Genomic DNA, 71772 nt, shown 5'->3' with positions numbered 1-71772 from the left:
CAGCTGCTTAATGAAATAGGGCAGTTGTAGCTGAGTCTGCAGACTCTGCTCTTTCGATTTTGGACAATCCCTGTCACTGAAATATGTAAACCAAGACCCATCCTGATGGGCATGTGCATTTGTGGGTAACTCTTTATCTCACTGGTCTTTGAAGTACCATTTCATAAATCTTTCTTCTTCCCATCTCTCCCTGCTCTTTCCTGGGTTCTGCTTTGTATCCTCTCCCTCATCTATCAAATGAAGCCATACCAGTTTTCTTATAGTCTACCCTTTCCCTCTCTAGTTCATGCTACCTCAATTCTTTACCTTTTTTCTTTTCTTCCCTGAACACTGCAGGATCAATGATGTGAGTTCAAAGTGTCAATAGTTCAACTGCACTGGTCAGTATCACAAAAAACATTCTTGGATATAAACTATACAGCCATTGGCGGGGTTAAGGAAATCATCCTGTGAGTGGGTAAACTGAGGTATAGAGATCTTTTTCAAGATCACAAATAACTCAAAGGCAAAAGAAGCCATTAAAAAAAATGTCACAGTAAGTTTAACTTTTTCCTATAATTAGCCTCCAGTTGAACTTTCATTTAAAAATTATCTTCTTTGTGGCAACATGATGTTCATGATGTGCAAAGGATAAGGGAAACAATCAACATGGTCTTTTGAAAACTGTTCGACAAAAAAGCAGTGTTGCACTTTGGATGGCCATGATGATCTGTTTGGATATTCCTCTTTTTGGTTTTATCTTTATTGCATTGTATAATTTCATCAGTCTTTGAAACCAGATACTCGAGTCAGTGTCTCCACAGCTTGTTGGTCAGGCTTCTGTGATGGGTGCTACTTTCTTGTGTCTGGGATGGAATTGCATCTGGAGGTACAGTAAAACACAGGTAGGGTGTTTCCCCAAATTTGTAAGCACTTTGTTGCTCCAGGCACACTCATGCTTATTTTTTCCTTTTTTTTCTATAAGCCCTGGGATTTGGGTTTGTGGAAACACTTCTCTGTGGCATCAAATATGAGGGTAATGACAACCCAGTTGAACAGTTTCAAAGTTTTCACCTCAGCCATAAGATCCCATTTTCCTCTTAGTCTTTGCCTTGTAATATGTGTCAGGATTAGGAAGAGGGATAGAAATGGTGGGAGAAGAGGAACAGGAGGAAGATGGAAGTGACAGAAGTGGTGGGAGAAACGTGTGAAGCTTCTGGTCCACTTCTTTCATATTGTGCCCAAAGAGGCCATCATTCTGCAGAGCTGGACACTGCTTTGGTGTGACATTTGTATCCATAGCCATACTGATCTTGAAATATCCAGATGTCTCCATATTTTGTGTGTTTATCTCACAAAAAACAAAATAATGGTGTTGGAAAACACTTGTTTTAGCACATGCTAGAGAATAACAGTTGTTTTCCTTAACTTTAATTGCAGACAGAGCTCTTTGCAATGTGCATGTGTTCAGGTCTGTTGCTGGGTTTAACCTCATCAGAAGTAGCAGGATGTTGGGATCCACACTGATTCCTAATTTGACTGTCAGCCACTGATTTTTGGGGGAAGCTTTTTGCCAACTATGTCATAGAGAGAAATCTGCTCTGACTTGATAAAAAATTAGCCTGAACAGCAGCAAGTGTAAATGATGAGAAGCAGAGCCGGCTTGTCTCCAGCCTGCCTTCCTGTTTTCCTCGTTAATACTGATTTTGGGGTAATGTCTGATTCCAAAGGAACTTGCAGACATCACAGTAGTGAACAAGTCCAACAAGGCCAGGTTTTAGTCTAGTCCTCTGTATAGGGAAGGACAGATTTGTCCTTTCAAATCCTGAGGTAAGTGCAGAATGAGGCTATGACTCGGCCTGTCTGTTCCTAATGATCTCCTGTAAAGAAAACAGATGTTGAATACAGATTTTCTTGGAAGCATAATATAGCAGTAATTTAACAGGGTGGAATTCAGTTATATTATGCTGACCTTTAGCAGTGCTCTCATAATTTCTTGTGACTTTCTGGTTAAAAACTTGCTTGGAAAAAAAACTCAAACACTTTCATCTAATTTTGAACTGAATACCTTTAAATGAATGCAAAAATAAAGTTTTCTGGGGTTTTTCCTTTTTAGGTTTGTTTTTTTTAAGCAGCTACAAGAAAATCAAAAACAAATATTCACTAGGATAATTAAAGCCAGTATTTATATAGGTAAGGGCAGAAGTCCTACAAAAATACGTATTTGGAAGCAAAATTGGAGAGGAAAAAATATATGTTGCAGGATATAAAGTGAAATGGCTACCTCAGCTTGGAAAGGTCTGGGAGGATGGTGGCTGACTCCTGACCTAGTTTAACATTGTCTTGTCTTGGAGCCCAGTCCTGCCCCGTGGTCCTTCACCTGATATGAAAGTTGGTGCCTTGTTTGATATTTGACTTTTCAGATGTAACACTTAGGGTCATCTTCCTCTGTTACAGGCTTCTGAAATGTGAGTTTGAAGCTGTACAGACCAAAGCTGGTTTCCAGCAAGCAGTGGAGGGTGGCTTTTTTCTGTGACTTTGGATGTTACTGAGGTGCTGCCTGAACTCAACCTGTTGCACTTGAGGCAGGGATTGAATCAAGTGGTGACCAGCATGTGGGGGCAACTGGGCATAACTAGGATTTATTCTCTTACAGAATTTGCCTGTAAACATTTAAACTATTTTTTCATTTCCAGTACAGTTAAATACTTAATATAGGGCAAATACTTTGAAATGTTTTTCATGTGGATCACAATCACTGTGAAACATTTTAATCACCTGGGATTTTACACTGAATCAGTGCTGGGCAAAGCTGTGTCCTGGCTGCCCTGATTTGGATTTTAAATTCCATTGGGAGGTTTAATTAATGTTCTAAGTAGGGAGGTGAGTGTTGAAAATTTACTTCTAAACCCTTCTCTCTTTAAAGTCAATGGAAAACCTTTGTTTAATTTCAGTGGGTAAGATGCACCATGCTGTTTTTTTAAACCACATGCTTTCACTGAGCACTTGGCCCCTATGACAGCTGAGCTCTCTTATTACCAGGGGCACAACTTGTGCTCCTGTGAATGGGCATGGCTAGTTAAAAACTCAGCAGTGCCAGCTGAGGATAGGGTAAGTGCAGTAATACATTATTTTGTAAATTGTTTTGTGATGGGGCTATAAAAGCTGTGCCATTGTTCAAGCCTGGGTCAGTTTACCACAGAAGTACCCTGAGGTGACAGGAGGCTGAAAAAGGTGATTTTTAACTTCCTGTGTTTTCAGCAGTGACTTCCAATCCTGACTTACAAATCACAGAAGAAAACAATCTGAGGAATGTACTCAATAGCTACTGAGCAAAACCCCGTTCCTTTCAATGAAAGTAACCAAGTAACACTGAAACCCACAGTTTTACCCTTCAGTGGCAGTGCAGGTGGATGGGAACACTTGCCTGAATAGGTGTTCTCCTCTCCTGGTAACCCCCCCATCAGCACAAAGTCTTCAGCAGTACTGTAAGAACATAAGCATCCATTCCACTTAAAAGGGGAGGTAATCTTTTTTCCTCAAGTTCGAATTGTGTTGAAGTGCTAACTACTGTTTTGCATTCATTTTGTGTTGCTACTGAGATTCTTTGGCATGTAGGAGTAATAACTAATGTGGTGCAGAATGCTGAGTTAGCCAAGAGCTGCTTGCATGCACTGTTTCTGGGAGAGAAGCCCAAAATAGCAGGGCCTTTGTGGTTTAAATAAATAAAAAACAACACCCCCAAAAACCTAACAACTTGAAGTCATGATAAAATCCTCTTACTTTTGAGAGACCCTACCAAATACAGTGGTACTCTACCTCTCTGCACCCAGCAGGTTAAGGGATGTGTTTACTTCTTGGCACTTTTGTCCAGTTCTTGTCCCACAGACTCTGGAAAAACTGGAGAGGGTCCATTGGAGGGCCACCAAGTTGGTCAGAGGTAGAAAGACTTGATGTATGAAGAAAAGTTGAGGGAAATGGTTTTTTACAGCTTGGAGAAAAAGTGGGTTAGGGAGATCTAAGAGATCTGATCAGAGCTTCCCAGCACTTCAATGGTAGTCACAGAGAGGACAGGAGACACCCTCTTCATGGATGTCATTTGTGTTCAGAGAGGACAAGAGGCAATGGGCACAAGTTGCTTCATAGGAAATTCTGTCTGGATATCAGAAGAATATTCTTTGCCATAGAAAGGGCCAGATTTTGGAAGAGGTTGCTCAGAATTGATGGACTCTCCCAAGGGAAATCCTCTAGCCTTAACTTCACAGGGCCCTGGATAACCCTAATTGAAGGCCCTGTTTCCCATCCTCCTTCACAAGCCTCTGTAAGTCATAGTATTCCTGAAATAAATTTCAGAGAGATTTTGTACAGCACAGTTGGAATTCTGTCACTGGAAAAGTGCTGAGGTCACACTGAAAATGCTGCAGTTTGGATCAATGAACACTTCTAGTGCACGACTGACACTAGTGTCTCCCAGATCATAAACAAAAAAAAAAACCCCTCAAAACTTCTTCAGTTCAATTAAAATGGCTTTCTGGGTTCCAGTCATTATTCATCAGCTCATGCTACACAGGAGATGAAGATTTTCCATAGGATAAGCAGCACCTGTTCTCCAAAAAGAGTTCACTGTGTGCTGTGTACATCCCTGCTTGCTTTTCTTTTGAACTGTAGGTGTTGAAGTTGTTCATCTTCACGTTTTTGAAACAGAAGCCAAAGGTACCAAAGCCTATTCCAGTCCTAGGCATACACTGCAAGATGAATAAAATGCTTCTCTCTTGTGATCTCTAATCGAGATCCAAATTGTGATAGGACAAGGGGTAATGGTTTTGAACTGAAAGAAAGTAGATTTAAACTAGATATAAGGAAGAAAATTTTACAGTGAGGGTGGTGAAACACTGGCACGAGTTGCCCAGAAAGGTGGAAGATGTCTCATCCCTGGAAACATACAAGGTCAGGCTGGATGGGGCTCTGAGCAACCTGGTCTAGTTGCAGATGTCTCTGCTCATTGCAGGAGGGTTGGACTAGATAGTCTTTAAAGGCCCCTTCCAACCCAACCTATTCTATGATCCTAGGGAACACTGGGGGGGGGTGCCTGTTCTGGAGAATGGCATGTAATAACATGGGAGTTTATATAAGATCTTCTAAGTACTTAATTTTTTTATCTTAAGATGTATAAAAAAATAGAACTTATGAAAAGCAAACACTTCAGTAGCTGAAGTTAGATTGACATGCTGCTGGAAATACTTAGCAGGAGTGGGAATGCTGCACAATTTTGTGGGGGCAACTTTGTGTGGACTTTGCCATGTGCATGTGAGCTTGAAAACTGTGGAAAAAATATCATATGTAAACAAGTGGGATTTCTGGTACCATAATTTGGAGCTGAATGTGGTTCACTGAAAATATTTATCCCAAAGAAAGTAGGAACATGTTAGGCTGATGTGAGAAATTTGAGGTTTAAAGTAGCAGCATGCAAGATACACCAAGTAAATTTGCTGAAGTTGGAGACTTACAAATGGCCATACATACTATACCCACAGCTATCCTTTTACAGAGCTACTGCTTTTTTGGTCACAGTCTGAGCTTAGCAAGGTTTTCACTGCTCAGGAAGATCTTGTTTCATAGAGAAATTAATTAGAATTTTATGTTGTAAATCAGGTCCTGGACTGAGTTGTTCCTATTAGACTACCTGTGAAACTGTTCTTTAAGCTGCAATATTAGGCAGAGGAATCTAAATAAAATGGGGTAAACTTGTTTAATTGTCTTTGCATATTCCCTTTCGCATTCGAGTCCCTTTGAATTATGTGCACTGCATATGTGTTGACTACACCCAAGATCTGTTCTGGAGTAAATTAACCAGATCTCTGTGTGGGCAGGGAGCAGGTTTTTCTGCTCAGCTTCCAAGTGGGGACAGCAGGATAATGTACATCAGAAACCAGGACCCACATGAAATGCAGCTGTGAGCCAGTGTGCATAAGTTATTTCATGGATAATGGGGGGCCATCTAGCACAAAGAGCGAAGCCCGTGCAAAATTACACACACACACACACCCATCTGGGGTGTCCATGTGCAAATGCGTTAGTTGGTGCACAGTGGTTCCAGAATGCACTGAAAATTCAAATTCCCTTTCCCAGCCCAGTGACTGCAAGTGTGAGCTCTTCACTGCATCTGTAGCACGGGCACCACAGCGGCTGGGAGGTTGTCTTAATCAGTGGCTACATTATTACCTTAAATAAACTTAACTGGAAACTCCAGTGTCACAAAAACAAAGTTCTCCATCTGGATCTCTCCCACTAATGTCCTTTGCAGCTGTGTGTAAACTGTGAATCACAAAGGAGGAAAACTATGGAGGTAAGCAGAGAGAGTGAGCTCTCTTCCAAAGAGAGCTGCCTGTCAGTGGTATGGTACTGAATCCTGTACCTTGTGCTGGCCACAGCTCTCTGCTGCAGCTGGTCCTCCACCACTGTGAGCAAGGAGAGTGTTGTCATTGAGTGAAGCAAAGGTCTGAAAATACCATCAAACATGTGGTATCTATTTCAAAGGTGGCAGTGCTTTCAAGAATGATGCCAGAGCCATAGGCAGAGCCTGAACTGCATTTGTTTTCACTTTTGTCTAAAGTTGAGGGAATGCCTGAAGAATATTACAGACTTTTGATTTATGTAAATCAAAACTGTATAAGGGGTTGAAGAGATGAATAATTGGGCTTTCAAACTGAAATATTTGAGAAGTAAATAATATTTTCACTGGAAGGCCTAGGAGGTCCCCACTTGAAAACTCCCTACCCTTTGCCATGTGCCTTAAACCTAGGATAGCAGTACCATATCAAAAGGATTACAAGGAAGCCAAGTAATACTGATCAGAATGACTGTCAGCAGTCTCATCATGCTAGTGGCCTGTCTTCAAGTTTCTGCATTGTAGAGAGGGATTGTAAGGACAGCTATTAAGCAACTTTGTGAATGCTTGTAGATACCCGCTCCCAACCTCAGGCACAGCACAGAAAACACGATTTTCAGCAGTCATGAACTGAGTGAAGGATGGAGGTATTTGTGAAAGAGGATGAGGAAAATGTTAAGTAAGTTGGAGATGAATCTAGAAAGTAAAAGGTGTGATAGAAGAGACATCCTGGAGAAGTATGGGTAATGGATAGCTTAGTTTGCTGCAGAAAATGAAACTTCTACATGATGGAATTTTTCAAGCTGAAGACACACTACAGTAAAAAAAGCTGGAGGTGATGACAGCCTTTATCCTTATACTTAATGTGTAGTGCTGAAGGGCTAGAGATTGCTAAACCTTCAAAGTAGTTTTAAAGTATAGTCAATAAGATATAATTTGGATGTGAAAGCTCAGAAGTACATTCAAAAGAAGAGATTCGTGTTGTATACCTAGCAGAGAGACTGCTTCTGCAATTTGCTGCTAAAGCAAAGGATAGTGTCAAACCTTTCTTACTGAGGATTTTTCAGACCTTGAACTGATATCCAGACTTCTATGGTGTATCAAAACAAGGGAAAGACTAGTTTGGTCAGAAGGAGGAAGGTCTGAATAAAGTAACTGAAAGACCAGCACAGAATTTCCAGTAGATTGTGTGAAAAGATGGGAATAAGGAAATAGGTCTTTGGAGGAATGAGTATAGGAATGATGAGCACCCTCAGTATGTGGAAATAAAGTTTTAGTGAGAGAAATAACAGGGAAGAAATGGAGAGCAAGGGAAAAGATTTCTGGCCATATCAGAGCTGGCAGAGATAATGGTTGGTGGACAAAAAGGGTGGAATCTGAATTTCACTGCTTTCTCTAAGACCAATAGAAACTTTGTTTAAAAAAAATTAAAAATTGCGGAGGATGTAAGATGGAAGCTGGAATGAAAAAAGTTTCAGAGTATAGACTGACAAGAGAAGCTTCCTTCAGGAGTGGGTAGATATTGGAACTAGTCTGTCCAATTAGTTTAATAATAAAGGAAGATTATAATATCTGGCCAAAACAGGAGGCAACAAGCATTTAAAGGGCAAGTGCTGGGGAAGTGACTGACTTGCCCAGCTTCTGTATGAGCCCTACAGGTTTGACTTTAAAACCTACACCACCTGACACAGAAAAGCTTCGGTACTTTTGTTTTCCCCTGGACAGTGAAGACTTGCAAGAGATTGAGCCAGCTTTAACCCAGCAGTGATCATGCTGTTCTTCCAGCTAGGCCAGTTTAGATCCATGTCCTGTTGCACAGAGGAAGGAAAATATTTTAACTAATGAAAATTAATGGATGGGACTTGGAAAAGGTTATAATTAGAAGATTGCTTAATTGTACCCAACAAATAGGTACAATGCCAAAAGACACTTGGCTTCCCATGAAATGCATCAAAACTCCTTCACTTTTTGCAATAAATCAGGTCCTATACTTTCGGACTTCTGATAAATAGAAATCCCTCCAGACAACCCTACTGGTACTATGAGAAGAACAGCCTTTGAATGGGGAATGTGGCAGAAGCTTAGAAAAAAGGGTGCAGCACAGTTAAGCATTGACTGGCCAAATTCCATTACTGAGACAGTAAGTGAAAGGATAGAAATATCTAATAGGACAGAGGAAGAGAATGTATTAATAAAACCACTTTTATTAACGTAAAAGGGATGCCTTTAGTTAGCCCATTTGCCTCTCTTTAGTGTCTGCTCATGTTTGTACTTGCTGCTTTGGTGTTTAGAGCATCAGGATTATTGCCATATTCTAGAAGCTTGAGAGTAAATGGGAAATTAGGAGTCCAGCCCTAATCTTATTTCCTGTTCTACTATGCAGAGAAAACCCGAGGGACCTTTGTGGTCAGTAAGAAAGACATTCCCTATCCTTCTATTTAGAACGTTTTTTTACTTTCCTTAGTTGCTCAGCTTCAATGATCAGTGTTGGGAACTAGCACTGTATTTATTTTATGATATTTATTTCTGGTCTTTTCTCTGTGAATGGTCAGCTCCATATCTCCTGTCCTCATCCTGTGCACTGAGGTCTGTAGTTAAAGTGCTCAGGTATAACAGGAGAAACTGCTGAACGGACACCTTTCTCCCCCCCATCCCATCTCAGTCTCCCAAGCCTGGCTCAGGAACTTGAATTTCTCTAGCCCCATCTCTGGCTACCACAGCATGTGTCTGTGCATGTGGAAGATGTGACATAGGTGATATAGCTTCTGTCCTGATCAAAAATATCCACTGGGAAGAGCACAATGGGGAGAAATTGTCTTTTATGCTATAGCAAAAAAGGTTCAAGGAGCCAGAGTGAGACAAATATTGAGAGTCATGGAGTTTTTAAACAAACGTATCTCCTTAGCTATGTTTTTGTTGGAATGAAAAATGCAGCAGGAAGAGGTCTTTCTGTACAACAGCCACTCTAGACCAGCATATAACTAATGTGTTTAATCCTAGTAAAATCAGTTGATGGATGAGGTAAGATGATGTTGCTATAAGCAGTAACTCCTCCAAAGCTGATCAAAAAGTGGTTTAATTGAATATGCTCTTTGTTTTTGTCAGTGGTACTGTTTTGTGCTCTAAGCAGAAGAGGATGAGATCTTCAGCACATGTTGTCCTCATGGATCATACATTTATGATCAGGTTTCTTGATTTCAAGTTTCCAGTTTATTGTAAAACTAGGTGAGGGAGCTACCCTTCACTTCCCTATAGGAATGTTGAACCGTTGTATTTCTTAATATGCTCTTATTCAGAAAATTCTATACCTCTACCAAGTGCACTGCTAGCTAATCGATTTCCTACAAGACTTTCTCTTCAATTCTTCTGAAGCCACTTGTAAACTTAATAATCAGTTGTTGAATGTTGCACTGACTTCATTGAATTATTTATAGTTTGGATGATTATCTGAAATGTCATCTATCTGGAATGAATAAATAGCATTAGTAATTTGATAAAGGTTGTATGGCCTCTTTTGAAATGGTAATTCTTTACTGTTATTTTTAAAGTATCTCTGGGAACAGTCAAATGAACGCACAACATGAGGCCACTTCTTGAAGCTATGTTAATCTACTGGCCAGCTTCAGATTTTAGTTATAAATATCTGTTAACACTGGAAACACATATCTATGCAGCAAGCTGTCAAGTTTCTTCTGGGTTAATGCTTGTAAAAATGTTTCTTATTTATTAAGGTTAAACAATAACAGGTTTTTTTTCCATTCAGTATCATAAAACAATCATGACATGAGATCTGGTACATTCTGCTGAAAAATATAGGCCCAGTTAGTTCATTATTTTTTTGTCAACTCTTTCTTCAGACAGTTCCAGGTTTATTTTTATGAATTAAATTTTAACTCTGAAGGCTGGAACAACCTAGTGTATAATCTATCATTCCAGTAGGTTTTTTTTCAAAGCTGAAGTAAGACCAAGTAATCTGTTGTATCATTTATTTGTTTCCTTTTAAAAAAATGACAATTATATATTTGTCTGAATTTGAGGTCTTGAACATTTCTAGGTTGTAACATTTCTAGACTGGACAGAGTTCTGCACTGTGGATCCTCAGCTGAACATTGTTTTCTTATAACAACTGATGTTTTAAGCAAGTAGAGCCCTAACGTGATGTTAACCAGAACATTATCTGTTTGGGTTACAGGATTATCTTACATAATACTCTTTGCTGTTACTTCCAGAATTCGGCAGCTGTTAAACAAATATTGTCCCAGAGTGTCCGCAGATCTCAGTGTTTAATTTCCTCTGGGCTATTGTTTGTCATTTAACAAAATATTAAGTATTTAATGTTAATCAATAGGAAAAGAAAGTCGCTTCATTAAATCATGTCCTGGAGAAGCCACGTATTTGTAATCAGTGTTTTCTCTAGCTTTCACTCCAAAAGAGGCTATGTAGGAAGCAATAGTTATTTTTAAAGTATAAATTACTTTTTTACTTCATGGCATACTAAAAATATCAGGAGGTTCGTGGATAGCCCAGCTTGGTAATAGTGCCTGTGCTGCTCTCTGAGGAGCTCAGAACAGACTTTTGGTAGCGGCTGTTTTTCCTAGTGGAAATTCTGAGTTCCTATGCCTAAAGTATGATTCTTTTTCTTAATACTGTTTACTTAATGTGTTTTCTAGGTAAGTAATAACCTCTGTGTGAATCATTATCTACTTTGTCTCAAACTAATAGTGACCACTTCATGCAGTAACTTAAAAATGGGATTAGCATTAGAAATTGTAGCAGGCAAAGAATCTTCAGAGTACAGATGAGCCACTAAGTAGACCAAGAGCTAGAAATTTTTGACAATTCCTTTTAGTTGGAGAGATGTGTTTATGAGATTATTAAGGATGTTTGCCAACTTCTGGACTTCACCTAAAAGGCAAAATTCCCACTGCATTTGGGATTTAAACCTTAAACATGCAAAAGGAGTGAGCAGCCTGTGACAGTGCGTGTAAACATTTCACATGTGTAAGGGGAGAAAAAAAGCACAAGGAACAAACAGTAATACTGCCTATCTGTTTTTAAGAAAAAAAAAATCCATTGAGGATGAAACTTAATGCTCTGTCCAGAATGAGCTTTGAACACAAGGCTGTCAAGCAGTGTTCCTAACCCTGCTCCCACACGTGACTCTTATTGAACACATAAGCAATAGGTATATTTTATAGCAGTTGTATTATGAACTTTGCATTTAATTAAATGAAGAAATTTTCCAAGTATTTCTTTAATTTTCTTTTTCATAACTGCACAGCAAGAGATGCTATGGAAGCAGAGGAAACAAAACTATTGAATCAAGGACTTTAGGATATAAACAAAATGTGCACACTATTAATTCAACTGGTTTCCAAATGAACAATCTAATCTCTTGTCTGCGTAATTTCATTATCGCAATTTGAAAGGACTCAAATGCTTTTCCTCTACGGTTTTAACAGCAGATGTGGACCAGACTAAGTGTGCTAATTGAGAGAGATTGTTTTTCCAGTTGCCAAGGAACAGGCAGTTTTCTTAGAGAATGCAGTGTTGTGCTGACAGCCTCAGCGTCGCCCTGTTCTCCTGCAGGGCTTAGGGAAGTCAGTGTTGTGGTAACTAAGTTACCCCTGACAGCAGTGGCACCAGCTCAGCTCCACTGATGGATGGAGAGTACCAGTAGGCAGTTGCTGATGTTCAAACATGTTGAACATTAGAGGTCTTTTGTTCTGCCAATGACGTTATACCTTGAGGAAAGGGAATTAGATTCTCACAAAGAAAAGAAGATATATATTTAAGTGAAGTTTGCTGTTTGAAAAAGAAAAGCTTAGTAGCTTAAAAATAAAATTTCCAAGCTGGCTGCCAGCTACTGTGAACAATCATTTGCTCATGTTATACGAGTCCTGTGGCTGTACTTTGTAAGTTTGCTCCCTGATGAAGGTGATCCTAAAGTATTGTTGATGTCCTATTACTGATATCAGAAAACGAGTCAGGAAATCCTGAATCTTTACCTCACAAGATTAATGAGCCAAGAATTATGATTACCTTTGAGTTAAGAATGCTTAATGGAATGGATTATGGATGTTTGACAACCTTTTCTGATGTGGTGTACTTCTAATTGTATTTTCTTTTTTTCCAGTTATAAGTATTCCACTTTGTAACTGAGGTTTTTGTGTTTCTTAAGTTACAGTAATGATTTTTGTCAATCATTCATGCTTCCTTGTATCCACAGCTGCTTGTTTCCATCCCAATCTTCCCACCTTCCTATTTCTAGTCTACCAGCTTGCTGCTTACTGCACTTCTGCTCTGTAAGTCTCTTCCATGTTCTCTCTACCACAGCCATGAAAGCTAACAAGGAAAACATAACTTCTTAAGACACCCTTTCTCAGCTTTATATAGACCCTCTGCTCCCTCAACAGTCTTGGAGTCAGCTGTGCCAAGGAATGATAGATCTCCTTGTGTGTGCTAAGCAAATAACTTTTTCCCTCTCTTCTTCCTGAGCCTACCTTATCCCTATGAAGGTGCCTGATGCCCTGGGCTGGGGGCTGTCCCTGGGCCATCCTGCTCCTTGTTCTGGTACAGTGGGAGAGGCCCTGCCAGCCATGTTACTGCTCCAGAGGAGCAGCTGGCCCCCTGCATGGTGCCCCTGGGGCTGCATCCTTGGAGAACAGGAGAGGTTCCTGTTGCCTGCTGGCTTGTGGCGTGTCTCTGGGCTCTGTGGCTACCTGCATTTCAGCATTGATGGCAAGAGAAGCTTCCATTGGAAGCATTTAGCTTGAAAAAAATTACATCTGTTCTGCTTAGCCTCATAGAAAACATGCCAACCTCCACCTCTCTGTGTCTCTCATGCCCTTTGGAGAGGCTAGGCTTCCTGACTGAATGGTATCCATGTTTCTATTTGTGATGTACAGAGCCACCTGTAGCAATTACCCTTAGAACAAGATGCTTCACTTTCAGCAAACCTTACTCTGAATGATCTGAAAAATTAGTACAAAAGAATTTTCATTAGAGGTCAGAAAAGGATCTAGAGGGCTAAAGTGAAAATTGTGTGTGTGTGTGTGCGTGTGTTTATGGAACATATCCAACTACATCTGAGAGCTGCCTCCAAGACCTCTGCTTGACCACTTACCCAGACATTCATGGGTGTGCATGTTTGTGCCATACAAGATTTTGCAAGATCCTGGAGTTGCACTCAGCCTGGTCAGAGCCACTCGTGGGTGAGTATCTCTGCACCCTGTCCTCTTGTAAAGCTGTCTGGGATTCCTCATGCAGAGCCTGCCTGTGTGGCTAATTTGCAGAATGTGATGTGAGCATGAATAAGATGAAGTGATTAAAAGGAGGTCAGCAAAAAGCACAGAACTTGCAGACCTGCTGTCATGGAAAATTACAGTAAGTTGCAGGAGGGAGCATTGTTATTAAATAGCCCAGAGGCCCTTGCTATGAGGTGAGAAATGAGCTCAGCACCATCTACAGTCAAAAGGAACTGCAGGTCACAGGAAACCTTAAGCTCTGCAGATCACCTGTCTGCTGAGGGGAGCCCTTTACCCTCCTGTGTGAAGACCAGCCATGGTGTACCAAGAAGATACGCATGGGGCCAGGAAAGCCTGACACTGTGGTCTCACCATAAGAGGCATTTCCTCCAGGGGGCACATAAAGATCTCATTTCTGGTTGCCCAGGCAGAAGCTGCTTCTACATTTTGCATAAGTGCCGGGAAAGTGGAGGTCCATTCCATGTTTGTACAAAGTAGACTGAGTCTGTCTCTTGTGTCCTGTGTTGCTGCTGTGGTAATCGAGTGTAAGTTTGTTCTTTCCTGAAGAATGATGTAGACATTTCATTCCAAAGTAGATTTGGACTATATTTTGACATTTGAATGGTATTAAAATCTGAAGAAAATTTTCAGGCATTCTTCCACATGGATGTTGTGAATGGTAACCACAGGCGTTGAAGCCTTTCACTGCACAGAGGATGCAAGCACTCAGTTCAGGCTTGCAAATTCCATTCCTATAACTGGGCACCACCTGTATCATCAAGGGAGCAGCCACCCTACAAGCCCCAGCACAATCTAACTGAGGCTGTCATCATAATGCTCAAGTAAACTGTGAGATGAGTTAGGGCTGTAATACAGAAAACCCTAGAGATGATGTGATTTGCAAGATAATGTGGTTACTTACCATACAATAGAAAAGCATACTTGGCATTTTGCAGAGAGAAGCATTGCAACTTGGCATTTCTCTGAGCAATGAATTTGCACCTGAAAATATCATTACACCTCCTTTTTATCAATAATTCATTACCTTTTGGAGAAATGAAGTACTGATACATGAGATTTACCTCTTTTAATTAGAAGCTATTAGACAGCTCAGCTTAAATTTTCTTCTCTTATCTTTATTGTCAGACCTCAAGTTCACCCTTTGAAAAGCAAATATTTTTAACATTCTGGGTGAACTACAGGGTTAAATTCTGACGTTTCTTGTCCCTTAGACAATCTGGTAGTCAGAACAGGTAGAGAGAAATATGCCCTTGTATTAGCAATAGTGCTTGCTAGTTTTCCATCTAACCAAAATAATTTTTAAACAGCCTGCTGTGGGTCTGGGTTCAAAATATCCATTCTTGAGAATCAGAAATATTTGACTTGAATCTACAGTAGCTAAATATAAAAAGTGTAATAGTCTCTGCTCCATCACAACACTGGGAAGAACTCCAAAGGCCTGGGTTGAAGAAAAGAGATGTGATGTCCATACATGGGGGTAAAAATAGCATGAGAGACTGATCGGAAATAATATATTCAGCCTACAGCCATTAAAGGGAAACAAAGTAAAAGCAAATGCCTTTTGATGCTTTGCTTATGAGACTTCTCAGAAGTGCTTGTTCTTACTCTGTCACTCACTATCTATCTTGAAGTGGAGGTTATTCTCCCAGGCAAGGGAGCAGTACTTAATGCATCCCTGTCCCTCTTTCACTAAGGTGCCTGCCCGCACTTGCCTTGAGTACCCTTGTAGCTTGCTTAGCAAAGAACTGTTTACCAAATCAAAGCATCTCTAAGATCTATCTTGTTTCTATCAGCTACACAGCATGAAATTGCACTTTGTTACCACAAAAACCTTACATCAGTTCTACCATTCCTGCACTTATCTCTTCTGCTGCTTTGTCTCTCTATCTGGCATTCGGCTCTAACAGCTCATTGATGATTCCTATGCACCGTGTATACAGTTGTTCTCATCATTCAGCTACAGAAAAGCCCTTCAGGGGCTGCATTTTGATCTTCTGAGAAAACTCTTTTCATGACTGTCATCTCCCTGGCATTTCTCCCTTTATGGTGCTGCAGATAAGTAAAATTGCATTTTCTTCAAGTTTTAACACATCTATAAATTGTGACTGTACCAGGCTATGAAACTATGAAAGATCTCTTGCTTCACTTGTTTGGTGGTTCAATCTTTTGTGTTTTAAGGGCATCATGTTTTGGTTATCACTTTTCATGCATTTACCCCTTTTCTAAGGTGTAGTACATGCAGCTGTATGTTTGTGGCAAAAGTCTTCCTTGCAGTCAGCATACACACAGCGAGCTGTTTTTTTATGGTGGCTCTGCAATGGGATATAGCTGCAGAGCACACCCGGCAAGGCAATATGAAGGAAACTTTTCACCCATTTTATAACAATGCCTGGAATTACAGGATCCTGGTCCTTTTCTAACTTTAAGCAAATGACCTTGAACTCCTTAAGAAGGATTTTTTTGTGTGTTTTGTTATTTTAAGTTAGTTATGTCTGAAGGGAGCCACATGCTGCAATCTTGAGCCTAAATTAACAAGCTGTAAAAAAGGTTGCACAACTGTGTGCAAATAGACAGCTGTTTAAGGCACCCAACCATCACAGAGCCAAATCTTACAGAAATAAAACAGCAGAAACTATGTTCATACTTACTCAAACTTCAGAATGACATAGGGGTTATTTTCCCCCTTATTTTCTCCCCTTCCTTTCTAGGTTGAACTGATCCAGATGCTCTCTTGGAGGAGCAGACAGTCCTGAGAAGAGCCTGGTTTATGAGATGTAAGGTGTCTCTGAAGAAAAGAAAAGCCAGGCCAGTGCTATTCTGTTCAAGACTTGTTTGCAATTGTGCTTTCATGTGCATGTGTTAAGTGTGTGTGAACCTATAAGGTCTGTTGCTATCTTGCATCTTAGCTTTTCCTCAAATGGTGATTATTCAGAAACAAATGGGGGACACTGAGCCTGTCACCAAGTTGCTGTATTCCACCATTCTATGGCTAATTCTGGCCTCACACAGGATGTGTTTGGTGTACAACATGCCTTTCTTAGAGTCAATCTGAGTATGAAATTGGACAAATATCCTAAGACATCTGTTTTAGCTGCCTTTTCTGAAATATCCTTACTTGTTTTGCAGAGAAAATAGTGAGGAATATTGCCCCTTTACAAGCAAAATGAGGTTGAAGAAACAATGAGTTCTTGCATTTGTTAACACTATAATTGACTGGAAGGCACAGAACAATGCTGTTCCTTATAGCTCTCTGCACATTGGGTATCTCAGAGCATAGTAGCTCGAGTTTAGCCAAAACTCTGTGTGTGATTATTTACCTGCACTTTCTGTGACTGTGATACCTCCTCACATATATTACTGAAGTAATATAGAAGAATTGAAACAACATCTGCTGAAGCCACACTACAGCCTGAAGAATCATTTCACTTGTGCTCTAAGTACTTTTCTCCTCTAACCCATCTCTCTCTCAAAATCAGAGGACACTGATCTTCAGGCTTTCACAAGCATTTCTGGAAACCCTGCCTTGGTTTGCCCATACACACTCTTCTTCTCAGAAGCAAGAAATCAGTTTCTGGTATTTTAATTGTGATGCTTTCATATAAATATATACCATTATTTATAGAATCTCTGGATGAGGAAAAAAATGTGTCTACAAGCACCAGAAATTGTGCTTCCAAAATGAAATCTGAAAAATAGTGATAGAAACCTGATACCACCTCACAGAGACTGTACAATAATGCCACTGGTGTTCATATGGCTTCTATTGGAGCTGATTTTTGTTTCTTCTTCCCAGTGTGCAAAATATAAAGGAGATATCAGTGCCATCTTTTCATGGCTATTACTACAGTAATCTTTTCAGTGATAGCTGAGTTCGATAATTAAAGGGCTGAATAGCACAGTTCTTCGTGCCTTGCTTCCTTCACACTGTGGTCTAAAGCACAGTCACGATTACAGCAGGAACTTTGTTGAGAAGAAATTAAAGTGGGAGGGTAACATAGCTGGAATTTCTCCTTCAAGTCTCCACTACTTTACATCTTATTTTATCCAAATTCTTACTTCAAGTAACCACAGTATGTTTCACTAAAAGTTTTACTGGACACTTTAACTGTACATTAATGGCTCATGCACAGCTGATGTATTTGTAGCTGCAGGGGAAGGGAAAAGCAAGGCCACTTTGATATCAGTTTATGTAACACAGAATTTGTTTCTTGGAAGGCTCAAGGCCATTAAGAGTAGAAACTCTATTGGAATATGTTCCATATGGCAGTTTCTCAGGTACTGTGATAGCTAACCCAAGTTAATAATTAAAATCCATTTCTATCACTTTTTCCTTCTGAATGCAAGAAAGGGCTGGAGTTTTCCTTTTGATACCATGCTATCTTTTTCTGAGTATGTGTTGTAGTTTAACCCCAGCCAGCAACTAGCTAGGAAGAGATTTAATTCTGTCTCAGCTGGAACCAGGACTGTACATGGTGCTGTTGTCATTACCACAGCATACTTAATTTTTGTATTGTGTATTGGGTAAAAAATAAAAGGGGGGAAGGGTTGGTTTGTTCTTGAATAAACTGAGCCCAAGGTGATATTAGTGATTGATGGAGCAGTAATAGCACTGGCAGCTTTAAGACTCCTTTTCCAGAGTAATACTGAAAAATGCCCTTCATGTCCTTTCTCCTAGCTGCATATTTTGATGTGCTAAGATCTTGGTTTGGGCAGCCACAGAGCATGATGTCCTTGTGCTCAGCAGCCACTGCACTCTGCAGAAGCTATTTTGGGATTTGTTCTCTTCAGAGGGACTTTCAGAGGTTGAAGAGGTAAGAGTAGCATGATAAGCAGGTTAAACTCAGAACTCCGGTTTCATGTTCTTAAGTTCCTAGGGGCATTTCACCACTTACTTAGTTATAAAATATGGTTTGTATATACCTGGCAGGATGCTATGATCTCATGATCAGTAGATGGTGTATCCCCTATATTAAGCCCATAAGGAACTATCACCATTACAAATACAGGAACTAGGTGTAATTATTCAGAAATCTGAACTTTAAAAATTAATGTATTTTAGGTTTGGTTTGGGGTTGGTTTTTTTGAGTTTTCCTGGTTTTTTTTTAGGTTTTTTTTGGGTTTTTTTTTCTGATTTGGGTTGGTTTGTTTGATTGTTTTATTTCTCCAGAAGTTCTGCTGGGAAAAGAAGTCCATTCATAAAATAGAAAACAATCCATTGCCCTTCCTCAGAATAGGGGGATAGGACTTTGGTGTCCTACCACCGAACCAAATGAAAAGGTTTGGGCTCTGTTGCACAAAATGTGAAAGTAAATGAGTGCAACTCTCTCCCACTTGGCAGGGCAGCTCTTCAGCCTCTCCTTGTAGGTTCAGATAGAGCTGTGGCGGTTTGCTCATGACAGAGCTGCAATGCAGTGACTCCCGGATGTGACCACCGGTTGATGTTCATGAAGACCCCATGATCTCAGCCATTTGCCTTTGGCTTCCAAATACAAAACTAGTCTATTTTTTTTTTTTTTTTACTAATTTCCTGTTGCAGGAGCAGTTGGAGTTGCAGGAACATCTCTGCTTGCAAAAGCTTTCACATACTGTCGGGAGCAGCATCCAGCCTGCCTTCTGGCATGTGGGCTGATTGACTTGCACTGTGCCAAAGACTTTCGTGTTCTGTGCTTTTTCTACCACATGACTGTCAGCTTTAGAGTTCATGGTGGGAGCATTCAGACCTCGTGCAGCTGTGTCTGCTACAACAGCTACTTTATATCCCAGACAGGTCACAGCATGGGACAAAAAGCAGCTGTGCATGGTCCGTGAGTCAGGAAGCATTTTCCACCTGGGAAGAAAATTGTTATGCCAACAGATTACGTACCTTAATTCTCCAAAGTTACTAGGAAGGTGCTGACTATTTCTACCCAGCATTGTAAACTGGGTGACTAGAACTCCCTTATAATGGGCAGTAATTTTGAATCAGTAGCTTTTAATTCTGTATTTTCACTTTTTTTACTAACACGAGAATAAGAGGCTGAGTTAAACATCTATGCTAATGAGTGTGCATCTGACTTCACAGCTTCAGCAATTTATTACTGAAGTTTTACTAACATTTTAATCATGAAAATAGCTAATTAGGGAAAATTGAAAGTTAACATTTTTCTCAAATGGTACTGGTATGTGACAGTCTTTCAGCTTGTGATACAACAAAACAAACTCTTGCACTCTGAACATCCTTCTCTTCTTCTGGCACAATTTTTCAGGTATCTGAAAACAGTTACTTTCCCCCTTCAAAACCTTAATGTTTCTGGTCAGAACACTAAGTATACTGACACCTGGGGCCAGAACTACTGCTTGGTGATAATGGGGAGAGGCCAGCACCTCAGCTAGGGTGCCATGGGTATGAATAAAGATGGGGGGAACTGGTTTGTGAGATTTATGTAGAGGCTGTGACATTTGCCATATTGCTGCCCACATGCAGTGTCTCTTCAGGAGAGTGAATGCTGCATCATTTTTAAAGGGACTTAGTTTACTGATTTCCCTCCTTCCTTTTGCTTTATTGAAAAAATTATTCTGAATCTTGGTAGTCCTCATCGAATAGTTTAAAATTCATATGCAAGCACAAGCTATTTTCTCTCTGGGGAGCAACCATAGCTTCAGTGATTTGGTCCATTGCAGATCTGGAAGAAAGGACTTATATTTGATTTTTAATTACTTTAGTATATTTCTTACAGAAAAGCAATAGCAGAAATCAAGTTACCTGGTACATTTTACACCTGCTAAAACTACCCCTAATGGGTGCTCTATCCTCTCAGGTATGGCAGCTTGCCACTCCTAGTCAGGAACAGCACTGATGCTCCAGTAGTTGTTCACTGTATTCATGCTGTTTGGATTTCTAACGAAGCTTTGTTATCTGTTGTTGGGAGACAACAAAAATACATCAGTTTCCTAAGGACACCACTACTCCACCAGGGTTCCTATGGTGTTTTGTAAGATCCAGGTCATGGGCTAACCTGAACAACTTTAATGGTTGTTCTCTGAAGCTGCCTTCTGCTGAAGAGCGTGCCCAGAGCTCTGAGATGTTTTTTCCCCTGCTCGTTGTAAGAGTGAAGCTCACCTGTGCCTAAGGACAAGCCCTCCTTGCCAAAATCCTTCTGGAGCACCAGCATGCATAATATCCCTTGGAAACTGATATAGAACAGTCCCTGAAGCCTCTGGAGCAGTGCAGAATGCTGTCCCCAGAGCTAACTGTTTGGAAATGACAAATTATTTAAAATCCCATACATATCACAAAACTCAAGCAGTCAAGAAAGAATAGGGGACTCAAGAATCCAACTGTATTTAATATATTCTTGCAAAGTTTTTATAGTAGCTTATTTCTGTGATAAATAAGAGGGCATGCTGTCAGTCACCTCCTTTCTCTATTTCCTATGGGTTAGCAAAGGGTAAAAAATACTTGGGTAATGCACTGCAGCCATGGTGGCTTTATATGAAGACAAATTCCTGAGGCTGGGATATTGTGAGTAGTCTGAAAAAATGTTGTGCATTCTTCTTTCTTCATTTAAATAGAAGAAGCACAGAAAGTTTGCAAAGGCCGGGGGTGGAAGAAATGTTTGCTGTTTTCCAGAAGTGGGTGAGAGGTTGGAATACAATTGAAATTAGAATGTTCAGCTGGTCCTTGATGGTACAGATGAAGCCTATTTGGATGGAGTTTTTAACTACTTTATTTCAATTGCTTTAATCAGTTTTTGAAGCCTCATCCACAGTCTACTTGGGGGTGAATATGAGCTCAGTTGGAAGCTCTGTCGAATGCTCAGTATTAAATTTTCCAACAAGCAGTAAAGTCAGATGATGTATTTGTTCACAGTGTAATTCCTATCAAAGCATTTGCATTCAAGAACCAATGTATCAGGACCACATCAATGCACAAAAGACTTGTAAGTGGCTGCAGTTTGGACTTAGTGAAAAATACTTACCTTTATTTAGAGCAATTTACTTGCTTTTCAGTTTGTCTTCTGAATTGGGAATACTTTATCAGAACTTTGCTACTGAGAGCATTAGGACCTTTTTTGAAGCAAATTAGATCTTACTTGGCAGGAAAGGATGAGGAGGGTGGTTTAGACTCTGTTGTTATGGCTGTGACTGGCACAGGTCCTCAGCACTGGACTGACTCTGCTGCCTTTGAAGTCAGATAGAAAACAGGAGCTGATTCAAAGTGCTTTTGGAAGCACCACCCTTGGTCAGAGAGCACTGATTCCCTAAACACCATCAGCATGTTGGAAATAAACATGAACTCCTCCACTCTGCTTTCATTAATTGCTAATGTGCTTTGTGAAAACCAGTGAAAGGGTGTTACCAGCTTACAGCTTTGCCAAGGCAGTAAGGTGGAGTTGCATGTGGGAATGAAGCCTTGTTTAATCAGGTTTTATAATTACTTTGATACAATTTTAGCTGAAACATGTTGGATCAAGCAGTTCCTGGTTTAACAAACTTAATGTTTAGTCTTAAATTGCAGATTTAAGAATTTAGCAAATACCTATTCAATAACCATTTTTACTGTGGTGCATTGATCACCTAAAAGCATGCATATAGTAACTGTATGCTGTATTTTGATTTGTTTTGTTTTTTTTTTTACTTCAGTAACCAGTTTCAGATGTCAAATGTCCCCTGGGGTCTACAAATTTTTGATAGGTTTTAAAGATGAAAGAAATCACCCTCATCTTGAACTCATGGGCAGGTGAGCACAGCAGTCGCAGAGTTTTCCCTCATATCACAGGTGTGGTCTAATTTTACAGCATTCTTTTGACTGCCCCCTTAGATGCAGAAGAGAGGAATATCCTCCAGAGTGAGGTGTAGCCTAAGAGACAGGGCTGTTTCAATGCAGAAGCAGCCTACAAACCGGTTTGAGCTTTTTCAGCTGAAAGCTGCTTTGGAAGCTTAACATGGGATTAATATTTGAAGTCTATCTGGACTATCAAGTAGTTAATCGATGGAGTGTGAGCTATATCCACTTAAAAGGCACAGACATGGAAATCAATGCATTCTCCACAAGAGGCTCTTAATGATTTCCTTTTAGAGGCTGTGTACACTATCTTAATTATACAGGAGCCTACGTAAAGGTGCTCTTGGATTTGATCCAATGAAAGCTAAAGCAAACAATATGACAACGAAAAGGGCACTTGCGTCATTTCACTTTAGCGTTTATAATACAAACAATAACTGGCAAATAAAAAACTCCTAGCCTATGCTCTGCTCAGTAGTGCCAGGATAATTATTCCTTCACATGTAATCATTAAAACAAAGAATGCCATAACTGAAAATACTCAGGCAGTCTTTCTTCCTCCATGATTTGTCTGCATAAAAGCAAGATCACAGAAAAACATGCCTCAGAAAGGGTGGGTAATAAAGCTGGCAGTGAGAATGAGGTGCTGGGGCACTCTCATTAGAGATGCCATTGCTTTCTGTAAAGGCTAGATTTTGAGATGCCCAGTAATGGTTATTAAAATGATGAGTTTTCTTGCATGGTAAACTTGGCGCTCTGATAAAATCCACCTTGCAAAGCTAAAACTTCTCGATCCATGATATCCCAAGCTATTGTTCCGTAGTTCTCAACTTTAGCATGTGATTTTGGCTGTGGCAATGCACTGTTAATTCACTTTGTCTATTGAGTGATGGGAAAAACATCTAGATCTTTGCATGCTATTCTCTAAAAGGGTCTGATGTGGCTTCAAATGACAGGTCACTCTGACATTTCTCTGCATTTTAGATTGCTTTAGGTGTGTTTCAGTGACAGGCAACACCATTTGATTGCTTCTCAATAGTGCTACAAAAAAAGTTATCACATGTTATTTAGCACCATGGCATTACGAAACCACCTGAATGATATCAGGGGACTTCAGAGGATGGTGGGTAGAGGAAAAGGTTCTTCCTTGTCCTTATCAGCCTTTCTTACCTTCCTCTGACCACTCTGCGGGCAGTTCCTCTCCCTCGGAAATGTCAGCTCTTCATGTAGGCTGCAGTGTGCAGTGGTGGTCTCCAGAGCATCCTCCTTCCACTTCTGGGGAAGAAGACCCCAGCACAACTTCCCACAATCTTTTCAGGGGACACCCAGGCCTATGTTTGTTGCACATGTGGCACTTTACTGTGTCCCAGTGTGTTTTGAGGAGCAAAGGGCACTGTTTTCTGTAGGAAGATAGGAGGATGCAAAGCACTCCTCAAGCTTTGCACAACTCAGAAGCTCTGAAAGTGGCGTGCACATGGAATGACAGGCATTGATGAGCTCACAGGATTGATAGCTGTCAGCATAACAGCAGTGACACTCAATACATGTTAGGGGTTAAGGTACAAAACCTCTGTACAGCCACCAGAGTATGGAAGAGAGGACCACAAATGACATGTTTCTAAGTACAAAACAACTGCCTTCATTCATGGAAGGGTCAAAGTAATTTTAAACATTAGCAATGTATTGGGGGGTGGGGGTTAATGCAATTCAAGTTTTCCAATGCTAGTAAAGTCTAATGGATATATGAGCAGCATTTGAAAACCAAATTCTTGCTCCTGTCACGAAGCCCTCATTCAAGACACACTTCCCATGGTGAGGTTAGAAGCCTGTTGAAAAGGGGAACTTGTATCAAATACACAATAAAAGTCCAGCACATCCCACTCTAACAGCAGTAATAGGAGCCTTGGTAAAGTATGCCATTGCTTATCCTTTAGGTGGTGTGTTCTGAGTATCTCCCTTACTCAAACTCCTAACTTTTCACACAAAAGGCAGAGTCCTTATCTTTAGCAGGGAAGTTTTTCTCACCCTTCCCTATCTACTGCCCTAAATTTTCTACCTATGATAATTGAACTATTCCCATAGTAAGTATCTGTATACTTGGAGGGAGACACAGGTACTAGGGTAGATATGAAAGGGCTGGCTAACTGCAGGGGATTAGGAAATAGTGCAGAAAGAAAGCTCTGTGGGTTTAATCAGCCTCATGGGGAACATGCAGACATTGACTCTTGCCAGTGTACAGCAAAGAAGGAAAGATTTCCTCTGGCTGACAAGCAATTTTAAAGAGATAAATTTCTTTTTTGGACACTGTACTTTGACTTCCAGTTAATGTTTTAATCTATTAAATGGATAGAAAAAAATGATGGCAGAGTTCAGGGTTTGGAACAACGCGAGTTTGAATAAATTAATGCTCTCAAAGGCAGTATTAATTTTGCATCTAAAGGGGGCTGAACAGATAGAGCCCTCTGATAATTTAGCACCAGAAGGCTTGAACTTCCATGTAAAGGAATAATTTCTCTGGGCAGCACAGGTTCTGTTCCCATTTATTTTTGGTGTCATGTTTATCACTACAGTCCTGCTATGCTCTTTAGGGAGCTAAGTTTAAAGTTAATGGGACTTCAGTGCACAAAGAGTTTGCCAGCCAGGACTGTAGACAGTAATGAGGTACCTGATTAATACAAAATATGATGCTTTTGCAACTTGGCCTTTTGCCCAGTGGGAGCTACTTCTGTTGATTACCTCAAATGAATTCACATAAGCCACTGAAGGACTGCAGGCTAGGGATGGCTGTTGGTTGCTACTTGACCAGCCCAGCTTCTGACCATTCAGCTAGAGCAATGTCCTGTACTCCAAACACTGGAGTATCCATTTATAAACATTTAAAAATGCATACAGCAATATGGAGTTGTTAGACTGGAAAATCCTCTTTAGCATGATACCATCTGACCATTAAATGTCTACAGAAAAGGGTTCAAATAGCGTAGTGACTCATTAAGGAGTTATTAAGCTGTGTAAATAAAGCTTTCTTTAGAATTTATTGATCAGTGTAGAAGAGCTCATGAAGCCAAATATGCCATTTTGTCTTTAAGCAGCTTCATGCAGGAAGTCTGGTCTTTGCACAATTCTCTGACTTCTCCTAAGCTCAGAAGAATTTATGTTATGTATACAGTAAGAGAAAGGCCAAAATTTTCTTGTTTTTATACCAGATTCATTTTTATGGGATTATAAATTGACTTTTTAAACACAGAAAAGAAAAATTGTTCTGTGTCCTGCTGCAATAGTCCTTCAATGACAGTCTGTTGTTGGACAAGTGTTAGCTCAAGGAGCTGTAATCCCTGAATCCCCTCTCACTCACCCATCTACCTCCCATGCTCCCACTGCCAAGGACTGAGTGGATACCAATGCCCTTCTGAGCTGTATTGTTTGAACTGATGTCTCAGTACTGAATGAATGAGATTTATAGCAAGTAATCCAAATATGCCAAGGCTGTCTAGCCCATCTTAGCTGTGGTTTTGCTTGGGGGACTCTGACAGGTTTCCATTTAGAATTTTCTCCTGATGCTTTTTGTGCTATTGCTTGTCACAGCTATAGGGTAACTTGGTCAACGCCTTAAAGTCAATACTGTTATCACTCTGGAATTTCTTGTACTTCCCAAGGAAATGAAATGCATTAATTTTAGAGCTGAGTCAAGCCCACAAAAGAACTGGCACATTGGGTAAATATCTGAAAGCACATTTTTAGAAGTAACTAGTCACGCACACTGAGCTATCCAGTTCCAGATGACAAGAGAGGGACGTGTCCTCTGGGCTTGCTTATGCATAGCTTTTGTGTGGACTTTGTGATGAGAAATGGTTTTCAAGCTCATATTTCATGTTGTTTCTTTTAAAATCTTAATTTCCTAAGAAAACAGAGATAATACAGATTATTTTCTTTCTTCCTCTTGCCATATTTTCTGAACTCACTGGCCAATTTCAGCCCAGTTCTAGAGAGGGAAGAGGACTCAATGTTGAGTTTTCAGCACATTTCATGAAATATAGTTGGACAGTTGGGTGGCAAAGGCTGCGCCATGAAATTGCTCATTATCATACACAATAGGCAACATACAGAAGAGAGACACATTGCAGATGCTTCAATAGTGGAAGCAAAAATATCCAACCACAAAATCTAAAAACTTAACTGCTTTCATTCTGGAGCTGATGAAACTTTTTTTACTAATTCATTGCAAAAAGTCCCTCCAGTGAGTTTCCTAACTGGATTTGGAAGGAAATGTATGGTACATTCCCCAGAGCTGGGTGTCCTGAGTTCCCTTGTTTTGTGTTCCTGCAGATCACTGACAGTGGACAATATAACAGCTGCTCCATAGCTCAATGCATATTAAAAAGTTTGATTATTCTAAATACACACAGTGTGAAGGATAAAGTAAAGAAAGATCTTCCAAGTGCAGGTAAATATCCTTTTTCTCTATTTTTATGGGTAGTTCCTTTATCAGCCATTTGGAACACATAGCATTTAAAACTTGTGAAGAGGAACAGTAGTTGAAAATTAAATAACTGTCTTAAAGTTCTGCAGCTGTAAAAGTAGAGCAGAGAATCCTGTAGTATAGGATACAGATGCATAAACAGACACTGTCCCAGTGCCATAGTCTTACAAGGGTTATGTTCAGAAAGGGCATGAACATAGTTGCTAACTTTAAAGAAAGACAGCGTTGGATGAGAAAATTCACAGATTTGGCTTTAAGATTAAAGTGAACCACAACCTTAACTTCCTGCATCTGTGGATTTACTTCCTTAACCTGCTCTCTTGGAAAAGATAAATCTTTAGATGACAATTAACATGTTCATAAATTACAACTACTCACTGACATAATTCAATGACATGAAGTACATTCACATCTTAGAAGATTTAAAGCCACTTTTACTCTTCCCTCTTCTCCATGGTGTTTGTTTTCTCGCATTTATGTATACTTGGCATCAGTTCCCTCCATCTGATTTGGTGGTGCAGCTGTAATCCTCTTTAGTACAGATATCCGGCTCTTCCTTTAGAAACTTCCTCTTGCTATGCTATAGCTCCTGTAAACGCCCTGACGGAAGTGGTTTTTTTCCTCCTTCCTACTGCCCAAAAATACAAGGCACTTCATAAAACTGACAACATTTGGTTTGAAATGAGCCTAAAGAGATGTAGTTTTGCATTAACTTTAATGCTTTTGTTTCTTACCTTATAGAAACCCAATGCATATCACTCATGTATAAACAAAATGACTGGCAAAGCCATGAAGGCTGTCCTAATAATGTATTAGAGTAAAACTTCCAGGTTATTTTCCATCTTTTCAACTCTATGTATTTGAGAGAGAACACCTGTCTGGTAACAGTGATGGTTCCAAATCAGGTATATGATTTTCTTCTTTATGAGGAAAGATACTTGAATGACACTCCAAATGTAATTATCTTTTAACTTCCAGCACTTCACTTTTAATATGAGATTTAAAAATTGAAAATTTAGAAAAAATACCATATGCATAGTATTATTGTGTCATGGCACAATTTTCATTATGGCATATGTATTTCATAGGATACAAGTAGCCACTTCAGCAGTATAGTATTCCAGTTACTCCAAATGGTTCCTGCAAGCTGCAACAGTATGAAACAAGTGAGGTTTCCATTTTTAAGCATGTTAAGAAAATCCTCAAATGTCTAAAATGGCAGATATTTTTGGCATGCTTTGTGTCAGCATTGTGAGAGAGACAGGGCTCTCAAAAGGCCTAAAACAATAGATAATGGCCTATGAGACAAACAAAAAGGGAAAAAAAAATAAAATGAGGTATTTCCAATGGCAGGGAGCAGAAGCCTACAGATTCTCTAAAGGAGAAGGAGGTGCTGGGTGGTCTCCTGCCAGCACTAGAATGGAAGGACCAGGGAGGTGAGATAGCCTTGGAGAAACTGGGAAGCTGACAAAGGAACATGAAGAAAGCCAGCAGTACCTTCCCAACAACCATCGCCTTGGAGGAGCTCTGTAAGGACTGACTTCCAGCCGTTTCCTTTCATCTGCAGATGCAGGATATGTAATGGAAAAGTCAAGAGACCAAAACGCCTATCCCCGCAATGAGCCATTTGAACTACAAGGCAGTGACAGGCCCTTTCTTTTGACATGGAATAGATACTACCCATGTCTGGCCAGGTTGTCTTTTTCATTTATAGTGTAGCAGAGGCCTCAGTAGACTTTTTTTTTTTAATAGTCTTGGATCAGAAAGAATTTTAATTTAATAAAGTGCATTTACTAAAATGGAACTGTGGAAAGTTTAAAGATGTACATGACACTGGGTTGTGTGTTTCTTCATGCATTCTCCTGCTATTAAACACAGACCCTGCCAAAGCAAACAACTGCACAGTATTTATCATACTTTTGTTACTATGTAGGAATATTTTTTGTTACAGTGCTCACTAAGGTGAACTATTTGTTAGCTCCTCCTCTCTTCTGTCTGGAAAAAGCCAATAACATGGAAATGCAATTGTGGTCATGAAACATCACTGACTTGGAGCTGCAAGTCCCATGATCAGCCCTATATTAGTCAGCAGTGTCAAGTTTCTGCCTTTGTCAAGAACCAGTTCTCACTGCCATGTGAAAGTCCAACAGAAGGTTTTTGTCATATTGCACCACTTCTCTAAATGCTTCAGCCTTTAAAATTAGTCCCATTTCTTCTGTCAAAGGAAGGCACTAGGCACACAGATAGTTTTGCTTGCATTTGTATGTTTTTATTTTGGGTTGTAAAGCTATTCACAATTGCCCTAATAGCTTCTGTTTGTGTTATCCACTCACAGGGTCATAGTGTCACTTCTGTGGCAAGATCTTCACAGTGGGGCTTTGGGGCTGGTTGATATCACGTTGTCCTTAGTCCTCTGCTGAGCTGGGAAACAGATGGAACAGCTTCCAGATTTGGTCAGTCCAGACCTCACCAGCACCTCCTGATCCTACTTGCTCACATCCTCCTCTGGCACTGGATATCGGCAGAGGAAGAAGTGCAGGCTCTGACCATGCTACCAAGGGTTCAGCTACACAGCCTGTAAATATTTCTTTGGTTTCCAGAGCCTTATCCCTCCCTCTCCATACTACATGCAGGGATATAGATAAATAGTATAATCCTTCCTGAACATGAAGGATCTTTTAACATGCAGATATAAGAGGGAAATGTTCTGCTCAAAAGCATGGGGAAGCCTAGCCCTACTATAGCAGGGGAGTGCTACTTATGATGCATCTGGAGTTGGGAACAAGTCCCCATGAAAATCAGCAGAAGCACCTCATTGATATCTTCATAATGTAGAAATGTAATCATTGATATCCTTCATTATGTAGAAATGCATTTTTTTTTGGAGAATCCTGTATCTGAAAGAGTGCATGCAAAAATTGGATTAAGACCTCTTCAAGGGTTTTTGCTCTTTTAAGAACAAAAGTCAGCAACTTAGTGGCATTCTTTGGGCTAAATTCTATTTTGTGTGTGCATTTATATGCACACGCCTATATTCAGGGCCAACATCCTTATGACGAATATGAGAGTTCTTTTATTATCATTATTAAAATGTGCATGTGGTTTTACTGTTATGCCTGATAGTACTGCTGATGGTGCCATGGTTATAAATCTTCTTTTAGGAATTTATAATGTAGTATAAACCACAGTTTCTCCCTTATCTAATTACTGCTTATGCATTTTTTTATTTGAATAGTTTCAAAAAGAATTTGGGAAAAAAGAAGTTGGGTTGATTTAAATGACCAGATTACTTGACAGGATTTATTTCCCAATCGTTTATTGCTTTGAAGTGCAACTAATAAATTACATTCTGAAGCAACAGAAGGTTTTATTACAGAACAAACCCATGTTTTGATGACAAGTCTTGAAAGAAATAACAAGCAAGGTATTTTTCTTAGAAAAAAAGTTTTACTTAATGTAGGATTGAAGTGTGCAACCCATATGCATGTAGAGTAAAAAGGGAACTTGCTGGGATGGTAGGGAGATGCAAGTGAGAGCCCAGTACTGCACTGGCAGGACAGCATTGCAAAAAGCTTCTGGCTGCTGTTTACATTTCAAGCATTCTCTGAATAAGTGTTGTCACAACAGACAAGCAATTATAGACAATAATGTCAGTAATTCGTGGATTAATAACTCCTTAAAGATGTATTGGCACAGCAGACAGTAGCTGCTTTTAGCTTGCAACTGTTCACCCTTTGCTGTGCCAGGGAAACTGTTACTTCCCAGAAGCTATTGTGTTCCTTCCCAGGCAGCAAAACAATGGTGGGATTTAAACTTCTCCCAGTCCTCCCTCCCTCTCTCCCACCCCAGGCCTCCCTACCATCTCTGCCAGACAGCTTAACCTCAGCGAGTCATTTCTAATAGGTACATCTCTTCCTGCATATGCATAAACCAGAACTACTGGCCATTATGTCAAAGTAATGCTGTGCTAGGCTCTTGCCAACAAGCCCCCAAAAAATCAGACTTCAATGTTCCAGTACAGTGGATATACTTCAGCTTCAGCTTCAGCTGGAGGCTGAACTCCAAGGCCCCCATGGTGGAGGGCACAGGACACTTGCTGACACTTTAACTCACCCCTCAGGACACCCGTGGCTTAGGACATGATCCCTATTAACTTATGAAAACATGTTGTGTGTGAAACATGCCCTGACGAGAAATTGTTGTGTTTTGAGGATCAACAAGAAAAATTCAAATGTAGTTTGGTCCTTTAAAAAAATACAGGCATTTAAAAATACAATCGCCAAACATGTATGGTAATGAGCACTTTAGGGCACAAATTAAATACAAATACATTTTCTTTGTGCTGCTGTTCTTCTGTTTTAATTTAAATATAATGAATTCAGAAAATGAGTGTATGTTTAGGAAAATGGCTTGCATGATGAAGAGAAATTAATCTTAGGAAGACTATAAAGTAGTGGGTGGGTTGGAGGGATTAAGAAAAATGTCACAGAAATTCCTTGAAAGGCTTGAAAATGGGTATTTACGGTTAACATAGTTCTTTCATAGGCAGATCTGCCTTTAAACAACAGGTAAACAGGCAAAACAGTATCTTATTGGCCTGCCTGTTGACAGACAGCAGTTCTAAACTTCCAGGTGACCCTGATCCTCTTTGCTGTTTCTGCTTAGTAATTCAGCATCTTTTCCTGAAGGTGCTGTAAAAGACCTTTGAAAAAGCCTATTTTTGCAGGTGCCATGGCTGAGGGGAGCTCGCAGGGCTTGCAGGGCTCGTTCAGCAGTGGCAGCGGTTGACAGCCTGTCCCAGGGGGAAGTGGTAGGGTCCTGCTCCCCAGGCAGCAGCCCAGCCCCTTAAGCTGCAGGGGCTGACCCACTGTCCCGTCGGGTGCAGCCGGAAGAGCAGGCAGTCTGTGCAGCCCTGGCACAGGACTCTCGCTGCACAGACCTTACCCCGTTTTTAAGTGACCAAACAGTGGGTGAGAAACAGCTCTCTGTCCCCAGCGGTGAGTGGCGTTTCGTGCGACCCGTCCTTCCTAAACATGGAAACTCGTATTTTCCTGAGTTTTCAGTTGATTCTGGTTGCTTAAGTACATCCTGAAGCAGATGATAAAGGTTTTGAGGGGCGCTAAGATTTTAATAGGCCTTGTTTGGTATTGCCGACATCCCAGCAGACGTCTGCCTGTGCCCGAGCAGAGGCTTATCTGATTTCACACCCCTGAAGACGAGGCAGAAAGTTGCATGTGCCTAGCCAAGCTGTTTGTCTCCTGATGCCTTCCTTTTCTCCGCGCTCCAGTTCTCCAGGAAAAAAAATGACACAACTACTGTTGTGCCTGCTGTCGTGTGTTTTTGTCTGGACACATCCTGTGCGTGCCGGGTCAAAGAGCACCGCTGAGCCCAGCGCAGCGCGGGCTGCCCTCCCCGGGTACCACAGCCCTGCTGCCCCAGCAATCAGCCGGCCCCAAACCCCGGTCCCGGCATCTCTGCGCTTGGAAGCTTCCTCCGCGGCCCGGTGCGGACGGCCCCGTCAAGAGACGAGCTGCCGCCGGCCCCGCTCCCGTCACGTGGCCGCCAAGTTTTCTCCCGCAGCGGTATGAGGAAGTCGGAGCCGCCGCCGCCCGTAGCCGGGGCGGGTGCAGCCTCCGCCGCCGCCTTCCCGCGGTGCGATATGTGAGTAACCGCGGGCAGGGCACAGGGCCGGGCAGGGCCGACTCCAACCGCAGTGCCCCTGCCCTCCCGCTGCGTCCCAGGGGGCGGCGGGGCCGGGGCTGGCACCTGCGGAGCCGGAGGCGGTGGTCCGGGGGAAGGCGGTGAGCGGGTCTGGGGGTGGGCCGGGGTGTGAGCGCGGGCGGGTGCGGGGTGTGAGCGTGGGGCGGGGCAGCTGCGCTCCCGCGGGGCTACGCGGACGGCAGCCCCGCGCCCCCCGGCGGTACGGCCCCGTTGGCGGTCCCCGGGCGGGCGGCGCGGCACAGCTCGGCTCTGTTTCTCTTCCGCCGGCAGGCTGGCTCTCTCCGGCAGTCCCCTCCCGGCGTAAAGCCCTCGCTGGCACGGCCGTCCTGATGGAGGAGCCCCCGGCGGCGGAGGAGTGGCAAGGGGCGACCCAGAAGAGAAAGGCCTGGGCCAAGAGCCGCGACTCCTGGCAGGCGTCGGAAGCGGAGGATTTCTCGGCAGCGGCGGCGGCGCTGGCCCGCGGCGAGGAGGAGGAAGAAGAGGAGGAAGAGGAAGAAGAGGAGGAGGATCTCGCCCGCGGAGAGCTGCCGCTGACAGCAGAAGCAGGTCAGTGCCAGGGGGTAGCGGGGCCGGGACGGCAGCAGCCCGGGGGCTATTGGGACCCCTGGGACCCCCGCGGGCCGGCAGCCAGGGGGGCCGCGGTGGGCCGTCCCTGGCGGGGGCACTGTTACTGACTGTCGGCTTTTCTCCCCTGCTCTGCCCTTAAGGCCACAGCGTTCCCAACGAGAAGATCGCGATATGGCTGAAGGACTGCAGGTGGGTCACTGCGGGTGCGGGGTCGGAGCCCACGGTCCCCTAGCGGGGTGACGGGCCGAGAAGCTCCCACGGCGTGGAGGGGAGAAGGTCCCGGAGGGGTCTTCTCGTTGTGGGTCATCGGGAACATCTCGGCGCTCTGAACCCAAGTTTGGCATCGGCGCTCCCCCAAGTCTCCCTGGAGTATATAGAAGTACCCTTTGGTATTGGGTGGGTTATGCCTTTAGTTGGGGTTACAAGGAGAGCAGTAGCATACCTATGAATGGCTAGGGAAGAGCTGACTTTTGGCACCTTTTCTCTCCTTGTTGCCTCATTAACGAGGCTGAAGACTTTCAGTCACGAAGGGAGGAACTCAGTTGAGGGGAAGGAAGGCTGCACTGGTTTGGAAGCTGCTTTATCTCTCACCGAGGGGCTCCAGTTTAAAGCCACCCATTGGCTTGCCTGTTTTTTTTTTTTTTTTTGCTACAGATTTTAAGAAACGTGTTTTCATAGCAATGGCCTCTATGCTTAGGGGTCTTCAGGGGTGACAGCATGATTTAGACTAACATAATTTATCCAAGTCTATTCCAATGTCCTTAACTTGAGACATGGTGTATATATATATATATATATATATATTGCACATTTCTGTTACTATTACAAAATACTTCTTTGGCAGTTGTGATGGGCTGGCAGTGTTACTTTTTCTTCATCCTCAGTCATGTTAATAGCATAAATGCTACATCCAGTAGCAGCTGATTTTGTCTCGTCCTTTTCTGCATTCAATCCTAGCAGCCCTTCGAGCCAGAGTTGATGGGGAGAAATTAACAGTTAGCTTTCTGTAGCTAACAATGACATTTCAAGACATCCCAACTTGATATTTCTGGTTTCCTTATCCTTTTGAGAGCAGCTATGTTAAGAAGAAAATATAAGCCTGAGAATAGCTGTGCCTTTGTGATCTTTCAATCCAGAAAGCAACTGACTGAGCTTACTCCTGTAACTGCAGTGTGGGTTGCTGTATAGCTAAAAGGTCCTTGGTATAGTTTTCTTCAGATCTTTCCAGGCTTTGCCTTGCAGGGGGTGTTGAAGGAGTGGAGGGGAAGAGGCTCCTGAAGGAGAAATACTTCCTAATGCTTGAGTAATAGCAGAAAGCTTGATGGCTTATTCCAGTGCTCTGGTAGCTCTCTGTTGTTAACACTGGCAACAAATGCTTCTGTGCAATGTGTTTGCATCTCTGGCAGTTGATTCCCAAATATTGGAATCTTATTTTGCACTCTATTGTCATACTTTACACGTAAGGAAATAAAGCATGAGTTTACTCTTTTGCTAATACAGACATGCAAATTTAGTTAATGCATGTTTGTGAAACCCACTGTGACCCTTCCATAGAAGTCTTTTAAAGTGCAGCTATTAACCATTGTAAGCCTTTACAGTAGAATCTTGTGTTCTCCTCAGAAAGATAAAAATTGCCTTTTTTTTTTTTTCCTTTTTTTTCCTTTCCTTTTCCTGGTTTAAAATCTCTTAAACCAAGCTACTCAGACTGGAGTTAGGCTCTGACTCTGTAATGTGTACAATATGTGCATATATGCATGTACAGTTCCTATCTGGGAGGAGCGATACCAGCTGCTTGAAGTGGTGCACAGTCCCTTGTGTTTTAAAACTGCAGGATGGTTTCATTTTTTTGTATCTAAGATGCATGTGAACAGTAGCTATATGTGCAGTAAAATGATTATTCAACTTGCACTGTTACAAAGTGAATGTATGTATAGAAACCCTGCACTGATTGTCCTTGGTAACAATGCAGAGGAAAAAACCATGACAGAATAGCCCTACAGGTACTATAGTGTGGTGTTTAAAAAAGAATAGTTAAACCCAACAGTTCTTGTGAAATTTACGATTGCTGTCCTCCCTGAAAACTGTTACTTGTTTAATAACACTGGTGGAGCTTTGATTGCTACAAGGTGTGGACAACATACACACGCTGAGCTTCTATCTCAGAGCCTTATTCTTGCAAGTTAGCTCTGTTGCAAATATAACCATTACTGCAAGTGAACATGCAGTTACTAAAATAAAGTATTTTCTGTTACATATTTTCTAAAAGCAGTCCTTCCCGTTTTGTCAGAGTTTCTATGAGCTTTTATGAAATATGTATCAGAAGAAAATTAGCACTTCTGAAATCTCATTTTCTGGTTTCAGTTGGCAGCAGCACAAAAAAACTTGATATCAACCCACTGCATAAATAGGTCTGCTTATAAGATTTATTCCATTGTTTGTTTCCAAAAGCATCCACAGTGTTACAATATGGATAAAAATAATTACTAGCTGTCTCTTGATATTCATGTTAGTGATTTGGGGCTCTTATTACTTGGCATCTCTGTTTCACATCTGCTTTGGAGGATAGAGGAGGGTTCCTAATATCCCGTGATAATTAACTTGGTAGACATATGTATTTTGGTTTTTGTGTTTGTTTTGTTGTTGGTTTTTTTTTAACCCAAACAACAGCAAAACAGAACAAAGAAACATATATATCATAATGTGATAGAATTATAGAGGCTTAAGGAATGTCTGATGTTACTCAAACTTTCTGGTTAATTTGTGTTTCAGGAATCACATGCTTTGAGAAAGGTATCCTTTGCCCTCTCCCTGGTACTTTGAAAAGGCATTTTGAAGTAATAAGAAAGTTTACAAAGGTTTTTCATTTCAACTCTTGTAAAGCTAAGACAGGAAACACAAGTGTTTGTATTATACTGATAGAAAAGAAGAAATTTATGTCAGCTCTATGGCGACATGTGTTATTTTGGTTGAGTGTATTTAAACACTGCCAGTAATACAGGAGATGCAGGAGGTATTTAGGAGCCATCTCCTGTAGATATACAGGAAGTGAGTTCTTGAAATGCCTCAGAAAGAAGAGATTTTTTCCTTCAAGTTTAAAATAAACATGGCTCCTGCCCAATTAAGGCTTTAAAAGCTGAGGTTTAAATTTTCACAGCACAGTGCAAAACCCTTATCCTGTTCCTGAAGACCACTCTACCCCAGCTGGTAGCTGAGCAAACAAACCTCTGCAATCAGAGGAAGCCTTGAAGCTGCATAACATCTTTTTACCTGCTTAGTACCAGTGTCCCATGACAATGTGGGCTTCGAGAGTTCATTCAGTTCTTTTGTGGACTGACATTGAGAGAATTTATTGTCATATGTGTTAGAATACAATAATAAATGAGTGACTGCAAATGGAAAACTGTAACATCTCTCGATCCAGATGCATGCTCGCTTACCTGCTCTCTGATCTGGCTGCCCTCAGGTTGCTATTGGCCTCCCTGGCCTTGGTGTGAAGGCTGTCGGGACATGCTGGGGACCTGCTGTGATGTGTCTTGGGCAGGGAGACCTCATCCTGAGGACCCAGCAAGTGAAAGGATCCCCCCAGCCCTAACCTTTCCAAGTGCACAGGGCTGCTCTGTTTGGTGAAAAAGAGACTGGCACAGAAGGGCAGAGCTGTCTGTTCTGTTGTCTGAGAGGATTTCTGTGTGGGTTCTTGTCCCTTGTTTAAACTCATATCATGTCTAGTTCTTAAATGCAAGTTTTTCAAAGGCACGGGTATAAGGCAGATGTGCCTGTGTGCAGCAGGGCAGCAGATGGGTGGTTGACAGGGCTGCTTTTCTGGTGGCTGGTAACATGCTGTACAGGTGACAGACTTAATTCCTAAAAGAAAACACCAGCTTTGGTGGTTGCTTTTACTGTTTTCTGCCAGCTGGTGTGTGCAGCACTGACCTTGGCTGTTAAAGTCACCGCCAGCAAGATCTTGCATCAAAAAGGTAGAGATGTGAAAGCAGCCACCAGGGAAGGAGGAGTATGGGAGCGCACCCATCAAAGCCAGAGAGTAAACAGGCATAGTTATTACCTCAGAACATAAGGCTTGTTGTAGCGTGACAGGTTTAGACAATCTGCCCTAAGTTTTTTCAAACCCGAGCAGGGCAGACAGGCAGAAACCTGGGAGATCTGAGCCTTGGCAGAGTCTGTCCTGTCGCCTGAAACACGCTTATGCACATAGATGCTCTGGCTGTTTGCCTGGGTGTCTCACTGTGGCGGGGCTTTGCTTCACAAAAAGACATGTCAAAGTGAGCTTGCTCCCTATCAGCAAGCCATACATGGAAAGAGTGAACTCTTGAGAGGGGAAAGAAAAATAAGGTTGTGAAGTGTAAAGTCTGTTAGAAAGCAGATGCAAACTCTCCTTGCTTAATTTGGCCATGGCACTAAGACAAATACTGCATCAGAGCGCTGTTTACTTTCAGGTCTTTGGGCAGGTTTATGTGTTTGTCTAATTAAAAACCCAAATGAAATATACGTAATATAGGCACATAAATTATCTACTTTCCCCTTCTTTGAGTATTGTATTTCTGAACTTGTTTTGGACTTTAAGGGTTAATGCTGTAGTACTTAGCAGTGAAAGGCCTTTGATTAAACATGTCTCAGAGACAAGATGTGGAAACATCCAGCTAGTGTCAACAAGTGTAGCGTGAACCCAGAGAGGGATTGGACCTGTCATTTGTGCAGTTTCTGTTGCTCCTTTTGGGCAATGTGAGGTTCAGCAAACTCCCTGTTCTTCACGGAGCAGCAGTGGGAGGGATAATCCAAGTAAGAGGCAATGTTAAGAGTCTCTAAAATATCAGAATCAGCAAGTGACAGCTAAGATAGCTGTCAAGACTTTTATCTTGTTCCTGATCACCAAATATAACTTTTTACCCCTCTCTCCAGGAGCTTTTGAATGTATACAAAAATGACAACAGTTTTTGTCATATAAATGAGGTTGAATTAGCCCATTCAGAAACCCATGCTAATTTTTTTTCTGGGTGTTTTGCTGAACATGATTTCCTTCTGCAGAGGGCTGTGACCCTGAAGCTTTGCCACTGCCCAGTGTTTGCGTGTTACAGTTATTAACCTGTTCTGTTGTTTTTCCCTACAAGGTGTATTTGTTCAGAGGGCTGGTGATTGTTTAGAAAGTTATTGCCAGTCAGATGTTTGTGCTTTCTGGGGGCGGAGGGAGGGACAACTGCTGCTATCACAAGCTTGTTACACACTGTAAGGAAGGACATGAAGCAGCAAGTTTTAAAGTAGTATTAATCTCTTCTGTGGTTTCAGAACACCTCTGGGAGCCTCCCTGGATGAGCAAAGCAATCCTCTGTTGAAGGGTAAGGAAAGGCCTTTTTCTTCTCTCCAAGTTTTTCAATTAGCTATTGAAATCTCTTGCTGGAAATGGTGCTTTTTTGGATGTTTACCTGAGACCTGGTATCTTTAGCAGCAGCACAAACCACAGCCTAGTTGGCGTACCTGAGTTATTCTCACTGTGAAGCAGTTGCACCTGAGAAACTGGAAAAGGGGGAAGACATCCTGAATACATCTTTCTGGAGAGTTTATTAAGCCCTAAAAAACCCCAAAGTGTGCAGAATGGGGAGGATGTCATTTCCTCTCCCAGCTGGCGAGCATTAGGTCATCTCTGCCTCTCATAACTCTGGTTGCCACACCTGAAAATTTTACTACCTGAGCAGGACTGAATACTGAAGTACAAAGTACAGTGAGAATGTGCAAGTAGTGAGTGACAGGGTGCAGAGGAATTACTTGCTCTGCCTGGAGTCTTCGCTCAGCTCTTAATCTGGTACAGGGAGAGAGAGGAGAATGCCTAAATTTGACTCAGACTCTGGATCACCTTGGTAAGATGTCTGGAGGATAGATAATGTAGCAGCAGAAGGTGCAGATGTGTTGGGTGGTATCCCAGGTTCCCACTTGCAGTTAATTTGCTTGCAGGTTTACTTGGGTATATTCCCGAGCACAAAACAGTTTTGTAGTTGTTCTCTATCGAAAGAATTTTTCTGTGTTCTCAAATGTAACTTTGCACTTCTTCGTGCATTTTAACCATATGACTAATGCAGGGATTGTAAATACAGTCTGCTTATATCCTGCTGTATCAACCAACGTGTCTTGCTGATACCTTTAGTTAAGCTCTTGAAAAGAAAACACTGCAGAAGTCTCATTGTTGAACTGCTAACTGTACGTTTTCAGGCATGCTGGTGAGAAGTGGAGGAAGTTTTGAAGATGACTTATCCCTGGGAGCCGAAGGTGGGTGTGGCAGGATTATGACTATTTTTCTAGCAAAAAACCCCAAACCCCTTTATGTTCAAGTCATCTGATTTTTATTTTGTAAGACAGCATTTCCATTCTAGCCAAAGGCAGTTGAAAACCAGCCTAGGACATAGAAAAACGCAGGAAGGTTTGCTTTTGAGTTTGTTAGACTACTGTTGGTGTTGAACATTCTGGCCTAACCCAAAGGTCAGAGGCATCCCTGAAATTCACTTCTGCCTTCTCATTTTAATGCCCCCAGCAGCCGCACAGCCTGAAACACTCATTGAGGCTGTAAGAAAGTTGTTTCTCCTACTTGCTTTTCTTGTCCATGGGTTACTTTTGGTAGCTGTGCATGCCCCACTTCCACTGAATCCCTTGGAGGAGAAAGAAGGAATGAAATTCTGTCAGTCACAAGGCAAACCCGATAAGGGCTATGTGCTTTTAAAAATGAAAAGCACCAAGGCTGATTTTGGATCAGCCATGATATACACTTGGCTGTTGCTAACTGCTTTCCTTCTCTTTCTCATCCCTTTTTTAAGGGGAAGGAGATGTGGTTCTTCATGGTGGCCTTTGTCGTAGAATATGACTTTTAGCCTCTCTTGATCATGGGTTAGAGGTGTCCACAAACAAGCAAACAGAACTATTATTGCTCCTGGTCTAACAGCAGGATTTTGAAGTAAAATAGAAAAAACAGTCTCACAAGCTGGGTCCGGTGGTTATCTGCAGGATAGGGGATACAAGACAATATTTGCTTTCAGTGTAAAAACAAACAAACAAAAGGCAAAACCATTCTCTCTCCCACCCCTCCCCCCCTTAGCTTTTAATGTTTTTTTGAACTATAGCTTTAGCAAAGTGTCAGAACCTCTGTAGTAGAAAGCCCTTTCTTCCACAGTAGTCTTGTCAATGGTGTCAAATTAGTGGGACAGGGTCTGGAGGAAGGAAGTTATTGTTATTTTTTAAAGATTCAGGGCTTCTAAGGAGAACAGTTGATCTGATAATGACCTTGGTCTGACAAAGATGAAGAAGTAAATGTGTCCCTTACTGCAATATATTACCTGGATTTCTGATGGTCTTCTCTATTTGCTAGACTGCCTGCAATGCAAAAATTTCATAGGAAAAGTTTCCTTGTAACAGTAATCCAAGCTCTGATCATATGACTAAGAATGCAAGAGTCAGTATATTTTAAAGTATCATGTAACTTTTTTCATCTTTTCCCCTTTGTAATTCCCAAAATTTCTGGGGTTTTGGTGAGCATTTAGCATGATTTAGGCAGAAAGTTGTTTCCCTCCTTTTTGCATAACAAAGGTCCCAATACTAGAATTGCTAGTTGATTTTTGTGGGTAAGAATGTGAGTGTTTCTGCTTTGGACTTTCTGCTTTCTGGGCTTTGCTTCCCACCCGAGAACAAGGGAACAACAGAGCTGCTGGAGCAGTGCTGCGTGCGCTGTTGGACACAGTCCCATTGAGGCTGGTATGAATGGCCTGCCCTTGTGCATCCATGACTGAATTCAGATACAAGTCAGAGCCCTGTGTGAATGGTATGGAGGGCATTGGGCAGGGTCTTGTAACCCCAGTCCCCCTCTAAGCTATTAAAACCCATGGTTTAGCTGTTCGAAGTAGTCACCAGTTAATCCATATATATAGTCTTACCTTCAAATTATAGGCAAGGATGCTAAAAAAAGGGATGTGGCATATGCATTTTGTATACATTTCAGTTTCTTCATGATGCCTCTAAAAATAAGAGAGGTTGTGAGGTTTCCATATTTTGCTCCCTGCTGGCACTGTGGGTTGAGATGCAGGGTTTTCCTGGCAGAGGACTCTCATCTCCAAGGGTGGCCACTGGTCCCACCAGCACTGCAGCCTAGTTGTTGCACCTAGGATTGCACTATTTGGGCAGCCGGGGCCTTGCCCCATGTAACGAATAGTCTGTGCTGATGAAAAAACTAGTGACTATGGTCTCAGTACTGGGCTATGGGGCCAGCTGCCTTTCTTATGTTCTTTACTTTCTCTGCATACCTTTTTCCCCTTCTCCCCTTCCCACCCAGGAACAGCCCTGTACCTGGTAATCACATCTTCAATTGCAAAGCGATAAATGGTGTATGTAACAATTATTGCTTTACCACACATTAAATCTCAAGTTAATATGATTAATAACAGTATATAAACATGTGTCCATCTGAGGTTTTATTTTAAACAGAATAACCAAATCACCTTTATATTAGCTGTATACTAGAAACTCTTGATAATCATGTTTACATGGGAAGAGAAAAATCTGGCTTATGCGGGAGTATTGGTAAACATGTTCACTGCCTCCTTCATACTGCTTGTGGGATATGCAATTCTGAAGAGGTCTGTGTGTAACTTTCTGTTTCTTTACAGCTAATCATCTACGGAGTGATACACAAATGGAAACATGGTAAACATCTTTGTTTTGTTTGTTTCTTTGCCGCAGGGGAATATTTTTACTGGAGGGTGAGAGAGAGAGGGGGCAGTGGAAGCTGTGGAGGCTACCTTAGAGCTAAAGTTGTTCTGCTCTCATCTGTTTAGATGAGAGGGAAGGAGAAGATCCAGATAACACAGGAACAGTCATTAGGAGATGTAGAAAAAAGTCTTCCAGTGGACCTGATGTAGCTTTTGGGGTAGCAGGAGCAAAACAGAGAAGTGACAAATCCAAGTAACTTAGTAAGATTTGCCACCTTTGCCTCACTGATCCTTCACCATTTCAGAAATTTCAAGGGAAAATTAGTTTTACCTTTCAGAGCAGATGTCCTTTGAGTGTAGGGAAGAAGAGACTGAGAGAGGAGAGGCTCATGCTTAATAGGGACAGCTTGCAACTAAAATGTGCTGAAACTAAAACTGCATTGAAACTTCAGCACAGCCTGTGTGGGCAGCATTTTCCTGAGCCGGACTCCCTAAGTGCACTTTTTGGTGAATCCTCTGTATTATTTGGTTTCTTGGTGGCTGGTGTGTGTGTGTGTGTGTGTTTAGGATTTCTATAGTAAAATCCACCTTGGGAAGGTTTGTCCCCCTGAGAGACTGGCAGTAACAGTACTTTTGAGACCAGGATATCACCTGATGCTGAGGTGGCTTCTCCAGGTGCAGGGAGGAAATAGTTTGGGATTAGGACAGAAACTAGCTGTGAGTCTGGGTTGGAGCTCATCTCGCTCGGTTTTCTGCAGCCTGGAGCCTCTTCAGCTTCCCCAGGGGCCACCTCTCGGGCCGCTCACAACTTTGTACTGCTGGTGGGTGGTGACTGGGGGAGAAAGGGAGCTGGAACCAGGGAGAGGTGGTCCTGCTGGATGAGGCAGCGGCACAAGGAAGGCATGGAAATGCAGGGCAGGGCAGCTGGGCTTCCTCTCTGGATGAGGGAGGGATCGGAGAGGGTGGGGCAGCAAGGAGAGATCAAGGATTTGTTTTCTCAGCTTGCATTTGCCTTCAAATTCTTACCGTCTACGTACGTTTTTACTGAGGCGTCCCAGGGTTCGCTTTTGTTATTGTATTTCAATAAATGACATGGCTAATATAAACCAGATAACACTGAAGGGGAAAAGAGAAATTCAGCAGCACTGGAAGCTTAGCTCTCCTCTGAGAAGGCGAACTGAATCCCCAAATGAAAGTGGTTTATTGCACGGGTCTTCTCCATTTGTGTTGACAGCAATGGTGTGCCGGCGAAGGAGAAGAGGCTGCAGTTTCACCAGAAGGGGAGAAGTATGAATTCTACTGGGTCTGGGAAAAGCAGTGCGACCGTTTCAAGGTAAAAAATACTACGCTTTGAAGGCCTGTTTGACTGTCTGGACTTGGCTTGATTTATGTGCATTGTTGCTTTCCCTTCAGTAGTCGAGAAGGGAATTTTCATTTGTTTGCTTGAAAAATTGCTATTTGTTTTCAGTTGTGGTTTGCAGTAAATACTAACAAATGGGCCTAAATGTTATAAATGTCTGTAATTTTAACGACATTTTAACATCAGAGCTCTGCAGAATGAGGCCTGACTTCATAAGTTACATAACGGAGCTGAGATGTGTCTGGGCCAATGGGTCTGGTGATAGGAACCAGAACTTCAGATGCAGAGTTTTCAGTTATTTCCTAAAGTAGGCTGAGCTGTAGGAGTCAGAAGTTCAATAGACTAAACTGGCCCAGTTGGACAAAAGGGACTGGGTCTCAAAAGAAGAAAAGTAGATGGTAAACATCTTTTCATTTGTCTAGTGTTTCTGAATTACTGGAACTTTACGAGGAAGATCCTGAAGAAGTGCTTTATAACCTTGGGTTTGGAAGAGATGAACCAGATATTGCTTCAAAAATTCCAGCAAGATTTTTTAATTCATCATCATTTGCCAGAGGGATAGATATCAAAGTGTTTTTGAATGCCCAAATACAGCGCATGGAAGTGGAAAATCCAAATTTTGCTTTAACAAGTAAGTACATATTTGAAGCGAAGTTTATTTTGAAGTTTTTAAACTGTGTAAACAATCCCAAAAGAAGGTATGTATCTAATATTCTGGCAAATGCCTTTTGAGCCATCAGCAAAACTCCATTTGGAATTGGTAGTAAAACTGTTGCTTGGTCTTAAATATAGCCAGAGGTGACCATTGTGTTGTACATCTTGGGGTAGCGGTTTATAGTGGGGAGGGAAATGAAGGGCATCCTGTAAGATACACTGCCTTCTGGTTTGTACCATTCCTGTCTCTTGTTCTTAAGCTTGTCTTCTGTTGTTGTTTTAGAGCACTGAAACAAACAGCAATAAAAAATGTTTCTTGTGTTCCTCAGTATCTGGGTGGGATTTTTGAAAGCTGTTAGCAGCGACCTACTTCTATCGTTGAAATCTGGGCCAATATTTCTATTGACTTGAACAGAAGCTTTGTTAGGTCAGTAATGAATGTTGCTGAAATGAGGACATGGCTGAAATGTCCTCTTGTAGCTTTAGATGGAGAGAGAAATGTGAGTAACCCTTTTCTTCCTAGCACATTGTAAATCAACTTGCATTTGCAGCCTGTGTTCCCTTTTTACTTCGTGAAAGCTTTTCATGCTGTTCTTGTGCATTTAGTAAAGACTCTGGCAAAGTTTTCCATTTTTCATAGTGTGTGGTATCCATTTCACATTACAGGACTAGGCAGTTTACAGTCAACCTTTGCAGCCCATGTTAGAAGAAGGAGGAGATTTGGGGGGCGTGAAGGAGGGTGGGCAGAGATTATGATGAGAATTCCCTCTTCAGATATGAACAGCTGTCTCGGAGAATTCAAACCATTGTGTGGATCAGTAGGTCTGGAATGTCCTCATAAACTCTGCTTTGCATTTCATTCTTACGCAGGTCGTTTTCGTCAAATTGAAGTGCTTACTACTGTGGCCAATGCTTTTTCTTCTTTGTATTCTCAAGTTTCTGGGACTCCTTTGCAGAAAATTGGTAGTATGAATTCAGTGTCTTCCAGCAAAGAGGCATCCAGCCCTCCCCCTTTAAATCGTAGCAATACAGCCAGTCGGTTAATGAAGACCTTGTCAAAGCTCAATCTGTGCGGCACACAGCAAGCCGATGGTAGCAGCTGCTCCACTCCTTCACCTGTTGAAAAAGGGAAAAGTCCAGCTGAACCAGGGAAAGAAGAAAATGATGTTAAAAATGAATCTAAATTACAAAAATACTCTAAAAAGAAAGATTCTCCCTCTTCTTTGGCTACTGTAAAGGAGGAGATAGCCAGTAGTCAGACAAATGCTGTAGACTCAAATAAACCTGCAAACCTTCCTGCTGTTACTGCTGATTCGCAAGTGGGTACTGTGCCTCCAGCAGATGTGCAAGGCAGCAGGTTGGCAAGTACCCAGGATGAACTGTATGAAGAATCTGGTCCTTTGGACTCTCCAGGCCTCAGCAGTAGTTCCAGTACATCCAACAGCAGCACCCTGACGCAAAGGCTGCCCACGGCATCGCTAGGCAGAGACCCCTGTGCTCCCCTTGCAAACCCATCCATAATGAATCTAATGCTGCAGCAGAAAGACTCCTTTGAGATGGAAGAGGTAGGTGGAGATATATGGCTTTTATTTTGCATATGGTTTACATAGTTTGCTGGCTACCAGCAGAGGAATGTTCCCTCCTGTGTAGTTGACAGTGTTTTCTCCAGGAATACTTTAAATTCTCCCAGTGATAGGACACTTGTCGCTCTCTCTCAGTAGGCTGCTTTAATTGAGCCTTTTAATGAAATAACTTCGTGCTGCTGCTGTTACTATTGTTCCTGAGAGTCAGCAGGAAAGTTCTCATTCTTTTTTCATCAAGCTCAGGTAATTGCAATCACTTGCATAACTGATAGGCGCTTTTCCAATGGAAATAGATCTTGTATGTATAAAAGCCTTTGGTTTTAGATTTTGCTTAAATTGCTAACTTGAAGTCATTACTGCCTAAAAGCCAATTTAGTTTATTAATTGATATTGATTACAGATAAATTTGTGGATGGAGCAAAAGTGCTATTGTAGTAAAGGGGGAGGGGCTATAGGGTGAGGTGATTATCTTCTGCGATTTTTGGTTTTGATGACAGTCTAGTGTATGTTGATTCCATTTGTCCTCTGGAAATTAGCACACTGAAAGTCACTGTTTGGCGTGACTTTCTTTAGTCACATCACTTTAGTGGTGGCTTAGTTGCACATTCTGTACTGTGTGCCTTTTAATATTTTCATAAATGCATGTCTCCATTTTTGATTGATAATTGCCCCAAAGGGATTTTATTTCCCATGTTTCTGTAGTTGCTTGGTTTGTTTATTAGGCTAGTAAATGCACAGCCTACATATTCAAGAATGCACTTGTTTTGCATAGACTCCCACCTTGAATTGTAAGATCTGTCTTAAGTTAGTAGATGTTTTTGTGGACACAGTTTGAAGTGGGCTCTTCTTAGCAGATCAGCAGTTAGCTTCTTTGTCTATGTGAAATAAATATGTAAAATGAAGGATTGTGATTTCATTGGTGAAATGAGTGAAGAAAGCAAGTGAATGGAAAAAACCCAGAGTTTTACAGTGAGTGTGATGATTTAGCAGATACTGTGTCTGGTGTCATATTGTTACTACAAGCTCTTCTAGATCAAATAACATTGGAGTTGAAGGCAGTCACTGACTAGAAAAAAGTAATCCAGTTCATAGTTCCTGTCACTTGTGCGAGTGTGTCCTTACCCACATCATGTGTGGCAATTTACTGAACCAGAACAAAGGACTGGTCCAGTTGAGAGGGGAAAAAGAAGTATGTTGTATTTTGATTTATTTATTTTCCCTGGCTTAGTTTTCAGACAGATCATTTTCTTGATCCAGTTTGTTTGTAGCTGCACAGATGTTTTCATTAGCACAATGGGAGGGGGTTTGAGAGGCAATGCATTCTGCACCATATCCCAGAGGAGAAATTATTTTTTTTGGTACTTTTGGGGAAAGTTGAAACAGCTGTTTTATGTATATGTGTGTGTGCATATATGTATGTGTGTGTATATATATCTACTTATAAAAGGAATGGCATTTTCCTTCAGAATAAGTTGGACTGTAAAGGGTTATGACATAAAGAAGACTCGCTGAATTCCGCATAAGCTAAAAGTGATGCATTGTGAAGTTTCAGTTGACACACTTTGCAACGATGCCAGTGCATAAACACAGCTGTTTTGGCAAGGTGACATGTGATGTGGGATGGGATTTTGGTGAATTTTTGTTTACACAATATAATGCATACGTATCAGCTGCCTACAGATCCCTGGGAGGGAAGGATTTGGGTTTGTTGAAGAAACTTCAGAACAATACCTGGCAGCATTTTATTTTTGTGTGTCTCTAAGCAGGGTATAATGAACAATGAACTGTATTAGAGAAAGTGACAGTAACTCCTCCCCCCGCTTCCCCAGCTTGGCTTGGAATGCATTCATACACATAAGAAAGATGACAGACATATCAAGGAAGCTCTTTCCATGCCTACGAATGCCTCGGAGGTTTTCGTGCCCTTCGGAAGTCTGTGGCAGTGAAGATAGCTGGAGTGCTGGAGTGAGTCAGGGCAGGATTTCCCTCAAACACCCATTCCTAAAGTGGTCAATTACAGCCCCGAAGGTCATATACCAGCATCAACATTGGCTGAGGGGTGGGGAGGGAGAAAGAAGTGTTTCTGTGCACTCATGGAACTGCGCCATGCTGCAGACACAGCCAGGGTTCTGTCTTCCAGCCAGAGACAGAACATGGAGGGTATTTAGATGAGAAGAGGGCTTAGCAAATGTACCAATTGAAAACTGAGAGGTTTGAGGGAATCAAGATACCTTTCCTGCAAGGGTGATCCTAACAAAGGCTTGTAAGATTACTTGATGGTACAGCTTTCATCTCCTAGAGGAACAGAAGCCTTGTGATTTATTTTGCAAGAGTAATGCTGTTCACTTACTAATGGTGACAAGTTCAGGCCAAATACTTCTCAAAAACCTTGTAAATGAGAATATGCACCCTTGTGGTTACTATATACATGATATCAGTGCAAATATAGCTACTTCTTTAGCCAAATACTAATTTGGGTTTAAAACCATTAGTATCATGAATTAAAATCCCTTGGGGACAATTATCAGTCAAAAATTTTAATTGATTGAAAATGGAGATGAAAATTTCATTGTTTGGGAATTTTGAAATTAGGCAGGCAGGCTGTTATAGAGGGCAGGTTGGGGGTATTTGGATTAGGGGCTTTGTTCATTTAGACTTTCATGTGAGCCATTAGGATTTTTTCTGGAGTGCACAAATGAGAAAACATATTCTAGGTTTCAAGCTAAGCACAGACCTCCCTGTTCAGATTTTAGGTGTATTCTTTTCATTGAACGGTTGTCTGAGAACTGCTGTCTTAGGCTGTTTCACGAAGTTACTAAGTATTTTTAAGCTTCCCAGCTGAAATCTGCATGGCTCTGAATGCATTGTCTTCCTTTTTTTTTTTTTTTGTACTGGAGGACACAAGAAGTATTCCCTTACATATTGCATGGTGAAGTCTGGAATAGGTTCTGGTGGGATTGGAGTCCTTCAGGAGGATTAGTGGCTTGTGAAAAATAGTTGGTAGGGCAGCAGATGACAACCCTTATGTGCTGACCTCTTGATATAGTTTTCTAAATGCATTTTGCTTGTTCTTTGTTTGAAGGAAGAACCAAGAGTGCTGAATAGAAAAGACAGTAATGTAAAGGTGGTCAGAGGTGTTTCTGCACAGTTATTTTAGTCTTTCATCAAAGAGAAGCTGATAATTGTCAGTGTTGTCACAGGATGTGGTGAATGTAACCAGAGGGGAGCCCTGTGCTGTGAGTGGGAGGGACTGTTCTAAGGATCACTGTTTACAGGCGCATTGCTGAGTACCCAGTGAAATAATACATTAGTTCAAGGTGACAGGATCTGTTTCCTCAATCAGTATTGGCTGCTGGACTAGAGAAAAAATCCACAGCACTCACCCTGCTCCTTCCCCAGCATGTGCAGTGTTATGAGGCTTCGGTATTCTTAAGCACAGAAGCATATCCCATTTGGCTTGACGAAATATTCATCTCCTCTTCCTGATAGATCCAGAGTACAGAGGGGGATCTACCACATGTTCCAGCTTCTCACCAGCTGGCAGTGGCCAAGTCAAAGAAAGGTGAGTAAAATCCAACTCCCAGGAGACAGCAGTCTGCTGAGTGTCCTTCCCTCTCTGAAATGCTGATTCAGATATTTAAAACTTGTAAAGTTTCTCTTCTCTTTAGAAATAAAAAAGGTCTGGGTTTCTTTTTCAGCTAAATCATGGAACATTGCTGCGAAGTGGCAACCAAATTACAGGCAAGACAAGAGTCCTATAACCTCACTGGCTGTTTTCACTTTTGTTCAATTGATGATAGCTCAGAGGAACTGAAATGTTAATTCAGATTTTGTGAGATTCTTTATTTTTCCCTGGCAAATCTTGTAATTTAAGGTACCCATTTAAACTAAAATTATATTGTTTTAAACCTAAATTGCATGATACATCCAGCTTTTTCCTATGTATTACTGCTCTGTCTGCAACCTGGCTGCACAGAAGACTACTGTCTGCACCCGCATGGAGATTGTAGTCTTTCATATGGGAAACTGTGCACTGGCTCTTGTGGCTCACTTAGTTTGTGCTTTCATGTCAAATTCTTACTTATGTATATTATGGTTTGGGAGAGGGACGAAGCTGATTCATTCTGTGATCATTACTTTGCCCGACATTGGCAAGTGAAGTCTATTCTCTAGCTGTTACGTGTAATTAAAGAGCAGAGCTTGTTGCATTTCGTGAGATGCTTACTTGCAATGCTGTATCTTGGTGAAACATGACTAGCATCTCTAGATACTAAAGGGAGTCAGGAAAACCTGCCTTAAGAAACAGAGATATTTTATCTGTCTTTTCACAAATGAACTGGCAGTCTCGTGAACTGTGAGCTGAATTGCATTAACATGGTTGATAATGCTCTGGACTCAGCACTGGAGGTTAATGCCTGGTTATTAGGGATAGCTTGTGCCACTAATTCAGCAGTGTTTTGCACAACACAGCACTGCATTTGCTAGTCTTCCTCTGTTACAAATGTAGGTCATGAAGAAGGACTGCCAGAAACTGCCATCTCTAACTGTTGCTGGCATTTCTCCCTTGGCTGTATTTTAGAGTTCATGATTATGTTTTATGTGATTACACATGAAGACATGCAATCTTTACAGATCAGTTCTCTTGTTTGCCTGGTCTTGGCAGTTTCAGAAAGAGCTTTTCAGAGAAAGGCATTTTATGGAACCAGAAGTTGCAGTCAAGGAGCAGAAAAATATATTTTTTCACATTCTAAAATGCTTTGTTTTCTGTTCCCAGTAGCTTTCTTACCCTCTTCTTCCTCCATGCAAGGAAAAAAGAGTCAGGTGGTCCTGTGGGTATCCACTGAAAGGTCCCAGCAGTCCTAGCAGTGGGTCCTCAGTGTGGCAGAAGTGGGATATGCTGGTTCGTTTTTCCCAGCTAATATATCCCACCCATTTCTGCATACACTTGGCATAGATGAGCAATGACACTTTATTACCATGCAAGTATTGCCTAGAGTTTTCTATAACTTATTTAACAAGAATGCCAATACTTATGGTAAACCTGCATGTTTCCTAAAAGTTAGTCTGAGACTGGCATTTTATTTCACCTTTAAGATGCAGAAAGTTTAGGACTTTGTTCTGTACGGGTTTCAGTAAAAACTGAGAGTGCATTTGGTGGAGAACTTACCCAAAGTGTTAAAAAATGGTAGTCAATTTTTTTTTTTTGCAAGTTGTCCAACCTAAGACAACCTAGAGGCCTGTTTTCTTAGAGTGGGTGCCAACCAAGTTTGAAGGCATTCAGATTTAATGGTCTTTTGCTGAAAATGCTGGCCATTGTGTCTAAATGTGAAATGCTGCTCTCGCTAGCAATCTCTTGAGATAGTATCCGCATGAAATTCAGGCACTGGTCCCTTGCAGTGTGATTTCAGTTGATGATCCTCATACAAATCCACCTTTTTCAGTGCTGTTGGTTCTACTATACATACAAACCCATAAACAAGAAAGTTTTTCCAAGTGAAGGCTTCCCCTGAAGGAATACATTGGTACTGTTTTGTCTGTTGTTTTTTTTTTCATGTAGAGGTACTTCTGTGTCTATTAGCAGAGTTAGTGCTCTGCAGTACAGACTGTTACAAACCTTGCAGTGCCATTTCACATCCACACAGAGGGCTGCGGATGCTTTCTCTGACATTTACAACCATTTGTAAGGCATTTTAAGAGGGCATATAGTTAGATGTATTTGAATTAAAAAAATATTTTCTTTTTACTGAAATAATCTGGAGACTTATAGATGGTTGAACAACAGAGTCTACGGCTGCTTAGACTTCCCATTAAAGCACGTTTCTCATTTGAGATTAGCTTTGTTTATAAGTGGTAAGATCAGATTTTCAAAGTGGCTTGCAAGTGTTTGCTTTGCCGTAGTACTGTCTTTGTTAAACACTTCATGGTGATACAAAGAATTCTGTATCATATTGGCTATCTTGATGTACTTTTTAGGTTATGTATTCCAAATGTTATTGAACTGGCTTATCCATTGTGCCTAAAACCAGCACCCCGTTCTTTGTTGTTGCAAACCTCAAATATGGATATATTTTTGTTCATGTGGGGTTTTTTTAAGAATGCAGTAGACAAGAATGAAAAACTTCAGTTGCTTATTGTAGAGTTATCTGGAAGGAAGGTTTGGGAGGTGGAAAACAAAATTCTTCCTGACATATTTCTAAATTTTTCCATTCCAAAAATGCCCAAACAACAAACAAGACAAATACAGGTAACGTATAGAGAACAAAGTTGTTCTTGAGGCATTGTAATTCGTGTCTGGTTGCTGACACCAGTGGCTCTGTGAAATTTTGAATAGCCACATAACAGTTTCTGTTAAGGCATCTGACATTGATAGTCAAAAGCAGTGATGAATTTTGAAAATTTAGTTCTTGAAAGTGAAGAAAGCACATTATCAGCACTTCCTGTCCTCAATACTTTATTTTATTTATAGCTCTCTGTGAGTGCAGCTCCACAGGAGATTTGAGATGGGGGAGTGAGAAGAAAACATTTGGAACAGATTTAGTGTTTGTTGGAGTCTATGCTTATCTTTGTAGAAACTAGAAAGACCCAAGGAACTCTGAAGAGTTTCTGCAGCAGGACTCCCTCCTGGGCTGATTTTGGCAGTGCTGGGGTGCAGGATGTGATCAACATGTCAAAAAGAGGCAGCAGATACTTAATCCTGTAATGGAATACTTTAAGTTGCGAATGTCAATTTACTATTTATCAGTATATCCCAATGTACTACTTGATATTTCATCTCTACAGAGGCAAATCTTGTCATTTTACATGTAGAAATTCCTATTCTTTGTAGTAGAGATTCCTATTCTTTGAAAGTTGTTACTACATTAACATGATAGTGGTATAGTGGAGACCTTTGAGAACTTGCAAGAGACAAGGGTAAGGTATGGCAGAACATCACTTATACTTACAAAAGCTGTCTTCTCTTCTTTGCTTTAAAACAGTAAGATAAAAATAATTATCTTAGCAGTTCTGCAACACAGAAAGCAAGAGATGACTGTATTAAGGGGATGTCTCTTTGGCTGTAACCAAGGCAGTTTGAATCTGTTCATGCTGTGCTAGTCTCTTGCCATGGATAAAGATGATGAGGCAGGTATGAGTGCCTCTGCTCTAGACTGACCACAGACTGTCAGTATCTGTCATGTAATGCTGTCAAAGCATGTGCATAAGTAGCAGATGATATAGAAGGTGATCTAAACCACTGATTTTTACTTTTGTACTGTGTACAAGATTATTCACCTTGGAGGAGGTGGCAGCTTCCCACCAGCCTCAGCTGTAGTGGCAGCCTGTTCATGGCATGCTCTGTCAGCTGTATTAATTATATTGGGTGGTTAATAAGAGCAAGTCCAGTTCTCAGGGAAGTAATTTACATTGTCTTTACTGGAATCTGGGTGGGGATGTCTGTCTTGAGGTAGAAAAGTTGTTTTATCATCGCAGGATATTGTGGCTGCCATGATAACAGAGCAGCAGCACAATTTGAAAGGCACTCCCTAAAAGCTGTGTGAAATTGCTGATACAGAGGCATTTTGCCCCTCCTGGTGTTCAGAAACTTCTGGGCCTGTGCAGGCTTTTATTTCTGTGTTAGAGAAATGTTGGTCAAAAGGAATACTAAAAAAATTAGTTCTGGATATCCAAGTTTCAAAACAGTTTTCATAATGCATTCCAAAGCATTGAGCTGTGAACTGGGATTAATTATGTGATGACAGTTAAGTGGTTGAAGGAATGTGGGGCAAAAATCTGCACTGAGCCTCTGAGAAGACAACAGTGAGCTCTTGCCCCAGGGTGGTGAGAAGGAGGAGGCAGAGGTCTGGGGGACTACAGGCTGCTGTGGCCGCATTCCATCTCCAAGCTTTTACACTTCTGTTGAGAACTGGAAGTGAGATATGGTTGTTGCCCATGCTGCCATCTGGCTAAGCAAAGCGTTTATAGGGCTGCAAGGTAAACCCCACACTTGGTGGGTGCCTTCTATGTCCGTTTGAAAGCAAAATACATGCAATATTGTACTGCAGAGCTTACTAAGATCTTCTTGAAAAGCAGATCTGTGAGTATAGCCCTTGCACCAGGGGAAGCCACTCCTGGGTGGCACTGAGGATTTTAGAACCTCTTTAGGCTATTTTAGCACTTACCTAATGTAAGTAGAAAAGAACAAGCAGGCGGATCTTATCTTGAGTGTATAAGTGCTGGGAGTGTGCTTTGGCAGATTGCCCACTCATGTGTCAGGATGTTTTGTGTTTGTCCACTAGGACCATCCCTAGCAGTTTGCAAAGTTCTGTGCATCGCCCTCTTTGCTCATGTGATGCTGTTCCTCTGGGTGTATGGGGTAGTGTAGGCTGGCAGGAGGCGAGTGATCTCCTTTATCTCCATTATCAGGAGGGGTGGTCAATCTGTACCAGTCAATACAAAAAGCACCTCTTCCACTGCCTGCATGTGACTTAACCAGTGACTGTTTTGCGAAGGGAAAACTCCATCAGTGGCAACATCTGCAAAGTGGGGTTTTTTTACACAGCACAGGAAAGAAAAATGTAAAAGATGGTTCCTCTTCCACTGCTGCTTGAAGTTTCACAAGTAGGGCTTTGCATGAGAAGAGGTTTTGCTTGAAACAAACAAGTTGTTTCTCTGTATTGTTCAAAGTGGAATGAAAAGGAATTGTGTTATTCACTTAATGTTACTTTGATGTAAAAGGAAAGCATGTGTTGAATATGATTGTGCTTGGAAAGCTGTGATTTGAAAAGTAATTGTAGTTGGGTTTTGCTTGTTTTCAACAGATCAGCTGTTACGGACTGCCAGTCAGCATTCTGACAGCAGTGGCTTCGCTGAGGACTCCTCCACAGATTGTTCTACATTTAATCAGCTTCAGGTAAGGCTTTTAAACTGTGCTTTGATTAATGCGGGACAGGAGGGACCTGAGGAGGGCAGGAGGGATGTTGCCTGAGGTCATGACTGTCAGTCTAGATCCCATAAAACTTATATTCGGAGCTGGACCTGCTGAGTCACTTAAAGAACTGTCTTAAAAATTGAAAGCCTTTCTGGTAGGATAATCTGGGTATCCTTGGGCCTGGAATAAGCTCTAAGTTCAGTATGTCCTGGTTGCCGTTTCTGGTGTATCATTTCTCACTGACTGGGGTTCCAGAATCGTAATCCATTCCTCTTACAACTGTAGTGGGTAGACACTAAGGTTATAAAAGACTGTAGCTTTTCTGCTGATCATTTAACTTCTTGTATAATTTTTGCTTTCCCACTTTTTTTTCTCTTCATATTTTCATTTATTTTTTTAGTTAGTGGCTGACAGAAGGTGAAAATAATTCCATACTAACTTTACTGTGAAAGTGTACTAACATTTAGTTGATCCTGAGCTCCCATACTCTTTCTTGTTCCAGTTCCTTTGATCTCAGTGCCAGAACTTGTGATGATACTGACCAGAGACAGGCATGTCTAAAGGGAGGCTTTTGTTCCAGCATGGTGCTTAGGTGTCTGCCCAATGCATGTCTGCACAGCGTTATCCCTTATATTTAGGAGAGGTGTTCTCTTGCCTCTCCTAAAACATTCACACAGTAATAGCCATGATTTGGTTGGCCTGTCAATCAGCCAGAGAAAAGTCTTGAGTTGGATCCTGGCCTCAAGGCCATCAGTCAGCTGTCTGGGACCCAAACCACACCCAGAGGAATACAAAGATGGTATTCTGGATATCACCTATCAGCAGTAGTTTAATTTCTGTGGTTTGCAGCTGCTGAACTTTGTTAATGCTACTATATCTTTTTTTTTTTTTCATTGTGACACACCAAACATCTTAAAATTTGTGGCACATAATAGGAAGAGATTCCTACCTTCTCCATCCATCAACATTGCTTTTCCATTTTGGTACTGATATTTTCTGTATTCCAGTTTAGTTTTTCAACTGAGTACCAAAAGTGAAAGCCAACACAGTGATAGCCTTTGTGTCTTCCTTAAACATCAGCTTATTCTTTCCAAGAGCAAGAGAGTGAATAAAGGTAATCATGAACTTGAGCCTCTATAATGAGCATAATAGTCTGAGATACTGGTTCTGCTCTCTACTAAACTGGGACTGCACTGAAACTGGCAGGCATGTTAGAAGGTGACTGGGATTAGAGCTGCTCACTTCCAATATTTATATTGGTTGCAACCTAAGATTTCATTAAAAGCATGTTGCAGCTAAGTGCTCCTTCACTGAAGACTGGTGGAGTTTGTGTTGGCTGTAAAAGGGATGAGATTTTTCTGCTTTCTGTTATGCTGTTTTGAAAAGATGTATTGATACTACATGGGATTTGTGCCATGGAGTTGCTAGGCTCTCTTCACTGCTTTATGCAGACCAAGTGTTCAGCTGAATTAAAAAAATAAAAATGGGGTGAATGATGAGATAGTGGAGATGAGAACTTGACAGCTAGTGAAGAAAACCTGTGAAAAGATGAAGGGGATACAGAGGGGTGTATATTGTTTCTTTAAAGTGTGGTAAGTTAGTGCCATCTGCTGTTAAATAATTGACTCTAGCAGCTATAGCATTCCTCTAAAACTCAGGAGAAACCTCAAAAACTGGAACTATATTGCCTTTCATATCTGACACCCATAATAAAGATTTCTAAGGGAGATTTGGCATTGAGATGGGATATTCTGCAGGGGACTTGCATGTTACCAAAGAAGCTAGAAAAATTCTCCATCCAAGTTTTATTTGCCTGACTTGTATTGAACAAGGTGAGGAGGATTAGAGATGCAGATACACATACGTGTAGCACATGCAATTTCACCTAGACATTACAATATTGTATTCTTTTGATTCTTTTTAGTTGATCAGTATCTGAACCTGCACAATCTTTCATACTAATTTGTGGCTGTGCCAGTGAGTACAACATTAAGTATGAATTTATGAAGATGACCTTCATGACTGAAGTCTGCTAGATGGCTGGTGAAGGAACTATTACCTGTCATACGCCATAAGTAATCTCCCTAGAAGGAACTAATAATTAGTATTCTAATCACAGTGAGAGCTGCAGAAATTACTTGGGAAATCTCTAAATTTGCATTTCACGTGTCAGCTATGGTAAACTTCCAAGAATGTGCTTTATACCACAAATTCTTTTGAAATGCGTTGTCCACTTGTAAACATACCAGTCAATCAGGCCAGCCTGGCGAATATGCTGTGCAATTAATAGATGGAATTTTTTTTCTTTTCTCATAGATGCTTTTCCTGCCATTTGTTACCTATTAAAATAGCAGCTCCTTCATACATGTGCTCTGTGATTTAGAATATAAAGGGGAAGAAGTAGTAGGAGAAAGGAAGGAAGGATGGGCATAATAGTACTAGATGCAGTCTTCAACAGAGATTAGCAGCCTAATATGAGATTCAGCATCTCAGACAATTCAGTGGCCTAAAATCAGACAATTATGTGGGCAGACTGGTTTTCCCATTCTTGATGTTGTCCTGTAGTACTAGTTTTCCTACAGTCTACACTTCTCACTTCTCTGTATGCATTCCCTAATACCACCCTTTGTTTCAGCACTGGCTGAACCTTTATATATTGGAGATGTCATGTCCTGCCACCCTGCTACCCCTTTCTCATCACTACCTAAAATACTAGCATTTTACTCTTTTTACTCTGCTGCCATTTCTATTGTTCTGGCAATAAAGAGTTTATTGTCAAATCAAAGAAATGTAATGAATAGTTTGCTCTTCTTTTTTTTTTTTTTCTTTTTTTTTAATTCCCCTCACCCCCATCTTCTTTTGGTGCCACACTTCAATATGCTTCTAACTTACCTGATACTATGATTTCTTTGTTCTCCTTCACCATTTTTCTTGCATACTAACTGCATTACTATCCCTGCTCCCTACCACAATATGAACTTGGATTATTAGCCCAGCTCCTCAGAAGGCAGTAGTTGAGTCTCCTGTATGTTTACACTTTTGCTGGTTTGTGTCTTTCCTAGGTTCAGGAGTCTTTGCAGGGCATGGGAAGCAGCGCTGACAGCTGTGACAGTGAGACAACCCTGACATCGCATAGTGAGGAACAGAGGACACCGATAGCCAAGGAACTGCCCTGTTTCAATAAGTTTGATGAGGAGGAAGATGACGATGAGGAGGAGGATGATGAAGATGATGATGAGGATATTATCTCTCAAGTAGAGAGACGAAAGGTAGGGTCACCTGAAAACAGAAGGGGTGAAGACAGAAAAATTGTTGACTATGAAACTGAGCAAAATCAAGAGCGAGAAAGCAAGTCATCTCATTTATTGGAGACAGTACAAGGAGAAGTCAGCTCTAAAGAGGAAGACATTTCCACTGAGCAAAAACAATCGGAGCTGTTGGAGGAAAGCAGTGTATCTGAGTTTCCTCAGTACCACACACACCATATCCTCAAGTCAATGGGATCTCTGGAAGGTGGTGGCTCCTCCACATCATTAGTGGACAAGGTTCATGTTGCCTTGCAAAGAGCCGAGATGAGGATTGTCAGTGCATCTGATTCCAGGGCTGGGAAGTCAAAAGAACTCCTGAGAAAGCAGAGACTCTGGTTTGCTGAATCGGGCTATCCTCTGAGGCGGTCGCAGTCTCTTCCATCTGCATTGCTGAATCCAGTGAAAGTGGTGTCCTCTGTGAATGTACAGTTAACTCCAGGAAAAGAGACTCTGTGCAGTCCTCCTTCCTTTACCTACAAGTACACACGTGTAGAGGAAGACGAGAAAGCAATGTCTGAGAATGACAAAACTGAGGGTGAGGCAGCCTCCAGCCAGCCAGTGTGCAAATCCACACTGTTTATTGCACCTTCATCCTCCAAAAAAGAAATGCCCCAGACTGAGCCATCTGAGGAGCCCAATCCCACCAGGGTACAGAGCTGCCCGCTGCACACGCCAGCACACATGTCCCAGTCAACGTGTTCCCTCCATTCCCTTCCTGCTGAGTGGCAGGACAGACCGCTCTGCGAGCACGTGCGGACACTGAGCACCCACAGCATCCCAAGCATCTCTGGCTCTTCCTGCAGCACCTTCTTTTCTCCCTTCAGCTGTCCCTTCTCTCCAAGGCATGCTGGTTTTCCTCATCGACCTCATGCCATCAACCCACCCTCCACTTTGGAGATGCAGCTGCGCAGGGTCCTACATGACATCAGAAACTCTCTGCAGAACCTCTCACAGGTATGGGGAAGTCAAATTTTGCCCTTGGGCAAAGGGAATTCTTATTTTATCCTTAACAGAGCCAAGATGTCCAGGTGAATATTCCTTTGCATAGTGCAGTGGATCAGGAAAAAAAAGACATTTTGTGCATGTTTGATTTGCTACCATTTTAAGAGCTTCTGTTTCAAGTGGTAAATTATTATTTCCAGTGCTCTGCTACTTTTGCATTTCTTTTTGTTGTAGTTGACTGAGATTGTTTTTTGTTTCTTTTACCTTTATGGATATTCCTGGGTGGGAGGGAGGAACAGTGTACTCTATAAGCTATTATTTTAAAGGTGAGGGTCATTAGCTTTAGATTTGAAAATACATATTGACAGTCCTTTGACCTCTCTCTTCCTTTTGACATACTTTCCATCCAACTGATGAAAAGGTGGTGTTTTTTGATTGCCGGTTGCATGGCTTCCCTTAGATATCAGTGTTGATTGATCCCTACATGTCCTGTGGTGTTTCTTGCCAATTTTCTATGCTTTCAGCTCTGGCACTAGTCAAAACGTTCCTGATGTCATCAGCTGTTTATTAAGAATCGGTTTTGTCAGAGCATGTGAAATTTTCTCTGTCTCATCACTCAGAGAAGAAATGTTTTAAAATGCAAGCACACTTTTTTCCCTTACTGGTTTCTGCCACACCTTCTGCTGTTTCCCTCCTGATTGCCAGCTCTCCCTCTTCTACCATCCCTGTGCTGCTGTTCTCCTAGGTGATGATCCAGCCTGTGAGCCTGCAAGCTGTGGCAGGAGGCTACATGGGCAGGGTAGTTGCAGACTCTGCTTGCTTATATATGAGCACATGAAGATTATTCAGCTGTGGGGCTTTGACAATTTCTGTGGGTTTTATAGGCCTGCCTGTACCCTATTGCAGGTTGTAGGCTGTTGTGGGCTTTTTTAAACCCCTGTTATTTTGGGTTTTTTTGCCATTTGTCAAAAATTAGAGGCTAGTCCAGCCTGAATTTGGTTATATCAAATGTCCCTGTTTCTCAGATCAAACTCTGGTACTGTGACCATCTCAGCAGTGGAAAGCTGCAGTCAGCTGTGGTTTAAGTCAGCTGTTGCTCAAGGTAGTGGATGGTTTGCCTGAGAGTGTTTGCAGAGTTGATCCTTCTTTGTAAAATTCCCTTGTGTACCAGTTGTGACCTTGATTTGTGTAAGGTTACAGTGTGCTACAGTACTTGTACTGCACATACCATGCTAACTAAACCTGCTGAAGAAGAAAGCTCTGTATTAGATCCAAAACTCATGCTCAAGCTGGTTCAATTAAAAAAAAAATAGTATAGGAGGGGATAATAAAATCTCCTCGCCCACTTGTTCTGCTTCCAGCATATTTTGTTTAGTTCCATTTTGGGGGCTTGGTCCTTTTCATTGTGGAGGTTTGTATGAAAGTGTATTCCCTAATGCTGCTTTTTCCTGCAGCTGGAATTGAGTTTGGCATACAGCGTAATCAGCTGCTAAAGAAAAAGTTGAGATATTTCAAATATATGATTCTGATTTTAGGAAGGAATAAAGAGGAGTAGATACATTCCTGATAAAACAGGGAACAGAGAAAACTGGAGAGGAAAAACAAAACTTTCCCTTGATGTGATCATGTTTGAGCAAAACTCCTCTGGTTGAATGGGCATGGGTCAGATTTTCCATGGCAAGTAAATAGACCTTTGAATTCTTTCAAAATTAGGTTGGATAAGCTGTCTTTTTCACGTTTGAAGAGGTACATGTTTTTGTTGTTACCACTATTCTTTTTTTGTGCCATGTCACTACAGGTAGCAGCCCCATAATTTTATCTCGTTACTCTGTATGTTGGTGCAAATGCAAATAGAGATTGTTTTCATGAGAGATGATTAGCACAGAGGGGGTTTTGGATATAGGCAATATAGTGGGATTAAAAACCAAAATCAACAGCAACAAAAAGAAACAACCAAAGTAAGCACTGAACAAAACCTCACAACAAATGTGACTATAATCATGATGTGAAAATGGGACTCAATTTAATTTGCTTAGTTCTGGTTTTAGAGTTGTTCTTTTTATCATTAGCTAAGACAATTGGGACTACTGAGTTTTCAGGCATAAAATGCCTGGTGCAGGAGAAAGTTAGCTTTTATTTGTAATGAATGTATCAGACAGGATTAATTTGGTTTTTCACCTGCAGCACATTTGTATTACACAGCTTTGGTGCACATGCTTCAAGTTAAGAGCTGTTGCTGCCATTCTGCAAGGTTTCCTTGTCCCAGTACAATATTTACACAGATAGCAGAAATCACGATGCCAGAAAGGTTGTGTTTTAGCAGTGGCTGCTTTTGGAGTATCTGCATGTTTGGGCAGATGTGTTCATAAAGGAGTTCTCTGACTTTCCAATTTCAAATTGTTTGTTTCTTCCCTAGTACCCAGTGATGAGGGGTCAGGACCTTTCTGCTGCCACTGGTTACACTACTCAGAGATCATCCATTCTACCTCTCTACGAAGTAAGTGATCCCATTCACATAATGATGCTTAGTCAAAATAAAATACAAAGAAACATTCTGAATGTGCCACATATTGTGCTAATTTTGAACAGTTCCCTCTCTTTGCTCTTAAGAGAAACAGATGTCTGTGTCCTGCAAATAACATTTAAAAATGAATTATTTTAAATGTGTGGAAACCCTTTCTCGTGTTTGCTTCTATGATACATCTGAAAATGTTTTCTTGAATTACTCTGAGTTCACAACATGCAGCCTCTCTAGTCTACTGAAGTTGCTGAGGTTCTTCTTGACTGAAAGGGCACATCCAGGTAATTGTCACTAAATGCCCTTTTCTTCTTATTTTTTCTTTTACCCTCAGAATACTTTCCAGGAGCTACAGGTGGTCAGGCGAAATCTAAACTTATTCAGAACACAAATGATGGATCTGGAGCTGACGATGTTACGTCAACAAACAACAGTTTATCAGCACATGACAGAAGAAGAAAGGTAAAGTGGACTTAAAAAGGGAAAATACTCTTTGGGTAGTGTGCCATTGTGCCTGAAATCAGAGCAAGTAATCTGTTAGTTTCAATTTGAACAGGGATGGAGCTGAGTTTTTGCCAAAAAAGTTATTTTCTCCCTTCTTTATACTACTTTGCTCTAAAGTTTTTTCTTCTTTGTTTTTCCTAATCTCCAATTCCCATTAATTGATGATTATTTTTTGTCTTCTTTGTTTCTCCAAAGTGATTTTAAAGCTTTAGATTTTAAAGACTTTTATCATAGGATATGTGAACATAAGATATTGGCAGGGGAGAAAGCCTTAAAGATTTTCAGCTTGCATCCCACCCCGTCTATCTTTGTATATGTAAATAAAGAATTAACACTGTAGCATTCAGATTCTTGTCCAACTTAGGGTGGCCACTACAAATGACATTCATATTCTGGGTCTTTGTGTTTGGAATCACCGTGAGTCACAGCAGCAGCTGATCTGTAACAGTTTTCAAAACTGCTTGTAAATTTACTTAAGTTGAATAATCTTTTGACTAATCACTTTTAAAGTAAACATGTTTGAAATCAGTTAGCCTTCTTAAACAGTGGTGTTCTGGCCAAAATGTAGCTACAACTGTGTGGGAATCTAGAACCACGCAGGAGAAGTAATATGCAATTGCTGCATTGCTCTGTGATTGTGTTTGTTACTGGTTTTAAATTTTATTTGGTTAGATACATCTATAAATGTCAGTTTCATCTGCTTGCATATATTTAAGCATTTAAAGCTAAAATTTTTGGAGGATGTCCAGTTACATTATGTTGTTTAGTTGTTTGCATGAAGTTACATATATTTTCTATAAATGGAGAAAGACTTTTCCTCCATTTAGGTGTTATTTTTCCATGAAAGAGGAATTTTCTGTGTTCCATTTTGAATTCCCTTGTGTGAAGTCTTTTACTCATGGGATTGTCCTGCTCAGTTCCCCCTTTGTGGTGTGCAGCTGAGTAGAGTGAATGCCCTTGTTCTTTCTGTGATGGCCTTGGTATAGATACGAAGCAGATCAGCTACAGAGCTTGAGAAAGTCTGTCCGCATGGAGCTACAGGAGTTAGAGATGCAGTTAGAAGAACGCCTGCTTGCTTTGGAGGACCAGTTGAGAAGTCTGCACATGTCTTCACCTTACAGACCTCAGACACATGTAGTAAGTACTACTTATGCAACATCATATGTTTTCTGGGTGTAATGTTAATAACTCATAACTGTTAAAACTCTTACAGTGGGATGATATCTGGAGAATCTATTGATGTGTATTATCAGGGGACGTATGTTTTTTATTTTCAGTCAGTGTTTTGTCTTGGGGAAGAGATGTTTGAACAGGGGGACATACATATCTTCTGGGGCTTTTAGCTCTGAGATTTCAGACCTCTTTTGTCAGTGCTTTCTTCTTTTACCTTGTCATGATTCTGAATTCTCACAGTTTTGGTAGGTAGTTGTCATGTCTAAAATCCTTGGGGGATGGTGATGGTCTTTCTGGAGTTCCCCTACACTGATTTCCTTAGTTGGGCAATGTGGGCAGAAAGATGAGAAATGCATCTCATGATGCATGAGAGTATTTCTCTCCAAGGAAGTGGGGTGTGCTTCCCTTCTACTTCTGCCAATCCATGGAACAAAATAACACAGGAAAATCCAGTTGCCATCTTTATTTTCGTTCCCCTCCATTGCGTTTTGTAGCTTCTTCAGATGAACATGTGGCTCCCCACCAAACAGTCAGAGAAGTTCTGCTCCCACCAGCACTCTGAAGCACAAGAAAGGGGATAAGAGAGACACTTGCATATGTTTATTGATGGCATGTTGATAAACTTTCTCTTCTTTTTCACTCAGTGAAAGACTCTTCCTCTTTTTTTTTTTTCATGGCAGTTCTGTCATCAGCCAAACAAAAGAAGTGCAGGCTAAAAGTATCATGTGTTCTTCCTGGGTTCCATTCCTCTTTCTTGTCCAGTTCTCTTCTGTAGAAATAGCACAGGCACAGGCAACATCTTCCTCTACAGTATTTTGTCATGGGAAAAAAATTGAAACCCAAGAACAGGAAAATCTGATTCTACTGTGATCCCAAGCCAAACTTGCATTCTTTGAACCATATAAATATCTCTTTATTTGTAAATCCTTTTATAGAAGAGGGCCAGCTTTAAAAATGACTGAAATAAACTTTCTCCAACCAGCTTTGCTTCCTGTTTCCAAGTTTCTGCTTTTAGAGAAAGCAGTCTGAGACACGGCATATTTATATTACCTTCTGACAGCTCTAAAAAAATCCCCAATGTATTAACTTGCCTTAATTTTTCAGGGTATGTATGGAAGCAGAAGTGCTGACAATCTATCATGCCCTTCTCCATTGAATGTCATTGAACCAGTGAGTAATTGTTGTGTGCTGTATGCTTTACTAAGAAAAAAGAACCAGGAAGGGAGTTCTTTAAAAAGGTTTCAGGAGATTCATTTGACACATCATCTTGGAAATACTTTACACACTTGAGGTGTTCTGTTGAGAACAGCTGCATTTTCCCTTAAGAAAATTTAACCATAGCTGTAAGTAGCTGCGAATTCTTACTTGTTTTTAAGAGGAAAATGTAAAAGTAAGATGTTTGCATTTAGTTGACTTTTCTAGGGAAAATTATTTCTTAGTTTTTCTATGCATTTTATGCTGCTGAAAACAAGTAGTTAAAAGACTGCGGAAAAGAAAGAACAAACCTGAATTGTTTGTGCAAAGAAAAACAAAATCAAGCCTTTATGTGTGTCTCTGTCAATGGCTCTGGCAGAATGCATCCATATTGCAAAAGTCAGGGACTTGGGGAACTGCCACAATCTGTATTTATGTTGGCTTATAAAAAAGCCCATTCCTTTTTATGATCCTCTTTGTTGCAGTCATAACGGCAAAGCGTATATTTATTTTATAGCTGTATTTGTTGCACGGAGGGAATGAGTAAGTGATTGAATAAATAACAGGAAAGTATAGTTGTGTCTCTGTGTGACTTTTTCATATACTTATTCAGGACCCTTTCTTTTCTGAATCCTCAGGTCTCCGAACTTATTAGAGAGCAGTCATTTCTGAAGTCTGAACTGGGTTTAGGACTGGGAGATCTTGGACTGGAAACTCTCCCAGCAGAGGGTGCAGAGTCTGTATTCTCCCATGGAAACTCTGATTCCTCTTCAGTGTGCTCCGGTCACACAGGTAGAAAAGCTGGTGCTGGATCCTCTGAATTTACAGGAAAGTCTAAGAGTCAAAGCAAGAAATTATACCGAGCTTCTGTTGCCTTAACACCAACTCCCCCAGTGAGAGCAGGTGCTGGACAGCAGGTGGAAAGCTCTGAGGAGCCTGCAGGCTCCAAGCCAGAGGTGGAGCAAAAACTTGAAAAAGTCCTTCTCATGCCTTCGGCTGATGAAATCCACAAAGCGGTGGAGCAGGAGGAGCTGCAGCAAGTCATACGGGAGGTGAGGACAGAGAGGCTGGGATCTAGGATGTTTGAATATCTTACTAAAACCTAAGGACATCCTATTCTGTAACTCTTGGCGACTGGGCCAGGGCTCCATCTGAAGGCTCAGAGCTTGTCACTGGATATTCAACCTACACCTGTATTCTTGGGCAAAGCAGTAGATGGTTTTTTTCAGTAATAGTGGTTCGCATGGCAATTAATAATTAGTTGCTACTCTAAGTCTAGATGAAAAAGAATTTTCCACCTCTACTACTTGGTTACACAGCAGTATTTCAGATTCCCAGGAGAAAATCTGTATTTGCTTGCTAAAACAACAGATTGGTGAAATAATGTTTCTAAACCAGCTCCATAATAACTTTAAAAATACTTTCCCAGTCTCTCTACCCCAAACCAGTAAGGACTGTAGGAGTGTAAGTGAAGCAAGCTGAAGTCAGATGAGAAGTTATTTCAGACTTCAAGACTGATGTTGACCAATGCTGTTGGACTAGTTTCATTGGCAGTCAATGAAAGTTAAGGTTGTTTGCTTATTTTTCCTAAACAGAACTAAAACTGCATGTTTCGTTTATCAGTGGCATGACAGAAAGCCTTATGGCAAGTAGTATAAATGGAAAAAGGAAGAAAAAAAAACGCCTTCTTATTGTGAAAAGCAGTGCCTGTGAGAAAGTGGTGCAAGCTGTCTGCTGTGAATACAGAAATGAGAATTGAGTACCTGTGGGTTTTATTCCCTCTCCTTCACTGGAGAATGCCCTTAGCAAAGGGTCACTGGACCCTTACCCTTTAGTTCATCCCTTGAAACTGTATGGCTCTCTTGTAAACCGCTCAAGGCCAAGAGAGGTGTCATGTCAGGAATGTACAACAGGCTAGGCTGTAATGCTGCCTGGTCATCCAGGTCTGCTTGCATTCAGGCTGTAACTGGAACAAGCTTTGTCTTAAAAACATGAGAGGCAGCCCAGTCATCTCATGATAAAACAGGAGCTGTGATCCCAGAGGAATCTTTTGCCACACCTTCGCCCTTGCTCTGTCAGTGCTGAAAGATGCAGAGTGTACTAGATCCTTTTCCTCATCATCTGACCACAAGACTGCTGTGTCTCTCTGCAAAGTGGAAGTGTTTTCTTGGTCAGCTGACTGTGTAGGTACTTTACACTTGCACAGTGAGACTGTGAAGCAGTAGAGCATTACTAAGGAGTGTTCTAATGAAAGTGATGGTATGAAGATGAAGCATATGAAGATACTTACTTTGTTTACCTCTGGGTAACTCCATAAATAACCAGAGCTGAGAGTGCAGAAAGTAATACATAGCCAAAAGCATTAACCATTGGTGAACTGCTGGTGTTAAAAGAGGATGAGATATTTTTCATGCCTTGCACTTTGCTGTTGACTTTGCAGTGAAGCCAGGATATTGCATTTGTGTCCAGCCCTTCTGTTAAAACCTGCATGTCAGATGAGTGTTGTCATGGTGGAGGCCTGCTGAAGGAGAAACTGAGAGGAAGGAGAGAGCTGTAATTCAAATGTACCGTAAAAGCAGAAGAGACAATAAAGAGAGCTGGAGTCAAAGTACAGAGTTATTTCAGTCAATATTTTCCGAGGTTAGCCTGTGGGAAAGTTTCTCTTTAACTTCACTAATTGATAGCAAATAAAGATGTGTACTTTTTTACACAGAGATTGTTCTTTGGGTTGTGTGGTACTGAGGACATTGTAATGGTGACAAGAATCCGCACTGAACTGAGAGGCTACTATTCAAAGATGAGTAGTCAGCAAATAACTGAGCTTGACTCACTTTGCAAATGTTTGAGCACACAGAGAGATTGTCCCTCAGTTTAACTTCATTGTCAGCCTGTTTCAGGTCACCTCAAGATTCTCAGCATGAGACGTTTTACAGGCAGAGTGAAGATGCATTGGCTCAGAGCACCTGGTAGATTTTCCCAGATCTAGAATATGCTTTTAAATACTGGTTAGGAAAATCTTTTATATTTCATAAGAGCTAAAACAGCATAAATTGAAATGCATTTTCCTGAAGTAGTCCTGTTGTTATCAAAGGAATTCCAATTTCATTTGCAAAAGCAAGAAATCTGGTAGAATGCATTCTTGATGTATGCACTCAACAAATGTTAAACCCTAGCTTATTCCTCCCATTCTCTGTAGCTGTATGACCTCGTGCTGGGGAAAGAAGAGTTAGTCAGTGTTTCAGAATATGCCTGGGTGGGTTGTAATGCATGTGAGCTTTGACCTGTAACTATTTGCTGGCACTAAAAAAATCCATAGTGTTAACCTCTAGTGTTAATGGACTAACTCCCACCTCTAGTGTTAATGGACTAACTCCCACGGAAAAGCATTCAACAACGTGAAATGTTAGAACACCAAACAGTGGCCCTCTTGTTTTCATGAAAATACAGCCTGACCTCCGCTGGAGTATCACATGAAGCACTTAGTGCTTGGGTCTTAGGTCACAGTGTTGCTAGGAGTGCCATCAGGCCCTCTCACTCTGCTCTTCTGCAGTTTAAAAGATGTGATCATTTAAAAAGCTTTCTGCTTAAGGGCAATGCAGTTTTTGTTTTTCCCAACAGTTTTCCATTGTGAATTACATTTAATGAAGTTATACTTTAAAAAAATATTATTTTCCTGTCAACATCTGTTTTAAGAGGCTGTAATGGGAATTATGGGACAGATAGTCTGATAGAGAATCTTCCCTCTTCTGTTTTCCATTCAAATCTACGTTAGCTCAACACCAATCAAATATGTCTGTTAGTTGTTCATACTTCCCTTGTGCAGGCATTGTATTCCTTTTCTTACTATCTTGAGTGTAAAAACTCACCAGCTGGTGCCCTGAAGTGGCACAAGAAGAAAAACAGCATAGAAAGTATTTATTGTAATTATAGGAATTGTATGAGGACTGTGCAAAGCCTTATGCCCATTTTCCATCAGTAGGTGAAGAACACCCATCTCCAGAACTGACACTGTGGCACATCTCACTCTCAATCAGTTCATTATTTAGCAGCAACACAATATTGCAGTAAAGATAATTCTTTCATAGGTAGATCTAAGACCATTGGGTTATTGTAGTAAATCTATATGTGAATGTGGTACTGTGTTATTAATGCAATACTGAATATTGGTGTTGTATCAACATAGTATATGTACCATAAATGAGTGGGTTCTCTCCTCTTTCAAATGATCAATTTTTCATTCAGCTGCTAAAAATACCAGTGTTCATTGACTGCTTTCAGTCTTTTGTATAGAGAAGCCTTGGCAGCTGACTCTGCCGTCTGCAGAGCAAATGGAAGGTGCACCTTGCCCTAAATCATTTATGATGAAAAAGGCAAACATTGGCCATTGTCGTGACACACACATGGGACTGAGTCACTGCAGGAATTGATGCCACACTCTCCATGCAAGAATTACCTTGATGTGTCTGGAAAAGAGGGAGGAAGCAGTTGCAGTGGAAAGAAGTAGTGGAGGGTGGCCTTGTTTTCTGGGCAGGAAGGTGAGAACAGCAGGGCTCAAGTAATTCACCAAGGACAAGCCAGAAGTTGTTGGAAGAGCTGAGAATAGAACATGAGCCGCTTCCCTTCCACTCTCCATCTTGCCATAAGACTGTCATACTAAACCATTTACTTGCTAATTTGGGAAGCTTTTATCAGTTTTCTTTGGAAAGCGAGGTTTATTTTTGTCTATCCGGTGAGACAAGGGTGCAGAATGACTGTTTTGTAGTGTACTTCCAGGCCCACCCCATGTGATACTGGGGAAGAAAAATGGAGAGAGCAGTGCAGGAATCTCTTGTGACAGTGACCTGCTGGGCATCTGGGGTGTGGTGTGACAGGTTTCCCTGTGTCTGTGTTTCTAAAACACAAAGTCCTTACTGCATTTACAGTGGTTCTGAAGACATCCTTTGTATATCTCTCTGTGCATTGGCATAGACATCTCAGGACTTGTGGCTGTCGATAAACCAGATCCTGTTGCACACTGGCTTTTCTTTAGTCAGTTAATCAGCAAGTAATCCAACTGGAAACCTGTTTCCCAGTAATATTACAGTCTCTGAATTTCTGCTTGATGCAAAGCAGTAATGAAAGGAGGAACTTTGCCACTAATAGGTTAGGGATTGAATTGCTTGCCAGTGAGAACAAGGGATAAATAACCTGTTGCTAATGCTGTTGCCACCCTTCTGACGTTGTTGCTTAATCCCTTTGACGCACCAGGAAAAGGGGAGACTTAGAAAAAGAAAACTGTATTGCTTAACTGGGCTGATGAGGGCCTCTGTGGGTGATCCCAGCATCCAGGCTCTGGCTCATACCCTGCTCCACTCTCTCACGTTGTCATCCTTGCCTGTCCTTGAAGCCACATCTGGCTTGTTAGTCCTTCCTGAAGACTATCCAGAATATGTATTGGTGCCAAAGAGTTCTTGCACTTGCAAGCAGCCAGTATATTTCTTTGTAATGCCCTGCTCCTTTCCAGCGGAACATGCTCTTGCAGAACGGGGGTTTGCATCCTTTTCTCATTTGTTCCTTTTACTGTAGCTACTGGTGCTCTGCTCTTCCTTTGTTCTAGCCTCAGCCACACTCAGGTGCCTGCTATTAGTAACGCCTAGGTTTGTTTTATGTAAAACTTAATGAGTAAATTCTCTGTCACAATCCAATGGAAAATAGTGTTTGCTGGCATAGAGCATATCGTAGTGGCCAACTGATGATGTCAGCAACTATTGAAGTTCTCTGTCTTTGCAGCTAAAAGTATATAATTAGGATTTGTCTCCTTTTGATTTATGTGAAAAAAAAACAACTCATGTTCATGGACTTGGACCTTTCCTGCTGCATAATCTGTTTGTGAGGCAGATCAGTCCTGCCTTCTTTTCAGGAGATAATGATTAATGACAAAAAGTGGTGCATTTGGGGTGCCTTTGGTGTTTGTATCCTGAAATGCTATTTTCAGAACTTTGCATAGTTGAAATGTATCTTTCTTAACATAAAACTAGTTATCCTAAGTGTAAAACACATATTTATATATTTACCATCTGGAAAAATAAAACTGTTTGGGTTGTATTTATGTGATTTGTAAGAACTTTAAAATCAATAGTTTATTTTGTCCGAGAAAACCTCTCATGTTTTTCTGTTTGCGTTTTTTGAAAGTTGACCTTGTGATGGTATGTGTTTTCATATGCTGATAATGTCAAACATATCTGCAATATCTTTTAGTTTTATCCTTTGGTCATATAACTTACTGACCTTAAAACTTTGGCTAATCCTTTTCAGATAAAGGAATCTATTGTTGGTGAAATAAGACGAGAAATAGTAAGTGGACTGTTAGCAGCTGTATCACCCCAAAGCAGATCTGCAACTGCAAAACAAGATACACAGCCATGAAACTGGTACTGCAGGTAATGCTTGGGAGCCAGATCGATTTATTATTTTTTTTAATCATATGAAATATCATGGTTATCTTAAACCTTGCTTTGTTTGCATTTTCCCTCTTGAAATATAAGTGATCAAAATTGAAGTTCATTAAATATAGAACAAACAAAATCAGCTGGTTTATAGTTTGGTTTGTCTGCTGTCAGTGGTCTTTGATTTTTGATTTCAGTGTGTTCTGTGATAACTTTGCATGCGAATGCATCATTCAAGAGAATTTTTCTAGTTTGCCTGCCTTAGGTATTAATTATGATCAAAATGCATACTTAAGCATATAGAGCAGACTTCTAAAAATCTAATTTAGCTATTCGTCTTGCTTTTTCTTTTCCATAAGGTTGGATGTAATCTGAAATGCTGTGGGATTCTGCTTGGGGCAGCATACACTGGCGAAAGTGTCAAGTTATTTTGCTTCAGGAGGTGTTAAAGCTGCTGAGATAGGCTACTGTACTCGACGCTTGGTTCTACGATGTGTACCTTTCCTTGAGTTCATCTGTAAAGACTTAGACACTTTACCTAGTTCCTTACCTTCCTGAAAGCAAGTTTTCCTTAAAAAAGCTGTGGCTCTCTGAAAGGTTTTGTATTTATTTGTATGTCCCTGTTGTAAATTTTTGTGTAGCTAATTTCTTTGTCTAATGATACATCATGAAACTTGAAGATTTCCAGACGTAACCAGTTTATAACTAACATACATGTGCTTAGCCTATCTTTTTTTAACAAAAAGAAAAAAAAACCTAAAAAAACCCTCCCCCAACCCTCCCACCCCCCCCCCCCAAACCCACCATGACACAAAGCTCCCCAAAACACTGACCTCTGTGAGGTATTTATTGTGCAATAACTGATCCACTTTAAGAGCTTGAAACAACCAATAATGGTTTCACTGCTGTTACTTAGTGCCACTTCAAAAGAAGGAAATGATCCTGTTGTAAAAATTGCTGTTAATTCTCGCCGTGGTTACAATTAGCAGAGTGGTAGAATGATAGGAGGTTACTTAAAACTACTTAAAGTTCTGACACTGAAAGCCTTATCTTTGTGTAGAATACAACCTTTTAACTAATTTTATTTGCTTCCTTACTGTTTGCCCACCCCTCTATAGAGAAGTGCCTTATTTTAAGCACTGGTTTTTGTCTTTGTGTTGTCTGCACTCAGTCATACCAAAAGAGGTTCTCTTCTGCTTCATATTAACCAAAATGCAATAAAAAGTACTGACCTGAAAGTAATTACAATGTGCAACTTAAAATGGATGAACGACCTTGCTTGTATCATGGGGAAAATGGAAGAAAAAAATCTCTTTTCCTTCCCCATCCCTTGCTGAGTGTAT

The 71772-nt window shown here is 41.1% G+C and overlaps 1 protein-coding gene across 2 annotated transcripts; it reads left to right on the top strand.

Annotated features, from left to right (window-relative positions):
• Nucleotides 1–32442: 32442 nt before the first annotated feature.
• ITPRID2 (ITPR interacting domain containing 2) lies at nucleotides 32443–71207 on the top strand. Of its 2 annotated transcripts, none has more exons than XM_034065159.1 (19): nucleotides 32443–32537; nucleotides 32868–33143; nucleotides 33305–33353; nucleotides 38463–38512; nucleotides 39381–39437; nucleotides 41819–41855; nucleotides 43095–43193; nucleotides 43643–43851; nucleotides 44745–45439; nucleotides 48947–49019; nucleotides 54256–54347; nucleotides 57428–58627; nucleotides 61032–61112; nucleotides 61468–61595; nucleotides 62624–62774; nucleotides 63915–63980; nucleotides 64643–65056; nucleotides 70299–70423; nucleotides 70789–71207. In XM_034065159.1, the coding sequence occupies exons 2-18, from the start codon at nucleotides 32927–32929 to the stop codon at nucleotides 70407–70409; spliced, it is 3729 nt and encodes a 1242-aa protein (XP_033921050.1). In that variant the 5' UTR covers nucleotides 32443–32537; nucleotides 32868–32926; the 3' UTR covers nucleotides 70410–70423; nucleotides 70789–71207. The 2 variants fall into 2 exon arrangements, with proteins under 2 accessions (XP_033921050.1, XP_033921051.1); XM_034065160.1 differs by lacking the exon at nucleotides 32443–32537 and adding an exon at nucleotides 32551–32677.
• The last annotated feature ends 565 nt before the right edge of the window (nucleotides 71208–71772 follow it).

Source organism: Melopsittacus undulatus, chromosome 8 (genome assembly GCF_012275295.1).
Source record: "Melopsittacus undulatus isolate bMelUnd1 chromosome 8, bMelUnd1.mat.Z, whole genome shotgun sequence".
Lineage (NCBI taxonomy): Eukaryota > Metazoa > Chordata > Aves > Psittaciformes > Psittaculidae > Melopsittacus > Melopsittacus undulatus.
This window is presented reverse-complemented; position numbering and strand designations above follow the sequence as displayed.

Excerpts from the sequence above, each read along its gene's own strand:
- ITPRID2 (XM_034065159.1), top strand. The coding sequence starts at position 32,927 with ATGGAGGAGCCCCCGGCGGCGGAGGAGTGGCAAGGGGCGACCCAGAAG. Across the intron at positions 43,852-44,744 it reads TCCAAATTTTGCTTTAACAA|GTCGTTTTCGTCAAATTGAA; the intron begins GTAAGTACATAT and ends ATTCTTACGCAG. Across the intron at positions 65,057-70,298 it reads TGCAGCAAGTCATACGGGAG|ATAAAGGAATCTATTGTTGG; the intron begins GTGAGGACAGAG and ends AATCCTTTTCAG.